This window comes from Lutra lutra, chromosome 12 (genome assembly GCF_902655055.1).
Source record: "Lutra lutra chromosome 12, mLutLut1.2, whole genome shotgun sequence".
Lineage (NCBI taxonomy): Eukaryota > Metazoa > Chordata > Mammalia > Carnivora > Mustelidae > Lutra > Lutra lutra.
The window spans coordinates 49,492,839-49,563,901 of record NC_062289.1 but is presented as its reverse complement, the minus strand read 5'-3'; the positions used below and the strand labels follow the sequence as shown (position 1 = coordinate 49,563,901).

General features: G+C 44.8%; 1 protein-coding gene and 1 long non-coding RNA gene across 8 annotated transcripts; one reads left to right on the top strand and one right to left on the bottom strand.

The window, feature by feature from the left end:
• Positions 1-17,857: 17,857 nt before the first annotated feature.
• On the bottom strand, positions 17,858-24,963 carry LOC125081952 (uncharacterized). Of its 2 annotated transcripts, XR_007121837.1 has the most exons (4): positions 24,826-24,963; positions 23,593-23,680; positions 22,512-22,563; positions 17,858-20,683 (listed from the first exon to the last, which is right to left on the bottom strand). It is a non-coding gene; the product is annotated as an uncharacterized LOC125081952 (long non-coding RNA). The 2 variants fall into 2 exon arrangements; XR_007121836.1 differs by lacking the exon at positions 24,826-24,963 and having other exon boundaries at positions 23,593-23,970.
• Positions 24,960-56,339, top strand: GATA6 (GATA binding protein 6). 6 transcript variants are annotated; one of them, XM_047696931.1, is made up of 7 exons: positions 24,960-25,099; positions 26,495-27,657; positions 32,138-32,304; positions 35,865-35,990; positions 36,867-36,954; positions 37,045-37,148; positions 54,865-56,339. In XM_047696931.1, exons 2-7 carry the CDS (start codon positions 26,532-26,534, stop codon positions 55,030-55,032), a joined length of 1,779 nt encoding a protein of 592 aa, XP_047552887.1. In that variant the 5' UTR covers positions 24,960-25,099; positions 26,495-26,531; the 3' UTR covers positions 55,033-56,339. The 6 variants fall into 6 exon arrangements, with proteins under 6 accessions (XP_047552887.1, XP_047552892.1, XP_047552891.1 ...); XM_047696935.1 differs by lacking the exon at positions 24,960-25,099 and adding an exon at positions 25,584-25,779; XM_047696934.1 differs by lacking the exon at positions 24,960-25,099 and adding an exon at positions 25,584-25,857.
• The last annotated feature ends 14,724 nt before the right edge of the window (positions 56,340-71,063 follow it).

Sequence of the window (71,063 nt, the reverse complement as noted above, 5' to 3'; positions counted from 1 at the left end):
TTCTCATGCGTGGAATGAGATACCATTCACCAGGAAAGATCTGTGTTAGGTTCACTACCTGCAAGAGGGAACTACATGAGGAAGGAAGGGCTTAGGGGTGCTTTGGGGCTTGGTTGCTGGGACAAGATCATCATTTGACATTTACGTGAAAGAGGAGTTTGAGTCCAGAAGATTTCTAAAATGTGAGCAAAGATACACTGTGAATCTCATTTTCTCAAGTGACAAATACTTCCAGTGCTACCAGGCTCTAAAGTGGGGGTTCGGAGGTATCGGGGCAGGATGGTCAGGTCAAAGCTGTGGCTGCAGTGGGGTGAAGGTCTGGACTCCCTTAGATTAGCAGGTGCAGCCTGGTAGCAGAGGAGTCTGAACCCGAGAGTGATCCTTATGGTGGAGCCGGTGGTGCCTGAGGAACCAGGGAAGGTGCTGATGTCCCTGGGGGCGCGTTCCCAGGGGCGGGGTTTACTGCAGCTGTGAGGGTGTGCAGCCTGACTGTTCCTAGGGGTGGGGTTGGCGGAGTGCTGCCTCTCAGATTTTCGGTCCACTTACAATGTCCTTATTCAAGCTTTCGTGGGCAGACTCAGGGCTCCCAGCGGGACCCCCTCCCCTGACAGAAACTGGGATATTCTACTCCAGGAGTCCTGTCCCCACCTGGTCACACCTGCCCATCCCACTCGCCCCCTCCAGGGCATACTCATCACAGGTAGAACCACCTTTAAACTTTTCAAAGCACTTTTATTTATTTATTTTTGAAGATTTTATTTATTTATTTATTTGACACAGAAAGACACAGTGAGAGCAGGAACAGAACATGCAGGGGGAGTGGGAGAGGGAGAATCAGGCTTCCCACCAAGCAGGGAGCCGGGTGGGGGGTTCGATCCCACGGCCCTGGAATCATGACCCGAGCTGAAGGCAGACTGACTAAGCCATCCTGGCGCCCCTCAAAGGGTTTTTAGATCCTGGTGGGAATGCTGTGCTTTGAGAAGGACTGAAGTAAGAGGACTTAATATCCTACCTACTGTGAGTTCAGAAATTCAGCGACCTCTTTTCAATTCACCTTCTTCCTTAACCTTTTTTTCCTGAACACTTTGGGGGCTACATAAACGGTGAAAGATCGGTGCAATGAACACCACCCTATGGTTCACCTCTTCTGCAGAATCTGAGCAGAGAGAAGCCCTGGGGCTGGGGGTGGGGGTGGGGGGTGGGCAGTGCAAGAGGCATTTAGGATGTCCAACTGGTTCTGGAAGATTCTGAAGCTGGCCACACTAAAGCTTTAAGCTAAAAGGTTTTTTGTTTTTTTTTTTTTCTCTTAAATTACTAAGGTGATTGCCTAGGCTCATTTGGGAAAGAAAAATAAAGTGGGTCCAGGGCTGGGGGCTGTCAGGGATCCTGTGGGAAGAGCGCATTGGTGACTCAAGGGCGTTGAGGTTCTAAGGGGTGGCTTGGTTGCTGTATCTGCCCTGGTATCGGGAATGCACACGTTGGGAGGCCCCTGGCCTTCCTGAGCTCTCTAGGCCTCTGTCCTCTACTAATAATCCTGGAATCTGTCAAAAGGGAGCCTTGTAGTGTAATTACCCTAAATTGTTACAACTAAGTTTTAAATGACAGGGAATGAACCCTCTTACTCGAAAAGAAGTGAAGAAAGACACTTGAAATGTCAGGAGGACTTTTAGAAGGACGCAGGACTCATTTCTCTTTCCATGGAGAACCACCATCTCCTACTTTCTCCGTATGGCTCTGAAGCGAGGGCAGGTACAGGGAAGCAGTATCTGCAATGTCTCATCTCAGGGGAAGATTTAATTGCCTTTGTCATTGAGCAATTAAGAGGACTAAGTCCTTCCATGTGCTTTAACGTTTACTTTAACTTTTTTATTCAACACTTGAGGAAACAACTCATCAGGACAATGAACTATGACCCCTATCATCTTGCTGCAGATACCCGGATTGTATCCTGTTATCGTGGAAAGGCCTGGCCTTGCTTGCTTAATTTGCTTAAAGATACTACAGCCTTTTTCTTAGTGTCTTTCAGATAGGATGGTGGGGTGGTCTCACTATAATGGGGACTGTGGCAGAAAGTGGGGCAGGGGGTGCTGGAAGAACCCCTACTCTTTCTGTTACTGGCAGAGGGAACGGGGTGTCATAAAGAAATTCAGCTGCATCAGACTCCTTAGATACTACTACCTCTTTTTCATCCCAGGACCCTGAGCCAAAGGCAGGCACTTAACTGACTGAGCCACTCAGTTGCCCCAGAATCTCTGCTGTCTGAGAACACGAATGTTCTCTTTTATATGGTGCGACTCCGGGATGCCAGAGGGAAGCGGGAAGAAGTGGAAGCCTTACTTACCTAAGGACATGCTAACAGAGAAAAAACATAGCATGGTTCCCTTGTCTGTTATCCCCTGACTGTGGCACTGCCATATCCCGAGAAAATCGAAGCTGCCCTTTATATAAAAAAACAAAAAAGGGACGTCTGGGTGGCTCAGTCTGTTAAACATCTTCTTTTGGCTCAGATCATGACCCCAGGGTCCTGGGATCGAGCCCATCATTGGGCTCCCTGCTCAGCGGGGAGCCTGCTTCCTCCTCCCTCTCTGCCTGCCTCTCTGCCTGCTTGTGATCTCTCTCTGTCAAATAAATAAATAAATAAAATCTTTAAAAAAAAAAAAAGCAGTTCTGTCTCAGAAAAAAAAAAAAAATTCCTGTGATAGTGTTCTCCATTGTGTAAATACTTCCACTATGGCTAATTTCAAGCAACTAATGTGAGACTGACCAGGTTACAAATTCTTGGACATTTAAGAACTCAAGCCCTTATTAGGTGCCAGGCTCTGTGTCAAGTGCTGGGGGAGATGGAGGAAAAACTCTGATATAATCCTTGTCTTCCAGGCAACAGAAATATAGCGAGGGAGCTCAAAGATGAACTAGCAGAAGGACAGATCAGCCTCGGCAGGGTGTGTGGAAGCAGGAGAACCAGAGAAACGTCTCTGAATAAGCTTTGATAAGTGGGTTGATAGCTAAATAATTAAAGAATGGGAAAAGGCCCCAAAGCAGGGACATACATGTGCATTCAGGGACTTGCACAAGATTACTGGCACCAAGAATAGGATGAGGCCAGAAAAGAAAGTTGGGGCCATATTGCCGAAGGCAATGAATTTTGCTGTGTAATAATGAGAGCTAAGGACATTTTTGAGAAGCATCCAGCAATAATTCTTTTTAAAAATTTTTACTAATTTGTTCATTTGAGAGAGGGGGAGGTAGGGAGGGTCAGAAAGAGAGGGAGAGAGAATCCCAAGCAGACTCCCCGCTGAACACAGAACCCCTCAGGGGGCTTGATCTCAGCACTCTGAGATTAGGACCTGAGCCAAAATCAAGAGACCGAGGCTTAGTTGACTGAGCCACTGAGCCGTCCCAACACCAAACAAGAATTCTGATGGCAGCGTGGAGACTAACCCGTAAAAGAGATCACTGCAATGTTTCAAACAGAATATAACGAGAGCTTCAATTAAGTCAGTGAGGTAGAGATGGAAATGGGGCAGATCCAAACGGCATTTAGGAAGGGAGAACTGCCAAGATACTGGACAGGCTGAAGTGAGTGGAAGAGACTGGTTGCTGGAAAAGAATACCCAGGACTTTGAAAATGACCTTTCTGCCCTCCCCCGTCCCGTCCCCGTGGAAATGAGTGACTTGAGAGTGCAGTTCCTCATTTCCTTTGTTTCTTGCTGACGTCTGTGAATTTGAAAGGGAGAAGGTCTGAGACATGAGTGACAGGCCATGAAGATGGCTTTCTTTTACGTCTGGATTTGTACATCTTGATTCTGGATAGTTATGCTATAAACATTACACACTTCTGATTTGGGATGAAGGGCCTTTCACGAAATTTGGGAAATAATAATTACCCCAGGAGTTTAATGGATAAAATAAGAATTTATCCATGGAGTTTGAAAAGAGAATAAATAAGGGAAGGGAGGAAAGCCCCCAGGTAAACCTGTGAATCCAGTTAGTCCACAGAGCAGTAGGCATGACACAGAAAGAGTAAGGGAGCAGGAGGTGTTTGGTGATTCACATGAGAAAACAGTTGGGAAGGGGACCAGAAGTTATAGCTGGTGCCTTAGATGTCTGTGTACAAACACACAGGGCATAGGCAACAAGCAAAGTCAACTCGGGATTGCAACACCAGGTGTAAACATGATGCTCTCATTAAAACCTTGGGGATGGGACTCAAGACTTACACCTAGTAATGAGATCAAATTATGTCCTCCTCAAAAGAAGCATGCCCACCAAGTGGGGGAGGGGATTTATGTGCGTTGTAGAGGAACTGGGTAGAAGCCCAATGAAGAGCATACAGATAAATATTTAAAAGGAGAGGATCAGAACATTACTATACACCCTTTGGCCAGAAGGCACATTTGTATAAAACATCCAGAGAAAATTTTTTCAAATTTAAATGGGAGATGGACCCTGATTTTACAAACATAACATTTTCATATCAGATTTTATGTTTGAAATAGCTATACATGCTTCCTCACAAAACTTTTTATCCTTTTTTTTAAAAGATTTATTTATTTATTTTAGTGAGAGGGAGAGAGAGAGAGAGAGAGCACAAGTTGAGGGCAGAGGGAGAAGGAGAATGTCAAGCAGACTGCGCTGAGCATGGAGCCTGACGTGGGACTCCATTTCATGACCCTGAGATCACAACCTGAGCTGAAACCAAGAGTTGGACGTTTACTGAACTGTGGCACCCAGGTGCCCCCCAACAAAAGCTTTTTAAAAATGACCTCTTGAAACTCTCAATAATTTCTTTCAAGGAAAAAAAAATTGTTGTATAAGCAGGTAACAAAAAAACTGAAAATTTTTATGACTAAACATGTACAAAAGTACTATTTACAACTACTTAAAAATGTACAATAGGACTATAGATAATCAAATAGTACTTCTCTTTTTTTTTTTGCCATTGACATATGTAGTGTTGAAATTCATCTGATAAGGCGAACAGATCCTTTCTGATGGGTGATACACTTGACTTGCCCATAGGATAGCCCTGGTCAGGTTAATAACCCCCTGTAGCCACTGTCTGTGGTGTTTTGTTACAGTAGCCAGAGCAAACTTATTCAGTAAAAATAGAGTTCAGCACCCAGGAGAGGGGGACACTGGTGAGAACCAGCCAGTATGTTAGGGTAACAACCAAGCAGGGGAGTGGAACTACAGCCCCAGACGAGGAATGAAAATAAAAAGGGGAATGAAGACTTGTCTAGTGAATTTTGGACCAACTCTGTGAAGTTAAAGCTGTTCTCACGAGCTTTCCCAAACTCATCTCCCATACATAAAAGATCTTAAATCAAATATAAGGCAGTAAGAACCTAAGAAGGCTGGTTCCACCATGTGATCATGTGAGAAGTCCCTTGTACCCATGGCTGAGTAGGGTAGGCAAGTCAGTTGTGTGGAAGTAGATTTAAGGTTTATTATATAGAAGGGTAAGTTTGGGCTCAGAATAAAGAGAACTTTCACTTTTTCCTCTGTAAGAACATTTGAAATTTAAAATATAATAGGGAATTTGTAAATAGAAAAAGAAAAAAAAATCTCCCCACAATTCCACTATCCTTTTTTTAAAGTAATCTCTATATTCAATGTTGGGCTCAAACTCACGACCTCAAGATTGACTGTCATGTGTTTTACTAACTGAGCCAGCCAGACACTCCCAAAATTCTATTATCTTAACCAAATTCATCATGTATTTCCTTTGTTTTTCTTCAAGTAAGTATATTATAGGTAGCTGAATAGAGTAAGTATACGTATGATTTGCATCCTGATTTTTAAAGGAATAAAATGAAAGTCTAAGCATGTTCCTATTCCGCTACATGGTTTCTTATAAAGATAACTTTGAATGGTTGTGTAAGTCTGGTCAGTGCATAATAATTTATGCCTTGTTGTCGGATGTTAAGTCTGTGGCTGGTTTCTTCCTTATCAATATTCTCTTTAAGGTTCCTTCCAGCACTGAAGGTCTATGATTCTGTGTTTGGCAAAGGGAAATGAAAATCACTTCTCATATTATCTTCTCCATCTCTCATTACTCTTAAGAAGGGGCCTTTAGAGATATCCTGACATGTTACATTAAGTGAGTCAGATTTCTGTTTATTCCTGAGTGTCACCTCATAAAAATAATTTTAAGAAATTTCTATCTAGTTGACCATGTAGGAGAGTTTTTTTCCTCCAGATTATCTCCAAAATTTTAAAAATGGAAAATGACTATCAAGAATTTCTAGACACCTTTCATCCAGATTCCCCCAAAGGTAATATTTTACCCAACCATAGTACAATGATCAAACTGGAAAAGTACTTCTGATACAATACTCTGGTCAGATCGGCAGACCTGATTTGGATCTCACCCACTGCTGCACCGAGTCCTCTTTCTAGCTCCAGATCCAATGAGGAATCACAGGCTGTATGAGCTGTCATGTCACCTTGGTCTCCATTAATCTAGAACACTTCCTCAGTCTTTCTGTCTTTCACACCTTGATACTTTTGAAATGTACTGGCCAATTATTTTATAGAATGATCCACAGCTGGGGTTGTCTTGTGTTTCCTCATGGATTTTCCATACCGCCAAGCTGCTGTGTGTCCTTCCCAGAGCATCTCTACGGGGAAGCACATGGTACAGATCTGTCCCACTGTAAGTAATGTTAACTTTTATCACCTGGTTAAGGTGGTGTCTGTTCAATTTCTTCACTGTAAAGTTACTATCTTCCCCTCCATAGGTATTGTGGGGACCTACCCTGAGACTATTAAATTCTCGGTTTTCATTATACTTTCACTGACCAATTTTAGCTTTTGTCGATGATACTTCTCTGAACCAATTATTACTGTGTTTTCCATGTGATTTTCTGCTTTCATTATTCTTTCTATTGTTATGAGTTGTAATTTCCTTGACAAGGGTTATAGATATCCTTAACCCATACAGCCCTCCATCATCCTTGTGTTAAAGCAAAAGAAGAGAATATTTACCTAGGGCTCACCCTGTGTTGTTCCTGTCATTAGAACATAAGGGGGCTGCCAAAGGCATGGAGACGACAGAGCATCTTCATGTACCTGCATGGACCCCTGATTCTCTGAGTCTTCCTCAGCTAATTACAGCTCATTCCTCCGAGGCATCACTCACACACTTCCTCATATATTATTTACCTTCTGACAGCAATTGCCACTTCCATTCTACAGCTGAGAAAAATGAAACCCAAGGAGGTAGACCCACTATCGGGATCAAATAGCAGCACAACTGGAAGTTGTTTCCAGTTCCTGGAGGTTTTTAGTTCCTCTCTGGGGCTGGTCTAAAAAGTATATCCTTCTATTTGTGTAGGGATAACATGATATGTCTTCAGAAAAGATGTTGCTTTTGAACAAACTTATTATCAATAAGACTATCACTCTTTCAGCTATTGTACTGTTTACCATTATAATCCAGGCTATTATTTGCAAATAACAATAATAGTTACCTAAACATAAGCTTCTTACAGACATAAATTTCATTGATTTATTTCATCTCAAGCTGAAATCTCTCTCTCTTTTTGTTTTAAAGACTTTACTTATTTGTCACAGAGAAATAGGGGGAGAGAGAGAGAGCACAAGCAGGGGGAGCAGCAGGCAGAGGGAGAAACAGGATCCCCGCTGAGCAAGGAGTCTGACCACTGGGCTTGATCCCAGGACCCTGAGATCATGACCCGAGCCGAAGGCAGCAGCTTAACCCACTGAGCCACCCAGGCGCCCCGATAACCTAATTTAAAAAAAAATTATCTTCTACATTAACTTATTTTCTTGTCATTTTCTTCTTTCCTAAAAGTAGCATGGACGAGAAAGAAATTTTAGATTAGATGGACCTTCTGGTGATTGGTATCTCGGATTTTAAAAATGTATTAATATTTCTGTTCAACTAGTTTCTTTTCTTTAGGGTACCAGTAATGAGAGTTTACCAATGGGACAGACAGCAAGCATCTGCATTTGTTCCCACAATCAAGACTCACTGTGAACTCAGTGTCTCAGAGCAGGCAACCAACCCCTCCTGGCTGGTGTTGTTTTATTTTTAAGTCATTTGTGTCCCCAGTGTTTGTCCCTGTGCCTAGTACAAAGTAGGCACAGGATAAATATTTGCTGACTAATCTACTGACCCACTGACAACCAGACTTCATAGCCAGGGTGAGGGCCCAGCCTGGGCCTTCCTGAATTCCTGGGATTTTTTTTTTCCTAATTCCAAAAAACAATACATGCTCATTATAGAAACTTGTAAAATAGAGAAATTCACACACACTCAAAAGAGAAAATAGAGCTCTTCCTTATCTTACCCGCCATAAAGCTGATTACGCCATAAAGATGAGCATTTTCCCATTTATTAAATATTCTTCAAAAACATGTTTTTAATGGCAGTGAAATGATCCATTGTGTGGATGTACCATATTTAATCATTTCCTTGTTGTGGGTCATATAATTTCTTTACAGTTTGCCACCATTGGAGATAACGTGGTCGTGTTAGACAATAAACTCTCCGACTAGTAAAGCTGATTATTAAGTTGCTTTCCAGAAAGGTTATATCCGCTTAAACCCACTTGCTTGTGCCCCGTAGATTTTAAATGTTGACAGTTGAGAAACAAGGGTTTTGAAATGACTTCTTTCCTTTTAAACAGCTTCCAGTGTGATGAGAATAAGCTAGCTTTTCCCTGCAGACTTAATTCTGGGCCCCTGTGAAGGATAGGGTAAATCACAGGGGAGTGGATAATTTGGAAAACATGCCTGGAAACCTGAACCTAAACTGAAGAGAGCATTAGACCTTTAAAAAAAAAAAAAAAGCTTTTAGGATAAAACAAAGGAGCAATAATACCCCAAACAGAGTAATTAATAACACAAAACAACTAATATCATTATGCCCATTGTTGACACTTAATTTATGCCCCAAATTCGAAACTATTTTCTCTTTACAAAAGGTAAAATCATGCCAGTGAAAAAGAGGAAATATCTGGGCTAGAAACTAGCCGAAAGGAGAGAGTACTTAAAAAAAAAAATTAACATTCAATAAATAAAATTTAAAAAAATTTAAAAAATGAACATTCACTTCTGAGGAATAGATATTTCATCCTGAAACAAAAACTTGATTTTCAAAAATAATATATAATAAAAGCTAAAAGATTACATAGGAAAATAATATATAATAAAAGTCAAAAATTATTTGCTATCATCATAAAAAAAGTTCCATTCTGGTGCTTATATTTTTCTTTTTTTTTTTTAAGATTTTATTTATTTATTTGACAGAGATCACAAGTAGGCAGAGAGGCAGGCAGAGAGAGAGGGGGAAGCAGGCTCGCCACCGAGCAGAGAGCCCGATACAGGGCTCAATCCCAGGACCCTGGGATCATGACCTGAGCCAAAGGCAGAGGCTTTAACCCACTGAGCCACCCAGGCGCCCCTGTGCTTGTGTTTGCTACAACTGCTTAGTCCACCTCAGAGACTCAGAGATTGGCTGACCAGACTGGAAGCTTTGCTCAGTTCCTACTACAAGTCCTTTAGCTCCTAACTGTAACATTATAGATCTCTTTATTAAGTCAGCATTTAAAATGACTATGAGCCATTACAAACACGTAAAGTTTTATTATTGCAATAAAAGAGCTTAACTATTTAAAATTTAACCCTTGGAAGGACAATTTTATTTCCAGGCTTCCAGTCAAGCAAAGGCTACAGTACTTGGAACCCCATGGAAAGCTCTAAAGATAGAGCTCTGGGCTCTGAGCCAGTTACGCAGTGGGAAACCACCGTTTTAGAAAGTGGGATTTTTGGAGTACGGTGGGAGTGGGACTGAAATCAATCTTTATGTGGGACAATTTTGCTGAGAAGCCTGAATAACTGACCCTTTCTTTATTTTGTGTTTTCACTGATTGTCATGAATCCCAGTCCAGCTTGTTTTCAAATCACAAGCCTATTTATTACATTTTACAGCTTCATGGTTCATGAATAAACACTGTAACCGCCTCTAGTCAAAAAGAGGATACTCTGTAGAGTTGGGGTAATGTGCTTTTATTACTGTGAGGTAGTTGGGAAAGCAGTATTGACCCCACTTTCTTTGTACATTTCTTAGATAGTCTCATGGTTGCCCTTGTCATCTTAGTGCATGATGGGCTAAAGACAGATATGAAAAGTGGACTAAAGCCACCACAGTTTTGTCTCAAAGCATCCCAGGAAGTCATTGGATACCAAAGCTATTTCGTCAAGAGACAAAGATAAGTCATATTTCTAGGGCGATTATGTTTCCCTTCAACAAGGAAGTGGACTGGAGAGGAAGATGAAAGACACATAACTACTACTAAGCGATGCAAGATCTTTTAAAAAAAATATTTTATTTGAGAGAGAGAGAGAGAGAGAGCGAGAGAGCATGAGGATGGTGGATGGGCAGAGGGAGAGGGAGAAGCAGGCTCCCCGCTGAGCAGGAACCCTGACTCGGGGCTTGATCCCAGAACCCCGAGATCATGACCTGAGCCAAAGGCAGGTGCTTAACCGACTGAGCCACCCTGGTGCCCCAAGATATGTTTTTCTATTGACATTTTCCTTTCTCTTGGTGGTGGTAGAATTTAAAGTTCTAAGCTGGAGTGAAGGTCTAAGTAGCTGGGATTTGGGACAGAAACTGGTGATCTTTGGTCTGGGGCTCCTAAAGGATGGAGATAAATTGTATTCTAGGATGAAATGAACAGAAGTGGAACATTTCCATTTCCATCCTCTGATCCCCACATCTGTATGCCCGCCCCTGTTCATCTAGCTTTCTTAGACGCCATGCCACGTGATACCTCCCTTGGTGGCTGGGGCTGTGGTCAATGGGGAAGGATGGTTTAGAGGATATTGTTGGTGTTCTTCCCATTTCTCCTCTTTACCCAGCTCCATGAACCATGTTTTCATTTTAGTTTACATCATCACCCATGTATTCTGAAGTGAGATAATCTCAACCTCAACTCTTAGTTGACTTAATCTGATCAGCCCATTTCACTTCCAAGGTAAGCGCACTGGTCTAGGTGTGGGTGTATGGCTTATAGGATCACATCAAGGGAATCTCAGGACTAATGCTTAAAATGCTATGACTGGGGTGCTCTCTTTCTCCTTCTTGTTCCAGGAAGTATGGAACCATTGCAGTCCTTTTGCCACCTGACAGAAATGACCTAAGAATGAAGTCAACAGGTGGGAGAGACACACACGAGGGAGTGGCCGAGAAATGGAGTGGGAGCTCCTGGGTTAAAATTACACTGAAGCTTGCCCCACTCTGAACTTCTAGTTACATAAACACATGAATGTCCTCATTGTTCAAATCAGTTAGAGAAGATTTTCTGTGTCTTGGATTCTAGCTCTTTACAGAGGGGTGCAGGTGTCTGGTATGTAGGCATCATAAGGGATATCTCTAGGGACATTGTCTCCCTTCCTTTTTTTAAAAGATTGTATTTTTAAGTAATCTTTGTGAGGCTTGAACTTACAACCCCAAGACCAAGAGTTGCACACTCTACCGACTGAGCCAGACAGGTGTCCCAGCTGTGTCTTTCTTCTGACATGATTATAAATGGTAGTCAATCACTCACATTAACCTAGAATGTAGATTAAACAGTATACATTTGCAGTGAACAATGCTAGAAAGTAATATTGTTCAGGTATATACAATATTGTATAACAAGAGGGAGAAGGACAGTATTTTTTTTTTAAGAATTTATTGATTTGACAGAGAGTGAGAGAAGGAGAGAGAGCACAAGCAGGGGGTGCAGCAGAGGGAGAGGGGGAAGCAGGCCCCCTGGCCAGCAGGGAACCCGATTCGGGACTCGATTCCAGGACCCTGAGATCATGACCTGAGCCGAAGGCAGAGGCTTAACCCACTGAGCCACCCAGGTGCCCCGGAAGTACAGTATTTAGGCTCTAATAATCACTTATCACATTATTTCTATGACAGAATTTGCTCCAAGTCCCAAATAAGTGATTACGAGTGAACTTTTAGGGATCCTCTGGAGATCAGGTTTCTCACCAGGATGTCACAGTAAATGAAGTTTAAGGTAACTTCTAGCTTTAACATTCTATGAGTCTTTGTTACCAGTTCATTTTAAGTTAGTAAAAGAGAAACCCGGTAATAGGGCAGCATTCTTGACTAATATGGCATTTGAAGATTGTCAGCAAGCTGTATGTCGTTTGTTTTCACAGCAGTTTAAGATTTGCCACCATTATTTTAGCCATTTTTGAAATTCTAGCATACTGTTCACATCTTGCCCTTAAATATTTATGCGCAGAATACTCATCTTTTGATTTGTCAGTTTTTGGAAACCTGAGAGATCCAAACAGGCTCACATTTCTAAGAGCAAATAGTAATTTCCTCCTTCTCTACTCATGGATTTGTCAAAGCAGGGACTTTTTCTAAGAGTGAGGTATTTGCCATCTTTAGATGGTTTCAATCCAAAATTGCAATGGTTCAAAATACTTTTCCTTCAACACTTAAGTAATAATAGATTAAAAAATAAGTGACTAAGTAAGCCAGAGAGTACCCTGAAATAAACAGATCCAGGCCTGGAATTGTGATTAGGTGAAAACGACCTTACCTCTAGGTATGGCAGGTAATGGACTTCCTTGTGGAAAATAAATGTTACTAAGAAACTCCTCCCCTAAATCTTCACAAGACCTCCAAGAATTTGGAAACTCATACAAGCCCACACTAAAACAACAGTATGTGACCTTTGATGAGCTGGTTATTAGTCCACTGACTTCTGGTACCACACCAGCTTAGATCAGCCCCATGGCCACCTGCCTGGGGGTGGGCTGGTGGGAGAGGGATGAAGACACAAAGACTGACTGTGGGGTAGCCTGATGACAGCCCCTATTGGTTACACAGTGCTAGTTATGAGAGACCAAAGATGATTTGACCCATTTCAAACTGTTGTCTTGGGCTTTCCCTATGTACCTTCATTTTCGGGAAATCAATAGATCTCATTATCCTTGAGTCTCAGAGGGTGTGGACTGGAATAGCTCCTTTTCCCCACATTATTCCCATTCTCTGCCCTTTGGTTCCCATTGTACAATCTCCTACAAACCCCTATTCTGTTGCCGGCAGGTGCTCTGTAGGTAAGAGAATGGCTGCTTTATACGCTGCTTCTCTCCCCTGAATGGTGTACTTAGGTTATGTCCAGAAATAATGCCTCTTCGGTGAGCCCCTGAGTTGGCACATGGAGGGAGGAAGTGAGAGGTCTTCTTTCGCTTTGTCCTTATCTCTGGCCCACAGTCCCTGTATCAGTGGAGAGATGAAGCAAGTAAGAGAAAATGTGATACTGATGTTTGTTTTTGATGTTGTGGAACAAAAGCAGCACAGTTGAACTAATGTGGGTCTGGGACTGTGCAGGGAAGTAAGATATTTTATGGTGCAATTCCTTAAAAAATTATTCTGGAGGCAAGGACTTTTATCTATAGGATTCTTGTGAGATGCTCCACCTTTTGTGGTGGCATGTGAGAATGTATTGGACCTTAATTTCTTTAGCAGGTCTTGCCCTATTTCCCATGTACTTGGGGGCTTCTGCGAAGGGAGGACCCTCAGTGATGATGATGGCTGGTTTTCTCCAAATAGGGCACCGGGGATCATGCTAGGCACATCCCCTCCAATGAAGAGAAATTCTGACTACTCCAAACAGCACAGTGGTAAACATAGATGACAGTATTCTTAAACTGAGTTCAGCAAATATGAAAGGAACTTGACATTGTATGTGAATGAGCCCTTCAAAAGTGACTCTTGTTACTCTTTCCCCCTCTTTGGTGTGAACTTACCCTATTCTATTTTTGGTGTGTGCCAGTCATAAGTCTGTTTCTTTATTTTATACTTAATGGCAAAAGGCATTGCTCTCAAGACTGAAATCTGTTCCTTTAAAACTGGCGTGACGGAAACAAAAGATCTCTGCTTCATGTTCACGAAGACACTGGAGACGTTGCTGATATTTAATAAATTCTTCCTGATTGGAACAACTAGCCATGAATTCTTTCAAAGTGCTCATTCCAATTGGCTTAATAAATTAATGGCTAATACAGAATTCTGAGCACAGACAATATTCTCCATCTTTTTAAATATTTTATTTATTTATTTGACAGAGAGAAAGAGACATCTAGAGAGGAGATCAGGCAGGGGGAGTGGGAGGGGGGAGAAGCAGGCATCTGGCAGAGCAGGGAGCCCATTTGGGGCTCGATCCCAGGATACTGGGATCGTGACCTGAGCCAAAGGCAGATGCTTAATGACTGAGCCACCAGGCCCCCTACAGACAATATTCTTAAGTGGCTGAATTGGGTGGGGGAAATGTGGAAAGTATTCTGAAGTTGGTTGGTAGTAGAATACTGTGGAATATCCAGTCCACAAAAACTGATGCAAATCCTCAGCTTCTTTAAAGAGTAGCAAATTTCCACAAGCTAGTCATGATTTGTGTGTATTAGGATTATTAGATCAGAAAATGACTCATATAGGTATCATTTGATAATCAGCTCTACTCAATATAAAATCGCCTGCAAAAGGTGATGTTCAAACATTCTGGTTGAGGATTCTATTTAGGAGGAGAAGGAAAAAATGGAATTTTAGGAAGTCATATAAAGAGATCACTGTTTTTAGTGTGGGATGATGTGGTGTTGGTATTGCTGGATTTTACGCTTTGAGTTTGGAGCCTTGCACCTGAAATTTCCAGTATGAGCATACTCGTTTATTCAGTGAGTATTTAGCGAGTGCTTTGTGCTAGACTTTGTGTGGGTTAATGGGGAGACAAAAATGAACGAGACGTGATTTGTGCCCTTCCACTCTCACAGACTAGAAGAGCACAGGGATGTAGTAAAGATGAGCCACCTGTGATTTGCTACTGTGTCCCCATGATCACGATACTGCCTGGCCATAAAGGAGGCAGCGGTAATCATGCGAGTGTGACTGGGTGGGCGGCGGAGGACAAAGAGGCTTCCCCAAGTGAGAAAGGCTACTGACTTGCCAGAAAGAAGAATCTTTTTACGTGTTAGACATTAAAATATTTGCACCCTGAAAGAGTTTCATTGTCTCTGCAACCTTCAGTTTTGCCTCTGATGTAAACATGCTATGGTGGGCAAAAGCTTAGGGCTCCAGGGGTGCCTGGGTGGCTCAGCTGGTTGAAGGTCCGACGGTTGATTTTAGCTCAGGTCACGATCTCAGGGTTGTGGGATTGAGCCCCACGTGGGGCTCCACACTCAGGGCAGAGTTGGCTCGTCTCTCTCCCTCTGCCCTGATGTTCCTCCTGTGCCCCTGCACGCTCTCTCTCTCAAATATACATACATAAATCTTAAAAAAAAAAAAAGAGAGAGAGAGAGAGAATCCTAGGACTCCATTCATAGAATTGTTGGCACATCTGTCACTGTGAAGACAGCATACTGGAAGGTACTATATACAGAAAGAGTGAGTTTATGATCTTAAATAATCCCCAGTAGGAAATGGCTTTCCCCCATATCTTTCGTTTTTTTATGCCTTTGATCACCTTCCTGACTTTTTGAGCCCTTGGTACCTCTACTCCTCCCCCTCTTCTCCCTTCCCTCTAAGAGGTGGCCTGGACTAGAATGTGCATTTTTACTTATTTATTAAACAACTCAAATCCGCATGTTGAACCAGGCACTCTTCTAAGCACTTCATAAAAATCAACTCACTGAGTCAACTCACATTTCTTTGGGGTGGCTACTGTTAGTACCACCCTTTAGAGAAAAATGAGCAGTAGAGATCTTAAAAACTCCCTTAAGAACACAACCTCAGAGAGCAAGCTGAAGAGCTGGGATTTGAACCCGGAGACCTATGCTCTCAATGTCCACCTGGGTGCTTAGTCCAGCCACAGCACTAAAGCGGGGATACGTCCTGCCTCGGGGACCCACCTGCTTAACCACTCCGTAGGCTCTTTGCTCCTTACGGAAGCCTTTTCACTTTGGCCCAGAGCATGGGGAGCTCTTTACAAAAGATGCCTTTGAAATGCAAAGATTGACAGCATCATTTGTGGATCCTCACTGTGGCTTTTGGCTGGAGTCTACTGGGCACTGGCTATGTGGTAGGCAGTCTTTAAAAATGGTGTAATATTCACACTGTTTTTGTTGGATAATTGCATGCTTTTAATTTGTGGTATTATAAACAGACCAGTAATCTGGTTTAGGAGTAGCCAGAGAAAGTTATTTGATATCCATTAAGTCAAGCTGCTATTTTTATTCACCTCTGTTAGAGGTGAGTATTATTATGGTCCAGAAAAAGCAACATTGTAATATAGTCTAATGGATGCCTCCTGACTGGATAGGTTGGGGAACAAACAAACAAACAAACAAACAAAAAAAAAAGAGCCTTCTGAAGAAGGTAGGGAACACTTCTGCTTGCTTTCCTAACAGGTAAGCCCAGTTTTCCCTTTAGATATTACAACAGTTTAGCTTTTTTTAGAAAATGAATTTTTAAAAGGGGGGGAAAATCACACCTTCTTTAGTTCATGGATTTGGAACAGTGATTTTTCTTAAAGACCTCCTTCAACCACAACTGCCTAAAATGTTACCTTACTCAGAAAATTCTGAGAGTTCAAGAAAAGTGAAGTATTAAATCACGTAAAACCAATTTAGTAAATGTGAAGTCCATATAGGAACCATATTATAAGAAAGAATATTCATCATCAGTGGTTGCTTTTCATCAATGCCTGTGATTTAAGTTTATTATGTATTTATGGACAAATATAGGTTATTTAGATAGCATCTTCCAATCTGAAGACATTTCAGTGGTTTGCAAACTTGAGCCTGAGTTAACTGTTCAGTCTTTGGAGATGAATCATTCCTTTTGTTTAGCCCATTGGTATAGTATTTAGATTAACTTGTAGGTTTGTATTTAACCTGACAAAATCCAAAGAGCCAGATCAGACATGTGCTGGCAGACTTTTTCCTGGGGCCCCGACAGAGCTACATGCAGGGAAGAGGGCCTGAGTCATTAGTTTGTGATTAATGTTTGTAGAAAGTAATATTTCTACCATTTTATGGATGGAGCAACTGAGGCACTACGAGGTTAAGTGGCTTCCCCTCAATCACAAAGCTGTTTAGGAGATCCAGGAAAATCAGGCACGAATGCAAGCCAACCATGATCAACTCTCACCAATTTTAAATCTTACAGTTTTGAAAGTTATAGTTCCTGTACCTGCCCATGGGCAAGTTACAAACCGGAAGTTGAAACTAAAATGAGAGGATGTTGCCAATCATTTTCTAGGGGAAGGGAGGGACCAAGGAAGGTTTGCTTTGGCTAACAGAGCTGCCTTGGGGGCTCTTATCCCCATGGATCCAGCCCTCTCGGACTGGCTGGCTCTCTGCTGATCCCCAAAGGCATCTGTCCATGAGGATTCAATCAGGCTCAGGGCTGCTGGCCGGGGTGGGGGGCAGGGGGACTGTAAATCTGGGAAAGCTGCAAGTATTCAGGGTCTTGAACTTTATCAGGTTTGAATGTGTGATTGTGAAAGTAAAGAGCAGAGAAATGACAGCACTCAGTAAATCAAACGTAGAGAAGATCAGGACTGTCAGAGACAAGAGAAAAACAGGCTCTGGGCACAAGCCCCGCTGAAAACCTGCAGGCAGGCAGAAGACTTTTATGTTCCCTCCAGACTGTGCCTTCTGAAAAACAAATCTCTTCCCCTGTCATTTTATCTAGAGAATGGTATTCTTTGTTTTGTCCCACAGATTTATGTTTTCATTACTGAAGCTGAGATCCTGTTTTAGAAGATGGGGTGCTACACAGAAAAAACAAAAACCAAACAAATCAAACCCCCAAAACCAACAACCCAGAAAGAAAATCAGTTGAAAAATGGCTGGAATGACGTAGATTTTCCTCTATCAATAATGTGTTCCATAACTTCTAAGTGATCTTTATTTTTCTATTTCTTAACAAAATGGGACTAAAGTTAAAGTTTCCTGCATACACAGCAATACCAAACTGAAAGGTACAAAGCATGGGAAGAGTATAGAAGTATAATCAGATGACCAGGTCCATTTAATTAGCCCCCACCCTCCCTTTTATCTAATGCCAGCCCACAGGTTGCTCTCCTTCATGGTCCCATCTGTTAACTCACTGCTGTTGCCAGAAAGTTGTTCTCAGGGAGGGGTGCTGCTGAGGACTGGGATACTTTCCTCAGGGGATGAGCCTCAAGATTACTATCTTTGTCAAGATTACTATCTATATTGTAATAGACTGGCGTGTACTACAGCAGATTTCAATTTCTTGTGTGACCCAACTGTTCCCCGGAGCTAATTAATTTCCAGGAAAGAGGATGTTAGAGTCTGCTGCTGGCATTTGCAAAGGGGAACGACAAGGAATGTTTCTTCTTCAAAGGAACCAAAAGCCAAGTAAAGGATCTACGTTTGTCTCACCCCACCCCTTTCTACTATAATGCAATAAATAAAATCCTCACTGCTGGTACACAGAGAATGCCTGAGACCTTTAATGAATGGCAGGACTTAAAGTTGAAAGGGTGCTCAAAGTAGTTCTTCCCAGGAAATTAACCAGCTCCGGGGAACAGTTGGGACACACAACAAATTGAAATCTGGTGTAGTACAGGAGTCTAATACAGTATAAATACTAGTAATCTTTTAATCCCCTAACAATATCCTGTAAGGCAGGTACTTTTATCATCCCCATGTTACAGATGGGAAAACTGAGGCACAGAGAAGTTAGGCAATTTGTCCTGGTCATACACAATGTGGTGGAGTCAGGTTTGAAACCTATCTCAATTGCCTCAGTCTGTGTCAGAGTGACTCCCTTCTTTACACAGTCACTGTGAAGCCTACAGAACATGAGGTTGGGTACTTTTTCAGAGAAAGGATCAAGCATCTTCCTCCATCTTTGAGGCTCTACAGAAGTGCCAAACTTCTAGACTGTAAACACTTCAAAACTAGTTGCTAACCCTTCTAGTTCTTCTTTGTGCAGTGTACATGCAGTGCTGTGGGGCAAGTGCGGGAAACTGGAGGGCTGCATATGGGTACACAACTCTTGGTCCTGATTCTCTGCATATTTGTAACATAACTGAGTGCAGAGGTAATAGTTCTGGGGGCAAACACAGTTATTTTTTATTTGGGGGCACTCCCCCCTTTAATTGACTTGAGCATTACCTACTTAGCAAACGTCCAAAAACTTAAACAGGTCTCTGAGCTGAGACAGCTCTGGGGCAGTGGCATCTGGACTCTGACCCTGGAATTGGCATTGTGTGCACATCTAGTGATACCAGCAAACTCCAAGGAAAGCCTGGGGCCTGTCTAGTGTGTTGGAAATTTCTGTATCTCGTTCCCCTTTTGGGGAGTAGAAATGGTCCTTTTCCTTCCGATGCTCTGATTTTTCCTATCCCAGGAGTCTGGGGTGGTGGTGGTGGTGCTGCTGCTGCTGGTGGTGGAAGGATTAGGTAAGACGGATGGTTTTGGAGTTCACCTTATTTGGAGCGGGGCAACGAGAAGAGAGAGGCAGATTTCACTTCCGGGGCCCAGAATGAGGTGACAGAAACTGAAGAAGTTGGTTTGCCTTTAGAATTCACACTCCTGTCTCCAGCTTCACCATAAAGCACAAGGGGATGGCAGAAGATATGGGGAGAATCTCCTGGGCAGGGAAGTCAGTGCAGTCTCTGATCTACCACCCTGAGGTTCTTACTCACACATACTGCAAGGTGGTAGGAAAGGCTTCCATGTGTCTTTAGAGTATAGGGGAATGCTACCAAAGAGGAAAAGAAATGACTCAGTGCAAAAACTCCCAAAACATAGCCCCTGGCTCCCCAAGACCACTTCCCAATCCTGGATCAGGAAGGTGGATATTCCCTGCTTCACTTTTAGTGAAAGGGAAGGGATCCCCGCAGGGGCAGGGCCTCAGCCAAGCTGGCAGCCCTTGGCTTTGTGTGGTGATGCCAGTAGTAATTAATAATGATAATAAATACCACACTTCATAACCAAACCCAACCTGGGGATGATTGAATGGCCGGACCTCTGCCTCCCACCTGCGCGCTCTTGCTCTGGGAATCCACACCCACCCTCCCCATTAACCTCAGTCTAATTTAGCTGCCCAGTTCCACCCACCAGGTTCTGACCGGGGTTCAAAGGGAGTTCTGCTCCCAACGCCCAGTCATGTGGAGTAACTCGGACCCTCGGCAAACCCGCAGGGAGTGAGGGTGGGAAGGCAGGGGTGGATTGCCTACAGTAGTATTCAGCATCAGAAAATAATCAAAAGGGATAGTAATTCAGGTCCTAATGAGCAAGGTTTAGTTTTTCTGCCAAGTGCAGGGGGTCTGTTTTCGGAGCCCAGCCGGGTGAGGCCTGAATTTCCACGGCTCCCGGGACCATGGGGCCTGGCACCCCCAAGCCCGGCCGCCTGGGGACCTCCGCATTCCCAGGGCGACGGACTCAGGTCTCGCCGGGCCCGTGGAGATCTGGCCAGCGAAGCGGAGATCTCAAGGCGTCAGGACGCAACCAGGCCGCGGGGAGGGAGGCCGGCGCCGTGTGGAATGTCTTTATCGGGATCAGAGAGCCACAAGTTTCTCCTTCGCTGCTTTAAGCGATCACGGATAGACACCTTTCGATCTTTTGTCAGACATCTTGGCCCTTAATAGCTAAATTTATTTGGTTTAAAGCGGCCGTGGGAGAAGCCGGGAGGGAAGATCTTTCGTCGGTCATGGGTGGCCTAGATAACAGGCTTTAAAAGAGGGAGGGAAGAAGAAAGTAAAAAGGTTAATGGATGAGGGGAGGGCTAGGAGGCGCCCAGCGTGGGGCTTTTACAGCGACCCTCCTCCCGCCGCCCCCTTATCGCGGCCCTAACTTACCCGCGGCGTATGAAATACATTAAATCACGTAAACAGCGCGCGGGGAGGAATGCCACCGCGATGACCTCTCGCGCGCCGCCGCGGCGAGCCCACCTCCGCGCCGTGCTAGCGGCCGCTGGCGGGGGGCGGCCCGGGACTGCGGGGACGGGGGCGGCCGGGCCGGGCCTGCAGCCGCTGCGCGCCGGGACGCGATGCCGACCGCCCGGGCTCGCCGCTGGCCGGGAGAGTTCCTTACCCGAAGTGACCGGCGGCGGGAAAAGGGGGTGGGGAGTGACCCAATTTTCTAGGCTGCGCAGTTTTCATGCCCCCCCCCCCCCCGCCACCATCTGATATTTCTAACGTGTATTTTTGGGCTTTCAAGAATTAAAACAAAACAAAACCACCCGCCCCCCCCACCCCAAACATCGTCAGGACTCTCCGCAAGCGCCTGCACTGGACTGACAGCGGCTGAGTCCGAGAACAGGCCGCCCGACCCGACTATTGGGCCCCGAAGGATGGCTGGGGTGGGGGGACACCAGGGTGACCCCTGTCCTTCAGCAGAAGCGTCGCAGGGACGGTAAGAAATCCGGTATAGGCAAGAAGGCCCTAGAGATGTGGCTTTGTAAAAACTCAAGTTTAAAACTAAGTTTTAAGTCACAAATTCTCAAGTGTCGCTGGAGCAGCCGGGAGCTTTGGGGAACTGACAGCGTAATGAGCTTAAGTTTGCAGGGGTCAAGGCGTGTCGTTATGTGGGCCCCCGCCCGGGTGTCACAGCTCCTCTGGAAGCAGAGCGTGACTGGGTCCCCAAACATCCCTTCGCATTTAGCAACAAAGCCTCCGCCCCCTGCCCAATTGGCTGCTCTATTCTGGCTGGATTCGAATCGTGAAGAATAGTGTGGCGGCGCGCCCCAAATAAATCAGCCCTGGGGACAGGTCGCGCCCCAGAGCCAGCAACTCTCCGAGGACGAGGAGGGGGGCTCGAGGACGGAAGGCACACTCCGGAGGGACCACTCCTTGAGTCTAAATAGTCGGGAGAGAAAGAATTTCGTTTAAGATTAGCAATCCCTCCACCCCCAAAGGAGATAGGCAAAAGAAAAAGGAGAAAGAAAAGGAAAGGAAAAGAAAGGAAAGGAAAGGAAAAAGAAAAAAGAACCACGAAGAAAATAGAACTGTTAAGAGCCTATTTACTGGTGAACTATGGGGGGACTTCTCCAGTTCTTGGGATTCCTCCCTAGTTTAGGGTAAACTTCTTTCCTCCGCGTTCCCTATGATGCTCGCCTTCCCGGACCAACTGGGGTACTCACAGGAAACTCAGAGCGCGGAACCTGGGAACCCCTAGGGGGTGGCTTTGAAAATGTGCCACTCCTCCCCACCCGGGGAGTGGAAGTTTTCCCCGGGGCCAAATCCAATTCTTTGGGAAAATGGTAAACTGGATGTGAGGCTTTACTTGCCTTTCCGCCTGAAGAAACTCTGCGGGTTTTAACAGTTTTGATTTTAAGTTAACTAGAAAGAAAAATATTTTACTATCCATTCCCTCCTTTAGTTGGAAAACCAATCTAAAAAACTGCTACCGTGCAAAGGAGCAAATTACAACCTCCCACCCTTGCTTTAGGCAGTGTTAGATTGGGAATCAGGAAAGCTTAAAAAAAAAAAAAAATGCCGGGTCCCTTCTCGAGCCCTTAGAAACGACAGGCTATAGTCAGCGTTTGCCCCGCTGCTCACCTCTGTCCCAGCGGTCCCAAGGCCAGCGCACCCTCTCACAACTGCTGCGAAGCTGTGGAAAAAGCAGGTCCCTAGGGCTTCAGCTGTTGTCCAAGGAAATTCACACAGACACCTTCATACTTGCTAATATAAAGAAATACAACAGGAACCAATTTCAGGGCTAGGTCTCCTCAGGGCTCAGGCTTGGAGGCCGTTCACAGCTTAAAATCTAAAGAGAATTTTTAAAAAACTCATCTCTATTGGAAATCACCTCATTGAGATAATTAAGAAAAAAACCAACTGCTTTCGAGAGTAAAACCGAAAAACATTTGAAAACAGTTGGACTCAAAGGAAAGTCAAACGTACACAACGTTTCTGTATCTGCTGACAAATGAGCTTCTGAAAAACTCAAAATTTGGTCGGAACTCGGGCAAAAGCCAAAAGAGAAGGCTTTGGAAGCCTTGGTTAAGTGGGAGGTGGACACCGGGTCATCTCTTCTGCTAGTTCCATTCGATCGAACTCAGGTTAAATTTTAAAGTCCTGAATCCTGCTCCGGTGCCAATCTCTGTTCCAGAGTTTTCCAGCTTCACTATTCCAGAATTGTGGCCACATTGAAACTGGGAGCCACCACAGGGATTGGGGAAAGCAAAGAGTAACGTAATAAAAGTGACTAAACTGGATGAGAACGGTTTATGGACCGCCGTAAGAGCAGTTTAAAATTCAAAGTGTTTAGCAGCAATTTACAACGAAGAATGGAAAAAAAGAATTCTCGCCAACTTCCTCGATTTCGCTCTCTTTCCCTCACTGCCAGGCCCTGTCCCCTTCTCCCCCTAGAATAGACAGGCTCACAGTTCACATTTATGTTGAGAGAAAACATACGTTTAACGACCAGGTCTCCTAATCTCTCAGAATCATTATTTTACAACGCCCCTACCTACCTACGCCGGTTCAACTCTGCGTAGGCTCCTCTCCCCTCCCCAACTGGAAAGACGCAAAATCAAAAACAACACAGAAACAACAACAACAAACCCCCCCCCCCCCAAAGAACCCAAAATCCTTCTAGGGAGACTGACCTTTAGAAAATCATTTAACATCGATTTACCTGGGAGAAAAATGTGAAATCCATCCTCACAAAGCAACTCCTGCTGCCCTAGTTAAAATTCTCTCTCCGCGGCCTTCTGGGGTCGCGTCTGTCGGAAGAAATCTTTTTGTGCGCGAAAGGGAGCGGAGACATATATCACTGCTCCTGCGGCGGACGAACCCGCAGCCGCGCGCCTCGCTGCTGACAGATCCGCGCTGATAACCCCGCGACGTTCATTTCCAGTCCCTTTGCCGGCTCAGCACCGTATCAGTTTGTACACAGTTGTGATAACCATTTGGAGGGAGCGAAGAAGGGGTGTGTATGTGAGGGTGAGGGTGGGGGCGGGGAAGCGGTATTTCCCGCTGGGTCCAGGGAAGGTGAACCCCCTCCCCCCTTTCCAACGACTTATCCGGAGACTTACCTGAAGTTTTCTCCAGGATAAGCTCAGAGCAAATGGGACACGAAAACTTGGAAAGCACCTCGGGACGCGACTGGGGTGGAAGCCCTTTTCATTACGCGCACCTTTGGGGACTAGACTTTACGTATACCACTACCCTGAATTAAAAGTTCCTGAAGGTTAGCTGATGTGTCGACGTAAACGTCCCGAAACCTCCTAGGGATTTTGTCTGTTTCTAAAAAGCAGGGCACAGACAGGGAGCTGAGCACTGGAGTTCCTTCTTTCCCGTATCTTTGGAACCTCGATCCCCGACGGTCACCACGACCCAGGGGCTCGATTAGAGGTCGGTGAAAGTTTAAGGTAGTTCACATACAAAGGCAGAGCATAAAGCTCTTTTAACGTGGATTGAGGAGCGGGGAAGGCCCGAGGAGCAAAGCACTTTCCCCCTCCTTCTGGGGGCACATTGACCCGAAAGCTGGAGCGTCCCTCCCGCCCCGATGGCTGCGCTGGGCTGTGCACAGCCAAGTCCTCTCGTGCCACCCCCCCCCCCCGCCCCCGTGAGTGCGTGTGTAACTGGGGGCGGAGGAAAGTGCTGCGCCGGGTGGGTGTGGGTCGCCAGCCAGGTCAAGCGTTCCGCCACCTCTGCCCTTCCCCGGGTGTCCCAGGACTCGGCGCCCCCTCGATGGACTGGCCCCCTCCCAGGAAGGTACTCGCAACTCGGCCCACACCCGCAGGCTGCGCGGCGCTCATTGTCTGTTGGGGTGGCGCGCTCCCCTCCCCCCGCCGCCCGCGATCCCCTCCCCACCCTCTTTTCTCTCCTCCCCTCGCTCCCTCCTCCTCCTACTCCTCCTCTTCACCTCCAGCGCCCAGCTGCTCGCACAGCGCAGTTCCGACCCACAGCCTGGCACCCTTCGGCGAGCGCTGTTTGTTTAGGGCTCGGTGAATCCAATCAGGAGCGCAGGCTGCAATTTTCCGGCAGAGCAGTAAGAGGCGCCTCCTCTCTCCTTTTTATTCACCAGCAGCGCCGCGCAGACCCCGGACTCGCGCTCGCCTGCAGGCGCCCACAACCTCTCTCCACGCCCGAGAGCAGTCTCCGTCGCGGCCGTTCTCCATGCGCAGCGCGCACTCGAGGTTCGGCTGCTTTCTCGCTTGCTCGGGCTCCCCCTCTTTCCTTCCCTCTCCCCCCGCACCCGTCGCGGGCCCCTCTGCCCCGGGCTATCCGACTCTCTGCGGGCCGCGGTTGGCTATGAGGTGTCTCCCTTCTGTCGCGGCTGGCTGTAGCGACTCCCAGGTTCCCGGGACACCGTGGACCAACTTCTGTTGTCTCTTCCTCTCCCCGAAGCGCTTATCTGCGCGCAGCCTTATCTCCGAGTTATCTGGCGCAAAGGGGCGGGAGCCGGCAGTCAGGCGGGCAGAGAGATTTCTTCCTTGCTATCTAGCCCCGGTCTGTGTGTGGGCATTAATTTTAGTATGGTTATCTCGGAGGAGTCGAAGCGATTTGGAAAACCAGTTCGGAGGAGGCCCGTCCGGCTGCATTTCGTCTCCCTACCCCACTCCCTCCGAGTCTCCCCCTCTTTTCTCCCTGCTCTCCTCTTTGGGGGTAGCTTCGGCCGCGGGGCGGTCTCACGTCCCCCCCCCCCCGCTTGCATTTCCCCCTCCTCCTTTTCTCTGCGCTGCGCTCCACCCCGCTACGTCCGATTCCGGAACGGTCTGGCCTTTTCGGCGGCTGGGGATGACCACGGGGTGGGCGGGGGTGGCCCAGCCGGCGTGAGCGCACGCGCTGGTGACTGCAGACGCCAGCCTGGTGTAAGGTGTGCGGCGCCACGGGGAGGAGGGTTGGGCGTGAGACTGCGGCCCCGCGGGCACCCAGCAGTGCCTGGGCCCGGAAGGTCAGAGACTCGTCTCCGCCCCGGCGCCCCACCTTCCCTGGGCTGGATCGTACTTCTCTCCGGAGCTCGCGTTCTGTCCCGTCAAGCTCAGTCAGGGAAGCTCTGGGAAAGCCAGTGTGAGAGAAGGCGGCGGTTTCGTTTTCGGGGACAGGTTGCCTTTTTTAGGCTAATGATTTTTGCGCGGCCAGACTTCACATTGAGGCATTTCAGGCCGGGGGCATCCATAGGGAGGCGGGAGAAGGCAGCGCCGACAAGCACAACTACTTAAAAAATTCTTTTGTGTTCAGCGGCCGAAAGGGAGCCACTTCGGGGGCGGAAGGAAAACGGCGGCTAGTCTCACCGTCACTCCTGGGATCTGGCGCGCGCAGATGGAGGATGCTGCGGAGGGGGGTGGGCGGGAAGGCGAGGGGACCCAGGCGGTGCAGACGAGGAAGGGCGGATATCCCGGTCCTGGGAGGACCCTGCGGCGGCTGTCCAGGCTCCGATCCCCTTCTCTCCCCATCTCCCGCGCCCGGGGCATCAACGGGATATTTGAGGATTCCCATTAGCTAGGAAAGGCAGTGGGAAGAGATTTTATGCGGCCTACGGTTCTGGTAACTTTCTCCCCCTGTTCTTGCCTCTCCTCACTCCGCCTCAGGAGCTAGAAGTTAGCTTGGAGAGGCGCCGTTCCGTGGATGGCCTTGACTGACGGCGGCTGGTGCCTGCCGAAGCGCTTCGGGGCCGCGGCCGCGGACGCCAGCGACTCCGGAACCTTTCCAGTGCGGGAGCCTTCCACGCCGCCTTCCCCCATCTCCTCCTCTTCCTCCTGCTGCTCTCGGGGTGGGGAGCGTGGCCCCAGCGGCGCCAGCAACTGCAGGACGCCGCAGCTCGACACGGAGGCGGCGGCGGGACCCCCGGCCCGCTCGCTTCTGCTCAGCCCGTACGCCTCTCATCCCTTCGGGGCTCCCCACGGACCTTCGGCGCCCGGGGTCGCTGGCCCCGGGAGCGCCTTGTCGAGCTGGGAGGATCTACTGCTCTTCACTGACCTCGACCAGGCCGCGACCGCCAGCAAGCTGCTGTGGTCCAGCCGCGGCGCCAAGCTGAGTCCCTTCGCACCCGAGCAGCCCGAAGAGATGTACCAGACCCTCGCCGCCCTCTCCAGCCAGGGGCCGGGCGCTTACGACGGCGCGCCCGGCGGCTTCGTACACTCAGCAGCCGCCGCCGCCGCAGCCGCCGCCGCGGCCAGCTCCCCGGTCTACGTGCCCACCACCCGCGTGGGCTCAATGCTGCCCGGCCTGCCGTACCTGCAGGGGGCGGGTAGCGGGCCGGCCAACCACGCGGGCGGCGCAGGCGCGCACCCTGGCTGGCCTCAAGCCTCGGCCGACAGCCCTCCGTACGGCAGTGGAGGCGGTCCGGCGGGCGGCGGGGCGGCGGGGCCCGGGAGCGCCGGCTCCACCGCGGCGCACGTCTCTGCGCGCTTCCCGTACTCGCCCAGCCCGCCTATGGCCAATGGCGCGGCTAGGGACCCCGGGGGCTACGCTGCAGCTGGTGGCGGGGGAGCCGGCGGCGTGAGCGGCGGCGGCGGCGGCAGCTTGGCGGCCATGGGCGGCCGCGAGCACCAGTACAGCTCGCTGTCGGCCGCGCGGCCGCTGAACGGGACGTACCACCATCACCACCACCACCACCCGAACCCCTACTCGCCCTACGTGGGTGCACCGCTGACCCCCGCATGGCCCGCAGGACCCTTCGAGACCCCAGTGCTGCACAGCTTGCAGAGCCGCGCGGGAGCCCCGCTCCCGGTGCCGCGGGGCCCCAGCGCAGGTAAGCGGGTATCTGCTGCGTGGGAGTGGGGGCCTGAGGCTCTGGAGCAGACGGGTGTGGAACACCTATTTGACGTGGGTTTTGTTCAAAGGGCTTTTCTGTTTTTGGTGCCTAGAGGTCGGCCGAGCCCCAGGGAGGATTTGCAGAACTTTGGCAGGCCCACCCCAGAGTCTGGCAGTGTCGATGAGGTGCTTCTGTTTTGTGGATTGTTTCGGTTCCTTTCCACGAAGGAGGTTTAGGGCGCGTGTACGTCTCACTACCTCGGAGAAGCTCGAGGGGCTTGAAAAGTGAATGGGGTGGGCAAATTGGAGGAAAAAGGCCTGGGAAGGAACTTGTCACCGTCTCTAGTTTGCCTTAGTGGAAGATTGAGACTCTTGGCGGGGGTGGGGTGGGTGGTGTAAGTTTGGGAGGGTGTTGGGCAGTTGCTTCACACTCCCTTCAAATAAATAGTTTTTGCTAGTTCAGTTCTGTAGAGGTGAGGAATTGTGTTTCTCTCAGGGAGGGTATTTAAGAATTCCACTGTGGAAAAGATGCTAAGGAGCTAGTTGGCTTGGTCCTCAGTGAGAGAGGGAGGGAAGAGGGTACCTGGACTGGTCAGCCTTGTGACTATCCCAAGGGAAAGCTGGTGGAGGGGCCCTTTTGCTTGACATGTCTGGAGTTGTTTCTGCTGCTGGCCCCTGCCAGCCCTGGGAATCAGGGATCCTGGAGGTCCCATATCAGCCCACCACTTTGTAAGATTTTCCATGCCACCCGTACCTTTTCTTTCAGTGTTTGGGGGCAATGCGGAGTGAACTGGGAAAACACAATTGTCAAAACACCTGGAAACACCCCACTGTGAAAAGCGTTTTTTTACTCAAGCAGAGATTATGAACTGTGGTGTCTGGCCTGACAAGGCACTCGGGGGATGCAGTATTCTGGGTTCTTCTAGGTGCTTTCATGGGTGTCTGTCTTTGTATTTAACCTGTTGATAACATGACAGACTTCCAAGACAAAATCTTGTTGGGGGCGACGGGGGCTAGTTGTTTGTTTGAGGGGAGGTGTGAGAGAGAGGTGGCAAAGAGGCAGGAGACATGTCAGCCTAAATTATCCTACCTGGTGTTTTCACACTCCAGGTCTGGGCTTTTCTTGGGAGCCTCAGTGTTCCTTTTTGGGAAGACAAATCTTTCAGGGGCCCTAACTAGTGGAGTGAAGTGATGAATTGCCAGCCTTGTATTCAGAAGGCCTACTGGAAAATGCCAGGGGCCTGAAAGCGAAGGATGTGACTTGAATCCTCCTCCTAGTAACACTGGGAGGGGGGCAACAGGCTTTTTGGTAGCAGGTTCTTCTCCTTTTCTGTCTCCCAAGATTCTGGTCTCAGAATTCCCTCCTCTTTCCCGCTGCAAAAGTGGCCCTGGAGACCGTCTTTACCGTCGTGGAGAGTGGGTGTGGAGGGCCCTGTTGGAGTAGAGACTTGAGAGCAGAGCATTGTCACCCGTTGGGCAGCATAGGGACCCACGACTGGTTCCCCCGCTGGAGCTGAGAGACTGGGAGATGAAGATGGTCAAAGAATAAGGGGGGGGGTTACGGTGAGGCTTTCGTCAGGAATCCAGCTGGGAATCCAAAAAGGGCTTGTGAATTGGGTAGGGGGCACCTCCATTTGGAGCCAGATTCTGCAGCAGCACCTGTTTCGGGCGGGGACACACCTTAGTGTGGTCTCCCTATCCCTCTCCCCGTAGTCTTCCGGCATTTCACAGGCCTGAGAAAGAGAAGTTCCCAGAAGACCTAATCAGAGTCTTCCGATGTTTTAAGGCAACTTGTTTTGTATAGAAAATCATTTCATCATTTCAGAAGCAGTATGCTGCAATTGCAGGCGAGTTAACAGATTTCATTTAAAACCAGCTTCTTATACCACCAGGTTTTCACTGAACTTCCAGATAGGACATTGCAAAATTACAAAAATACTCTGTAGATCCAGAGTATGTTAAAACAGCAAGAACCAAAAATTCTGGGGAGGGGCTTGGGAACACCTAGCTTTAGCATAGAGTGTTGAAAGGTGGCAGGACGCTACTGAGAATCAGCTGGTCTGGGGGTGGGGGAGACGAAAGACCTAATTTTTGTTGCCCTCACCGGCGTTCTACGAGCTAGAGAAACCTTGACCTCCAGCCGTTCTTCTCCCGCTTCCTAGCTAGATTCCTCCTTTTTCCACTTTGAGAACACCATTTTTGAAGGTATTCTTTAATTGAGCAGGGCAAACAGTAGGGCTAAAACCTGAGCCCTCAGCGTTTTCAACCTATATAGTGAGTGCAGAGGCTTCAGGAACCTGCTGGATTTTGGTGGTGGGTGGGTGGGTAGGGGGTTCCTGGGGTGAGTCTTCACAGTGATTCAGTCCCTGAGCTCAGCGGCCTCCTAAACCCCCGCTGAAGTGTGTTCCATTCTTTGGGTCCCGGGATGGCATTTGCTGGTGTGCTCTGCTCCCCAGAGCCTTTTATTTTCTCCCGGTGAGGGGGGCGCAAATCAGTCCTGTTGGGAGATGATGCGTAGGGGGAAACTGGTGAACAAAAACGTCAGCACTTTCGAGATTTTCTAATTGTTAGAGTTTTTCTTACGTTAGTCTGTTGTAGATGGTAGCTGCTGGGTAAGGGGTAAGCGGTAGGGAGAAAATGGGAGCTCTAGATGAGATTTAATTAGACATAAGCAAACTTCCTAAATTTTACTTACCAACGTGGAGTTTAAAGTTTTGTCTTTGGGTTTTCAGATGACTAAAGAGATTTGCCTGGATTGTTCACTCTTCTGGGAGTCTTCATTGTTTCTCAGCCTGGGGGAAAGGAGGCCAGGCGTAGGGCTGGGTTCTCCAGGGAATGCCCCCACTCCTCTATCGAGAGGGTCTCTGATAGGTAACATTTTAAAGTCAACAACTAAGACAAATACCTTGTTTAACTTCAGTGTCCTTGAAGTCCTGAGCATTTTACTGATTACCGTAGTCAATAGTGGCTTTTAGGGGGGAGAAGAATAAATCTTTGTGATGTGTTGTAAGTTGCAGTGTCCTGCGACAACTTTGAACTCCAGTTATGTAGGATGCTAGTTTCTTTTAAACTTAATTCTTCAGGAGGCGGGAGACTTGTTTTCTGGGGTAAATAGATTAATGGAGTTAAAAGAGTATTCCTGCCAAAGACCTTTAAATATCTTTGCAACTAGTAGTTGATGGTAGAAACCAGCTGTAAACTGCTCAGGGATGAGAAGAAAAGGTTTGCTAGCACACATTTTCAAATAAAGCTTTAAAATATAATGTTTATTTACTTTAAAAATTAATTCTGAAACGCTTCATGAAGAAAAGCCAAATTTAGATATTTAAATCCTCTATAAATAACCCTAAACAGAAGGGCATTTTTACTTTTACGAAGTGTCTTTTTAAAGTACTTAATAAAAAAAGTACTTAATAAGTACCTATCTCATTTTAGATAGTATTTATTCATTTATAGTCAACAAATTTAAGCGGAAGTAATAAATGTTACAACCATTTACTCCTGATTTTTTTTCTCTTACTAACAGGTTTAAGTTAGTTGTAAACACCAAAAATGAACCAAATAGTAACAAAAAGTGACAAAATTTAGGTATCTTGCAAGTTTAGTGTATGAAAATGTGAAAGCTTCATTGAGCGTTTTATGTATGAAAATTTTACTTAGTGATGTTCTGAGTCAATAAAATACCAGCTGTTTGTAGATAGAAGCAGTTAGACCTATGTGGAACTCAAAATATATTAGTAAACTTTTAGTTAAGTTTTACTTAAGTCTTTGGCATGAAAAGAAAACTTAACATTTATCCCTGTGCTTGTTAATGTTGGTGCTTTTTTCCCCTGGGGAGACACTTATAGTCAACTGAGAAAGTGCCCAAGAACAGTATTTCTGATTTTTACGTGTCCTTTTTTTTTTTAAATTAGAGAAAAGGAAGGGTGACAGACAGTAAATACTTTAAAAATTACTTGGGATAAAAGTAATAAGGTTGCCCGACTGTGTCCCAGGATATTTGTGGGCTCGGTGCAGGGGTCAGTGATCAGTGTTGATACTGTATGGTCGGCTCGGTTTGGCAAGTGGCACACTAATTATGATGGATTTCAGTTTTGAGACGCTTGGGAACAGCCGGAAAGGAGGGGTCAGGGGACCCAAACCGACTTGGCCGCAGCTTCTCTCACCTCCGAGGTCCTTGGAGACTGAAGGCAGATGACTCGGGCTCGGCCTGCAGCACCATCTCCTCCTCTTTCCTGGGGTTTCACTGGGCGCGCCCAGGGCTGCAGAAGTATTGGACAAACGCTCGATAGCGGCCAATAGCGACGACGGCCGGCTCCTGACTTGGCTGCTGGGCAGAGAGAGCCTTGGGGGAAGGGCGCGGGCGGGGAGGCGGGCAGCACGTTGCCAGCCCTGGGGCCAGGGGTGCCGGGGGGTCTTCCGGGGAGGAGGGGAGCGGCGCGGCCTCACCGGGCCTCTTGTCCCCGCTCTCGCCGTAGACCTGTTGGAGGACCTGCCCGAGAGCCGTGAATGCGTGAACTGCGGCTCCATCCAGACGCCGCTGTGGCGGCGGGACGGCACCGGCCACTATTTGTGCAACGCCTGCGGCCTCTACAGCAAGATGAACGGCCTCAGCCGGCCTCTCATCAAGCCGCAGAAGCGCGTGGTGAGTGCGAGCGTCGTCTTCGCCTTCAGCCGGGTCCTGAGCGGCGCTCCTGCTGTGGCCCAGGCGCTGCCGGCTTGTCCCGGGACGTCCCCGCGGGAACAGGTGCGGCGCGGCCCCGGGGGCGCCGCGTCTGCCCGAGCGCGGGGACTCACATGTCCCCTTCACACCCCCGAGCTCCCGAGTGCAGGTTGCCCCGAAACCAGCGTCTGGGGGACGAAAGATAGCCTTTCCCTCACATTTACACCCAGGGCATGAGGTCTATAAACGTGGGAGGAGAAAGGTGTAGGGAGCTCCCATTTAAAAAATAACACACAAGTCTGTATTGATCTATCTCTAGATGTACTTATAAATGCACTAGAAAGATTCTGAAGGACACATAGTAATGACAGTAACCTCCAGTAACCTCCGGGGAGGAAAACTGAGTATACCAATCCCGGTCAGATGAAGCGGGGAGAGCTTTTTCCACCGTGTACTGTTAGCCCTGGGTTTGGATTTTATTTTTGAAAAACCGTGCTTGTTTATTCCTGGCCCCCGAATATGACAGTCACAAACCCACACTGGCTTTCTCCCCACAGCCTCATTCAGGGTTCCTTTGATGCTGTTCTTACACCTTTGGGTCCCATCTACCTCTTCTCCTGTGAAGTGAGACAGATTTTAGCCCCCAAATTCCCTCCCCTCTTTTGGATTGCCTTTGAGTTTGTTGAAAATTTCTGCTAACGTTTGTTACTTTTGAAATCTAGCTGTTCAGAACACTACAGAGAACTTAAAGGGGGGGAAATGCAGTCGTAGGTGCTTCTCAAGTTGGGATTTTCACAGTCCAAACGCATTTTTTTACTGTTTTAAATTAAGGAATTCTGATTCCTTCAGGGATAAATCTTAGAGTTAGGTGTGGTTTTCAGAGAGGGCATTTACCGCTGTAGTGATCAGAGAAAATAAATCAAAGTGTTCACAGGCCCCACTGTAGGGCTAACATTTGCTTAACCAAGCATTCATACTCTTAATACCTTTTAAAGTAAAATATTTTACAGTGAGATGCCAGACATCTTAAGTATCCAAGTAATTTATTTAATTGTTATACTCTAATTAGCAGGAACAAACGCTACACATGTTGTTTGTGTTAAATAGATTAGGGTGATCTTGCATCACAATGGAAGTCTGACACCTTAAAGAGAAGCAATTAGTTTTATGGTTGTTTTGTTTTTAATGCATTTAAAATAAAGTGGCTGAGGCTAATTTAATGTATGTGCCTTAAACTTGTTACAACCTCCCACAGCTTAAAATAGTCTTCAGAGGGCAATCCTGCGTTTCGTTTCAGCATCTGCCTTCCTATGGTTTTCATTTCTTAACGCATCATATTAAGAAAAAGTAGTGGCCAGAAAATATCCCGAGAAGTTTGTTGTTTTCATGTCTGAACAGTGAAACTGATTTTTTTTTTTCCCCCTGGAAAGGTACACTGAACTGAGTTCTAGCTGAGTTCAGCAAGGTCACCTTTTCTTGAGATTGAGGGAAAAACTGGTAGAACTCCCAAGTAGCTGATTAGGTTCTAGTTGGATTCTAAATTTGATCTAGTAACATCCATGTTTAGAAGTGCCATTTGTTTTGTGCACTTAACCAGGAAAGAGTTTTGAACATCTCCTAAATCTGTTGGTCTTCCTTCTGTGTGGCAGGTGTCTTGGCCGTGACCAAGGTCAGCCTTGTGCTTTGTAAATGGATTATAAATGATACCAATTGAAGGGCGTGTTCATCAATTAGTTCTTGTGGGCTTCTTATTTATGGTTTTGATGGATCTAGCTTAGTTCTCAGAAAGTTGAACCCAAGTTTGTTTAGCCAGCAGTCCAGAACCAATCACTGTGAATTTGAACTTGTAATACATTGCAAAATAAGAGATTTATGGTGTAACTTGAATTCCTTGTCAGTGATGAATATAACTGAGATCACTTGTTACAAGGAACTTTTATAACCCATTCACCTTCATTTCTCATGTTTATGGAGACTGGCTTCACTTATGATTTGCAGTTGACAGTCATAAAGTTCTTTGTTACAATGGCAAATTCTGATAACAAGGTTACTTCACGTTGGCTTCAAATTCCACTGGAAACTGTCATAAATGACCTGTTTATAAAATGAACCTCCTTGTCCCTAGTTCGCTGATTCACATTCATGAAGAGAAAGGCGTGCTCTCCTAGGAAATTATTTTATTTTAACCATAAAAGGAAAAAGAAAGCAACAAATCCCGATGTGTAAGGTTTTATATGTTTTTATCATTTTAGCAAAAACAGTCCCACAAATGGTTTGCCTGTCAGGCAAGCATGTTCATTTCAACCAAAAGTCAATCTGTTTTTTCATAGCATTGAGTTTTAAGCTAAGAAGTTTACCAGTGTCTATGATTTGTGTGTAAAGGATAGTGCTACAGTAATACAATAGGATGTGAATTGCAAAATAGGACGTAAATGCAAAATTCAATATTTTTTAAATATGTAAGCGGAGGATTTGATAAATCTGTCCTTAAACCTGTGGCTATTCAGTACACCCTCAATTCCAGTTTTTATTGTACATCTCGAAAACTTCTTTTCTGAAATTGGTATAGCTAACTTCTGAATTCTGTCAAAAAAACTTTGACTTATGTTTGTCCTTGGATTTTTCCTCACAGCTTTTTTACTGAAGTCATTGCGCTGTTTTTTAGTTGCCTATCTAGGTAATTTTAAAAACAAATTTAGATTTTGGCATTTGGGGTAGGAATTTACACTACTAGCTTAAACTCTCCTTCTTTATAACTCACACATAATTCAGATGAGATAAATTCCCTCTAAGGATGTTACGGGCATAAAGGGAACATGGAAATCAGAATGACAGTGCCTTTTCTGATAATACCATGTAATTCTTCCTATGAGCAAAAGTTGGGACTCTACTAACAGGGAAAGAAAATACATCCCTATCACTGTAAGACAATGCCAGCATTAAAACAGTGCTGTAACATTTACTTATCCTTTGTAAAACGAATACAAGAATGCAGGTGGCAGGCAACTGTGATAATTAAGAGATGTATTAGAATACATTTCTTTCTAAAAATTCTGTACATTTTACAAGATCTATTTCTATCTACCTTCTGTCTGCCTGTCTTTTGTAGTTTTTGGGTTATTCCTGTGCATATATATACCTGAGAAATAGACCCTGATTATCTCTAGCTTCCATGTGGAGTAGAGACTGCCCAAAGACACTTGGGACACTGGAGTTGAGGGGAAGTTGTGATTGAGTTTCATGACACTCACATCCCAGACCTCTGACAGCAGTGAGCACAGTTAGGTGGCCGATGTTGTGACTCAGTCCCTGTATGAATATTCCTGGAGCAACCCAAACACACTCGTGGGATAGAGCACCTGACGTGATTCAGGAAGGTCATCTAATTAGTTTATATATTTTTCTCAGGGGACCTTCTATTTTTTTTTTTAAATATAATAAAAGGTCCATGCTTATGACCACAGGGGAAGGATACACTAATGTATGTAGCAGATTCGTAGTCACTTACATCTGTACACTTACTTTTTTGTGCTACTTTTTAGCCTTCTTCCCGGCGGCTTGGACTGTCCTGTGCCAACTGTCACACCACAACCACCACTTTGTGGCGCAGAAATGCCGAGGGCGAACCTGTGTGCAATGCTTGTGGACTCTACATGAAACTCCATGGGGTGCGCCACCTGTTTGCTCCTGTGTATACGTGTCTAGTCTCTCATTTGTACGTGGTGTCCATTAAAAAAAAGTCAAGGAGAGGGAATGAAAGTGAGGAATCTGATGTTCTCTATGCACGTTATTGAATTGAGGATGTTAATTATAATACAATTACCTTATATACCAGTAAGAAACCAGAAAATGCTGCCAATTAAACTGTCACGCACATCCATGGTAAGACACCCCAATTTTAGAAATAATAAAAAGTACTTCCAAATGAAATGAAAAAATCTGCATTTTAGAATCAAACGTAGTAGTGACTTTTTTTTAAAAACTGTGTACTTAAAGAAAAAGCATAGAACCAACTAGAAATGCACAGTTAACTAGTTTATATCTTGACTTTTAATATGATCAGGTCCGTTTATGCAAAGGAGCAATGATATATTCGGTAGTCCTAGTTGGCAACATCTTTTGAAGGATAGCATGAAATACTATAAACACATCAATCTTAAGGAAATTAACCTTGTATGTGTAGGAGGAAGAGAATACACAGTCTCCTTGAAATAAAAGTAATCTCCTTGAAATAAAAGTGCGGTGCCCAGCGGTTCTACTCTGCAATTGAAGTTGTTAGAAACGATAAACAGTTAAGTTGAAGGAAAACTTTTCCCTGGCAAATCATCTCCTTTTTCTCCAAAGGAATCTGCATTTGATAGGGAAAGTATAGTCTGTACATTTTGGGGGATCTGTTGAAGCATGTATAAAAATTGGACTGAAATCGATGCCAGCTTCTTTTCAATGAGGGCTTTCAGTACTGATGTTGAGTTCTTCGGTTAAAGTTGGATTTTTCTTCAATATAATATTTATTAAACTTAAAGCCTGTATGAAAATTTTTTTAGGTGCCTCGACCGCTTGCTATGAAAAAAGAGGGAATTCAAACCAGGAAAAGAAAACCTAAGAACATAAATAAGTCAAAGGCTTGCTCTGGTAAATAAAACGCTATTTTATTGAAAGGTATTGGCCAACTGTAAGACTAGAATATGTGTATATTTATGAGGTTAATTTTGACTGTTGCAGGTAGTAGCAATAATTCTGTTCCTATGACTCCAACTTCCACCTCTTCAAACTCAGATGACTGCGGCAAAAATACTTCCCCTACAACACAACCGACAGCCTCAGGGGTAAGTGTGAAAGTAGCACAGAGTCTTTCAAAGCTAGTGGGTTGCTCTGCTGTATATTATCTCAACTTTTATCTTATCTGGTAGTACAATAATCTAAACCAACAGTTCAGTTTAGTTAGCTGATACCTAAGAATAGTTTTCAGAAGAGATTACATTTGAATGTCAACAAAATGACAAACTTAAGTACTTTACAAACCTCTTAATTAAGATCTATATCATTTTTTTTTTATGGTTAAATTAACCCAAGTAAAAGCAAGAAGTTTTGGTTTGAAGTGCTTGAAGTTGTTTTATTTCCAGGTGACTATCTGAGCTGCTGTATATGTATGTATTTCTGATGGAGATCAGAACAACTCTGAACTCTGAGGTTTTATGTAGGTCTGTGCCCTGGCCTTTATATTGCTTTTGCTTATCATAGCGACTCCCATCTTTTTTTCCCTTTGTTGTTCTCTTCCTTCCCTTACTATTTATTTATTTATTTAAAACAAAGCTTAGCATTATGTATTCTCTTGTGACGTATTTATTGATCATCTTTTACCGTATTTACTGATCATCCTTTACCGGCTGGCCCCTTGTGGGGGCTCTTGCCTTGTAATGCGCCTTCATGATAACCTGGCTTGCTTTAGCCTTTGCCCAAGCTTGGTTTGTGAGGTTTGTAAGTAATTCATGCTCCTAAGGGTAAGGATGCTGGGGGCTTTGTGAGGATCCCAGTTTCTGTAAAGGTGTGATTCCCACCCTAAATTTGTTTTCCAAATTTACCTGGAATGCTCTTGAAGAACAACCAGGCCTTACTTACCCTAGGCCTCCGTGGGATCTCCGCCGGGGGATCTCTGCCGATCTGGGCCACAGGACTTTACAGCAGGCCCTGGTGATTTTTTTTTTTAGGATTATGCTAGTTTAAGGCAAAACACCAGCATTAAAACCCATATTTAGTTAGTAATTGTTTTTTTGTTTGTTTGGTTGGTTTTTTTGTTTTTTATGTGTAGCTTTGCCCTGTTTGGGGTACTTTGAAATGCTACAGATTCCTGGGCCCCACCCTGGATTTTCTGAGTCAAAGTCTCTGGGGTGGGGCTTGGAGAATTGTGTTTTTGAACCAGCGCCCCAGGTGAAATTGAAACTCGTTGCCCTCGAGGTGTCTTCCGACCTGGGTTTTTGGAACCACAGATCTGGTTTCTTTTTGTCTTTGTCGTATTTTGAATGGCTTAGACAAGCAAAAATGAAACATTAAAAAAAATTAAATTTGATATTTCTGTTGGTCCTCCATCCCAAATTCTTTTCGGCTTTTTCTTTTGCTTTAATGACCCTAGAAGTCCGTTCAGAATTTTCACAAGGCAAAAAAAAGCCTTTCGGTTGTTTTTCAGATAGATGTTAAAGAACCTTTGTAGCCTTTGTAAAGGTAAACTCTCGTGCAAGATGATGTTGGTTGGTTTTTGTTTTTGTTTTGTACAGAGGGTTAGGTGTAATTTTAAGAGTCTCAAGTGGTAAATAGAACAGTTACTTACGTGGAAATGGAAAAATAAAGATTATTTATTCCTTATGTTCTAAGTCCTCAGCAGCACTTCTGTAGCAACTAAATGAGGCAGAACGAGGTCCTGCTTTTTGAAAGCGCTGGGGGATCAGCCATCTAGGTTTTTGGCTTGGGTGTCAGTCTGTTCAGCCGAACTGTGGATGGCTGCGAACTGCGGATGGCTGCGGGCTTCTGGTCACTTGAGTTTGTCAAGGTCAGCTGAAGCTTGGAAAAAGCCAGATTTGAATGATAAATGGCACAGGAATACAGGTATTTGCCCAACAATGGACTTGGGGACGTGTAGTTCCTTTTGCTTTCCTGGTTTTGTGATGTGAAATTTCAAGAAGAGCCCTTTGTGAGGCTGATCTGTCCTCCTCCGAGGGAGGAACAGTGGGAAGTCAGTGATGGGGTCTGGCTCTGGCCTTGCTTGCAGGAGGGACCTTGGGAGCTGTGCCGGCCGTACCCCAGCGGCTTGGCTGGGCATCTCCTCTCCCTTGAGAGCCTGCATGCTGGCCCTCGCCCTTCGGAGGAATGCTCCATTCTTTGCTAGAGGCCAGGCGGCGGAGCAATGAGGATTTTGGAGGTTGGTGGAGTTGGAGAGCAGTTCCATGCACCGTCTTGTGCTGTAAGTCCCCCCAGCACTTCTTAGCCCTGGCAGCCTCTACGAGAGCCAGCCCTGTGAGCCGCTGACTGCGGGGCAGGGTGTATGTGTGTGTGTGTGTGTGTGTGTGTGTGAGAGAGAGAGAGAGAGAGAGCGCGCGCGCTTGTGTGAGCCCAAGCCACCTCAAAGGTTTCCTGACACCTTTTCCCAGGGCAGGGGTGCAGATTACCTGCCCTCCTCTCCCTACAGAGACCCCACTCCCCCAGGGTTCTCTCACCCATTAGTCCATCACGGATGGCTCCAGCAACCCCTTTTTGACAGGGCTGTCCTGGAGAACAGGCCCACATGATAGAAAGAAACCAGTGTGCTGCCTGCCTTTGGGAACTGTCCCCCTCCATGAATAATGGTCGTAGACCCAGGCGGTCTCCCCAGATGACTACCGAGGAGTGCCAATGTGTGTGCCCCATGGTCCCTGAGGACCTTCAGTGCCTTCTCTGGGTGGGTTGGGTCTTGGTGTGTGTCTGCTGAGGACCTGTGAAGAGGATCTTGCTGGGGGAGTTGTCTGTGAGCTGTTGGTGGAAGCATTTTGGAAAAGGTGGCTGTGCTGACAAGATGGGTCATTTTCCTCCCATTTTGGTCACAGTTTCTATAACATTGGAGGCGGCTGGTGTGGTAACTGGATGATTATAGGATTTGGGGAAGTGCTATAGGTGAGAAAAACAGTTCCATGCACATAGCAAGGATGTGCCTGGTACTCAGCACACAGCGCCCTGGTTGGCTCAGCCTTTAAGCCTCCTTTGATGATGGGCCCATCCCATTGATCTCCAGTGGCCCCTGTGGCTGACGTGGTGGAAATTTGTAGTTCAGGGTTATTTCATTTGCATAGGGTCATCAGAGCTACAAAACAAAGGCTAATCTGAGGCATACTCCCAGTGGAAGACAGGAAGGGGAGGGCACATGATGTAAGTGACAACTTAATGATCGGAACAGCAAGGAAGTCAAAGATGGTTGCAGTGGTCCACGGCAGACCTGCTGTTCTTTTAACTACCCCCGCCCCTCCAGAAAGCAGCATAGGAGATGGTCAGTAGTAGCCTTCCCAGCAGGCTCCTTTAAATCCTGATATTCCTGCCCTGCCCTGCATGTGGGGGCACCAGGTTCCCATGGCCGGTTCCTGAGCTACCCTGGCAGGAACTGAGTGTTCTGGAGGGAGGGTAGTTGTCTGCTGCTGTGAGCAAAGGCTTGACAAGTGTCTCAGGGTCACATAAACATTTTTGCGGTGCTCTGAGGCCTCACGTCTTCCCTTACTTACATACGATAAAGCTACAATGCTTTAGCATTCTTTCTGTATACTTACTGCTAATTTGTGTTTCAATTTAGACCTCTTGGAAAAAGAAGACATCCTCCTGATGGTCATCAGGTTGCTGACTTGGCTAACTTATGACACAGTTTTGCGCACTCTTTTTTTTTAATGACTCAGTTTCTCTCTCTCTGTTTTCTGTGTGGTGTGTGTGTTGGAGACAGGGAAGGCAGTGTGTTTTTTTTCTCTTGACATTGGGAAGGCTGACTGCCATGCAACCTCGTATTAAAACAACCTCTGTCTTGTTCTTTTAAATTCTTGTGTTTGTTAAGAAACGTGTTAAACTTAAATTTTGGTAGACAGTTGATGAGTTTTGTGCCTTTTGAACTTTATAGATACATTTTCCAAGAAAGGTCTTAATGCGGTAACATTTTCTTACACATAGAGGTTTACTGAAAAATAGGTATTCAGTTGACTTAAATAGAGAACATTTTCTCGGCATTTATATTCTCTGGTGTATTAATTGTAAGAATATTTAAATCGTTCCTTGAATTCCATTTATTGACTAAATTACATTTTATAGGTTTTTTTTTGTTGTTGTTGTTACTTTGGAGGCAAATAGGGAACATGTTCTGTTTTCGCAATTCCCACATTACATTTATTTGTTTTCCAAATAAGATTCAATAATCTATAAATACTCTTAACCCCTCCTGTGATTTGTAACTAAAAATTAATAAAACTGGAGAATTACGCTACATATGTGTAAAATATATATATTGTGTATGTGTAATAGATATGTACACTGTGTAGATATCATATAAGTTTATATATATGTTTTGTAGCTCAGTCCCCAAAAAAATTTTATAGATAAAAGGTATTTCACAATTTCCTTTGTGACAGGAAGAATGAATTTGGGGACGAAATTAGCAGTAAGACATAATGTCTGCGAATAAGAAATCAGTGAACATATTTGCCTGCCTAAAAGTAGTTCCATAAATAATTACTCTAAAAAAATTAAAAGCTCCTTAAGTTTATTATTAAAACTGCAACTATAATATTGAAGTCACCATGAAACATCCAACATCCAACATTGGAATAAATGGAGATGAACTCTGTCAGACTAATCCTTGCTTTATGGTCCTTGCTGGATTTAAAAAGTAACTGAGCCCTGGAAGGTGGTGCTTACAACGGAGTAAAACAAAGGTACCTGATCTCAAGACTGTTGCTAATGTGGTGGGTAGGGGTCGGGGAGCATGTCGTAGAGACTGACTGCCAGTCAGATGTGGAAGGTGCCTTAAATGAGGGTCACTTAGGGTAGGAATCGAAAGGTGGGAGCGGTTAATGCCGACCACATAGTGGGAAATGGCTGCTCAGAGTGCATTTGAATGAGTGGAATAGGACTTTCAGGGCAAAGGAAACGCTGGGCTGGAGTGCTCCAAAAAGGAGCTTGGGCATCTGCACTACTTTGAGGACATAGTTGTTAGTGTCCGGTGTTGCTGGAGCATCGGGTGTGGAGCCAAAGGCAGGAGGTGAGATGATGGGGTGAAGAAGTGGAAGGTACACCTTTGAAACAGGCAGAAATCAATAAAGGCAGCCTTACATGGGGCTCAGAGTGCCTTCATTTCTAAATGTGGACTTTGTCTAATCCCCGATGTCTGTCTGTCTCTGTGCTAGAGTCCCACAGTTAAAGCATTCTTCAGAGGATTTTGGCAATTGATGTAAACAAATGCTAGCATGTTCCTGCTTGGACCTTTTACAAGCAGGGTTTCCCCTCATAATTAGTAAGGAAAGGACTCCCTCTAGGAGCTGGTGGAACGCATTGGCCTGAGGGCAGACGCTGTAGGCCCCAGGCACTTAGTTCTCTGTATCCATGTATCCATGGCTTCTGAGGGCGAGATGGTGTGGGCTGGCTGCCTGCTGAATGTTCTCCAGAGCGGACGCATACCAGGCATGGTGTGTTGGCGATAGGAAATGTTTCTGTACCTTTGTGGTGCATTGCTGGTAATAGCTTCCACGAACAGAGGCAGATGTCCTCAGCCTGAGACAAAGACCCCATCTCAGATTGGATGCTGGCTGATCTGCCCCTTCGGGGTGGGGGGAGCCTTAACTGCTGATGGGTCATTTTCTCGATACTAAATAGATAGCTTCCTTCCTGCCTCATTTATTCTCTGGGATACTGTGTGCCTAGATAGACCTGTGTCCCGACTGCTGTCCCTCCTTGGTGATAACTGTATTCAATGACCTGGTCAGAAGAAACACTGCTTCTGGGCTGTGTAGTGCTAAATAAAGCTCGGGCTATAAGGGGTTTGAAAGAGTTAATGTGCACCCCAAGTGCTTCCAGGGTATCTGGGTGTCCTCAGAAGGCCGTGTGAAGAAAGGCTAGATACTTTGTAGGTTAATATTTAAAGTTCTTTTTTTATAGATTTTATGTGTTAATATTTGCATCCTATGCTGAAAATTGGAAAATGGCGCTTCCCAGTCACGTAGCTTGCTTCCGTATTAGCAGATTTAGACAACACTGTCTTCTTCTTCAGGTGATTGGATCACGCTGGGATTTAACTGTGGCATTCTGGTTGGTCACAAAATAATAATTCTGGTTATTTTTGGTTATTCCTACAATAGTTAAGTATCTGAAAGGTACATTCATGAAGGACTCACATGGACCGTATGAGCTGTTTCCACTCAGAGAAACTTGACTCTGCAGAGCAGTTCTGAATGAGGCTTTTGGAGGGGGACAGAAAAAATGACTGCCCATCTCTTCAGTATTTTTTTTTTTTTTACAGGAGCCTTTAGGTTGTAGGAGAGCAGGGCATTTTATTAGTGTTAGCCCTGCATTTTGTCATTTTACTCTTGCTCTTGAGAAGCTCTCTCCCTTGTCCATACTTCATCATTTACAAGATACTGGACATAGGAAAGCGGGTTTTAGGAAAGCAGAAACCTTCTCCAAGTACTTCTGTGTGTCAGGTGTTCTGTGTACATTCTCTCTTTTATTCATAATTATCATTTGACCTGTGGTGGTCCATTTCCCTTTTGATTTGGGTAGAGGGGAGTTGGACTCCGGAAAAAGTAACAGGCTCAAGGTTATATACATACTAAGAGGCAGGATTTGGACCCAGGTCTGGCAGTTGGTGTTAATCACTGGCATACTAGATTTTTTTTTTTTACTACTTAATTTAATTAATTTAAGTTCAGTTCATTAACATGTAGTATGTTACTAGTTTTAGTGTGGCATACTCGAGTAAGACATGATAGGTGATAGTGAAATCTTCAGAGAGAAGACATTCTTAAACAAATCTAATTTTCATTAGTAATTTGAGCATCAAAAAATCATCCTGCAGGTGGGAAACAGGTGGGAAAATTTCACCAGAGAAGTGATTTGCTTGTAACCAAACATAAGGCACATGGTACAGATTTTCATGTATTTCTAAATAAGTTGTCTTACAGTACTAAGACCGTGTTAATGGATAACAGGTAGTGAAACTTACTGTGGTTGATGAGCCTAATGTGATTATTGGAAAGACTCTTACAATATCAAATACAAGGTCGTAGTACTAAGATCCTTCTAATGGTGTGATTTCTGTCTAATAATCGTGAGTGTCACGTTAGTTGGAATTGTTCACGATCTTCAATTTGCCTTCGGTTTGTTTTTATGAAATCATTGAAAAAGCATTTAGTAGGCAAGTGTCCATTTCCCCGCAGAATTTATGGTCCGCAATACTCTATTCTAAATGAATAAAAAGAGTTAAAAAGTCATTAATCTCCCACCAGAGTCTGAGAGAGTGCTGCAGTTAGGTTTTATTATTGCCTCATTTATAAGCCAGGATCCAGAGTGACTCCATAAGGTCACAGAACCAGCTGGTGTTGAAGCCGGGGCTGGAACCGATGTCTCCTGCCTCCCCATCCCGGGCCGTTACCACTCCCAGGGAGTTGACCAATCATCACAGTTATTAATATCCCACTTGCCACTCGCTACAAGCCATGAACGTAAATATTTTGTTGGCATTTTATCTTCACCCTCCCTACGTGCCAGGCTCCCTTTCTTCTTCAGTTCCTTCTAATAACTCACGTTCCTGTCTGACCACATTGGCCTTTGCTGAGAAAGTCACACGCCAACCTGGCAGGGAACATGGAAGCATGTGGAGTTCACATACTTTCATTTTGATCTCAAGGCCTTTTCTGGACTTCCTCCTTTTTGTCTTGTCTGCTTGGCGCCTGTGTGTATGTGCATGCCTGTGTGTTACGGGGAGGAGAGTGAGGAGGAAGAGTTCGAGATGCATTTAATATCCAGTCCTTTTATATATGTATTAGGAGTCTGCCCAACTGTATCGTCCTTTAAATAGTTTCTAATACATTTATTATCCACGCAATTTATCACAGGACTGTGGTTTATTTAATAAGTGACTCATTATCACAGTCTGAAAGCCCGAATGCTAGGTGAGGAAGAAGTGTGGGCAGGCTGTCCTGCGCCTTCTCATGGCCTCAGGTTAGTTAGAAGGCGTCATCTTAGAACACACACTTCTCTGCAGATTACAGATTTCCTTGTAGTTTTTTTTCCCCCCCGCCCTGCCTCTATAAGAATATACAAATTGTCACAAAACATGAAATAATGTTACGGGAAAACATGGCCAAATTGAAAAAATCCTGGCTTAGAATGCTCTGAAATGTTACTGCTAAATGAATCTTTGAAGAAAATGAATTCTTTTACTGGAACAAAAGTAATTTATTATGCCTTTCATGGGTGTCTGCCAAAAGAGTTACTAGCAATATGAAGATCTAATGGATATGAATTAAATACAATCTGCTAGCTTTGTTCCTGTTGAGATCTACCTGTTAATTTTTTCTGAAATTTTAATAATTTAAAAAAAGCATCTCCAAAGACAGGTGTTGGTATATGCGATAATTATAATTCAGCTCGGGTTGCACCAGAGCCAGCACTTGGAAATTGTGGGACTGAGCACACACAGATGATTCTGTTGACCTCAGATTTTAAGAAACACTTGAAAAATAAATGACAGGTATTGATCTCAGTGTCCTGTTGGAGTCTTGTGAGTCAATAGTCCCAAGTCAGTATCTGAGGATATTTAAATTTGCTTGCTGTGCTGCTCTTTTTATTATGAACATGGCCTGGTTTCACTGGAGCTGGGGCACACACCTGGGAATCCTATTTTATCTTCCTAAGGACACACACTTTTAATTTAAAGCCCTGATTAAGCTTATTTGCTGGATTCTTGGTGAAGCCTCCGTAGGGTCTGAAGTTTATTCTGGGGGTTCACAGATTAGCAGCTGGAAGGAAACAAATTCCGGCATCCAGGCGCTAGCTCCAGCTGTACGGGTGACTATAGTAAGCTGCCAAGGTTTTGTAAAACCTCTGTTTTCCTCCTCCTCAAGGGAAAAGTAATTCCTACCATCTGGTCCTCAAGAGCATTGTGTAGCGTAAGTGGGAGATGCCCACAGACCTCTTTGAAGCCCAGGAAGCCCAGCACTCACTCACTTACTTACTTACTTATTTATTTATTTGCTTATAAAAGATTTTATTTATTTATTTGACAGACCGAAATCACAAGCAGGCAGAGGCAGGCAGAGAGAGGAGGAAGCAGGCTCCCTGCTGAGCAGAGAGCCCCATACGGGGCTCGATCCCAAGACCCTGGGATCGTGACCTGAGCCGAAGGCAGAGGCCTTAACCCACTGAGCCACACAGGTGCCCCAAGCAACACTATTTAAACATAATTTGGAGTTCATGCATTGTTTTTTTTTCCACCCCAAGACATGAGAAATAACTCCTTACGTTTCTAACGGAGGAAATTAAGAGATGTAGACTCACATGGGTTTTTTTGTTTGTTTGTTTGTTTGTTTTAAGATTTTATTTGAGGGGCGCCTGGGTGGCTCAGTGGGTTAAAAAACCTCTGCCTTTGGCTCAGGTCATGATACCAGGGTCCTGGGATCGAGCCCTGCATGGGGCTCTCTGCTCAGCAGGAAGCCTGCTTCTCCTTCCCTCTCTCTCTGCCTGCTTCTCTGCCTACTTGTGGTCTCTGTTAAATAAATAAAAATCTCAAAAAAAGATTTTATTTATTTGAGAGAGCCTGCAGGAGTGTGTGTTGAGGGGATGGGGAGGGGCAGAGGGAGAAGCAGATTCCCCATTGAGTTGGGAGATTGACATGGGGCTCAATCCCAGGACCCCGATATCATGAGGTTGCAACCTTAGCTGAAAAGACTTAACAACTGAGCCACCCAGGCATCCCTAAAGTAACCATGTGTTAAATACTTTTGTTTTTCTGATAGCCACAATTTTTCATTCCTTGTGACACTTAATACTTTCCCTTCATAATGCTGTATTGCAAATGCTGCCTGCTTCTCCGACCATGGTCTGCTTCCTCTGATTAAAGTGGTGAGATTAAGATACTCATCCAATTTGAGAAGCCAGTTCTGTTAAAAAAGATCATAATTCACCAGGTTTAAATCTTTCCTCAGGATTCTTTACGACTTTGACTAGAATAGAGTCATCCGTTTTGATTCATTTTAGAAGATAAACTTTTCCTTTAGAATGCCAGTGACTTCCAAGTCATGGGACAACCCCCCCCCCCATTTACGTTTGTAATCAGCTTTTTTAAAAAAGATTTTATTATTTATTAGAGAACAGAGAGAGAGCAGGAGCAAGGCGGAAGGAGCAGAGGGAAAGGGAGAAGCAAGTTCCTTCGTCACTGAGCCGGGAGCCCAGCGCAGGGCTCCATTCCCAAGACCGTGAGAACCATGACCTGAACCAAAGACAGACATTGAACCGACTGAGCTACCCAGGCGCCCCTGTAATCAGCATTTTACTATTAGTCCAAGGTCATTTCAATTCAATTCAATTCAATTCGGGCTATGCCTGCCTTCACCGTTACAAACTTGCTATCTGAATGTGTACTGGTGTATAAAAGAGTCTCCTTTTCCCAGGGTAGGTAGTGTGCATAGAATAGCTCTTCCCTCCTTAAAAAGGGCATCATCCTGGGGTATGGATGGAAACTGGCCTACTGAGGCCCAGAAGGGACAAAAGGACCCAAGAGGACAGCCAGTGAGCTCTCCATTGAAGAATTTGCTTGTTAAATCACACAAAAAAATAACTAAAATATTCTGCTAAAAACTGAATTAGGTCAGTGGCTGCAGGCACAATAACTCTCTTTGGGAGAGAAGGTGCTTTATGTTCTTTGAGTTGTTAATAGGAGACATAAAGGGTTTTGTTGTGACTGACAATTTTTAGGATCTTTAAGGGTCCTGATGGAGAGGGAACCCTACTGTGTTTATCTTCTTGTACCATTTCACCTAAACTCTAATTGATGAGCCACTTCTGTGTCTCCCTCCAAACTGAAATAAGTACAGTTTTTAGAGTTAAAGTTCACTTACCTGAAAGTGTTTCTCCTTCGTTGGAATTTGCACATGGTTATTTTTTTATTTTATTTTTATTTTTTATTTTTATTTATTTATTTATTTATTTTTGAGGCAGGCCACTGTAAAGCACTGTGAGAGTCTAACCTAGAGGTTAACAAAAGCAGAGAAGAGAGCGTTGGCAGTGAGGGATGGCTGGTTTTCCCTCACACAAGAAAAAGCTGTAACCACAAACTTGCTTAGATGTGTAGGAAGGACAGATCAGAGGCCATGGAAGCCGACAGTCTGAGTTCTAAGGAGGCAGTGTGATGATCATCAAAAGTCTCAGCTCTGGGAATGATCAGACACTCACCTCAGCCTGCCTGGGGCTCTGTGTTTTTGTTTCTTCTAAGAGAGATGGTAACACAGAAGACCGAACACATTCCAGGAGACTCTTTTTGGTTTCCTTCCTTTCAGAGATGAAATTGATGTTTGTAATTCACAAGCTAGAGAAGCCGTGTTCTGGAATGGCTGTGTCCTGTAAGGTTTCCGTTGTTCTGATGAGTCGCCTCTCCAGAGCTGCTTTAGGAGCTGTCTCTGGGCCTGCCTGTAAGGGAAATGTGCAGTAGTGGAAAAGATAAGAGAATGGACAGGGTTGGTGAGAGCCCCCTGTGAGCCAGACACTGCTGGGCACTGACTTCAGGAGTTCATCATACTAGAAATCCTTGACTCTTCAGGGGATGCCCAGGGGGCTCAGTCGGTTAAGCATCTGCCTTCGGCTGTCATGATCCCAGGGTCCTGGGATTGAGCCCCATGCTGGGCTTCCTGCTCAGTGGAGAGGCTGCTTCACCCTCTGCCTCTGCCTGCCTCTCTGCCTCCTTGTGCACTCATTCTCAAGTAAATAAACTATAAAAATAAATAAATAAAATCTTGACTTTCCCAGATCATACCCAAAAGTTGTTCACACAGGGAAAAAAAAAAAACCCCGTGTGATCTAAAGATGAGCTGTGCCTACTTCACAGGCTAGTGGACATTTTCCATGTGGCTGCCTGGCAGAAGCCTGGGTTGTTAGTCCCTGAAATCATTTATTCCTTGAAGAGGGAGATGGCCAGCCCAGCCGCTCAGCCGGGTCTCCTACCTAACCTGGCCTGAGTTCAGTGCTAAGCTCTGGCCGAGTCTGGAGCTGATAAAGCATTCTTTCAACAGGAAGTGCCTCCATTTTCAGTTGTCTGTGGGAGGGTGGAGGGCAGATAAGCCGTGAATGGAAACACAGAACAGATTTCTGCCTCACCCTCATAATGCACTTTGATCAGAAAGCGAGGACCTCCGCCTGCATGAGCTGCCCACCCAGAGGAGGAAGGATGGTTTAGCTGTGGGCATTGTGGAAACGCTCGTCCTCAGAGCTCCTGCAGGAACGCTGCGGATTAAGTGGGTTTCAGTTAGTGAAGTGTCGGCTTTTTTCTATGTTCAGATAACTGCCATCTGAACTAGGGTTCTTTCAAGGGTCTAACTAGATGTGGGAAAACACACTCACCAATCAGAATTTACACTTAAAATTTTCTGGTGTGTTCCGGGTCCAGGGTTCTAAGTTTTCTCTTCATTTTTCCTCCCAAGTTGTATTGATTCTGGATCAGGTAGCTCTGGAACCTCATCAAAGAGGGAAAGACACTTCAGACAAACAATTAGGACAAGCCAGGTTTCATAAGGAGAGTTGTGCTGATTCTGGATTTTTCACACAGAATACTGGTCTCAAGAGCTCAGATTCCCCCATTGTAGTGTGTTTAGCGTTTCAGCGTACCTGGAACCACGTTGCACCCATCAGCCAGGGTCCAGCCGGTGGCAAGTGGCATGGATGGAGATGCCTTCAGGGGGTGCATGGGGGCCCCTTCTGGTCCCACTTAGTGCCCCCACTCAGATTCCTCCCTATTTTTTCATGCTACTTTATGACTCTTTCCAGTCTGGCCCATCCCCCAAGTGCTTGCATTTCTGGTGCTAATGTTTTCAAAATCCTTCCCCAAAGTTAGACTGCCTTGTGCCATTCAGTTAAAATATTCAAAGGAAGGTACTGATGGCTAATAGATGGTCTTCTGTCTGCACATGCTACTGGGTTCCCTTGAAATACTTTTCGTATGTGCATAAATCGTAATGATGACAGAATTTATATCCTGCTGTTTTTCAGTTAACACTGCATTACAGGATTTTTTCCGCTTCACTATGTGATCTTACTATTTTTGATAATTGCATAATAATTCATTGAGCGGATGTACCTTGCTTTTCCAAACCATCCCTTATTATTAGGCATTAGATTATTTCCATGGTTTCCACTATTACAAGTTAACCTGCAATGGATGTCTTCCCTTGTGGAGCCTTTCCCTTCCTTTGAATTCTTTCCTTACACATTTCCAGAAGTGAAATTACAGAGCTAAGTGGGGTATAAGGTTCTTGGTAGCTTTGCTAACTGCCTTCCAAGGCATATACCAGAATATAGCCCTACTGGTCATGGATGAGGGGACTGGGGTTATCACAGTCTCATTTTATCACTATGATCTCATTATGTATCATTATATAAACATTTTTAATTAAGGTATGATTGATACACAAAAGCTGTATGTTGCAGTATTTCATGTTTAAATAGTTACAAATAAGGTTCTCCAGTGTTGGCACAAGCACTTGTTCCATTTTGTCCTGAGAAAGTCAGGTGTTGCTTTTGATTTCAGATTAACTGATAGGGGTCACTCATGTAATTTGGGGTTTGTCTGCCCTTTGATGCAGGAGTCCTGGTCTGCCATATAGCTTAACATTTTTTGACTGAACAACGAAGACAATAGGTACTTGAGTTGGTAGCTTTTGGAATTAATGCTCAAGTGTTAAGAATAATGTTCAAGATACTAGGATTCTTTAATGTAGTTTATTTGAAGAAGGCCCATGAGCCTTTTGAAAGGCTAAGGGGGCACCTTTTTTTTTTCCCCCTGAAGAGTTGTCAGTAACAATTAGAAGAAAGTCATTGCTGAAGTGGATGGTTTTCACTTACCTCTGAATGAATTCCCCTTCTGCTCCTGCAAAGTGATGGTGGTAACTCACCTGGTGAAGGGCAGACTTGGGGAGATTAAATTAGGTCTATGCTCCTTAGCAAGAATAATAAAATACTAACACTATTGTATACTTGTATTATCCTTCTGTTGTCAGATAAACTGTTGGCAATGCTTTATGTATGTTAATGAATTTAATTCTTGCAATAACCTTAGGACATAGGTGCCTCTTCTTCATTTTCTAGGGGTGCCGGGATGGCTCAGTTGATTAAGTGTCCGTCTGGCTCTCGATTTCGGCTCAGGTCATGATGTCCGGGTACTGGGATCAAGCCCCACATTGGTCTCTGTGCTCAGCGCAGAGTCAGCTTGTCCTTCTCCCTCTGCTGCTCCCCCTGCTTATTCTCTCTTTTTCCGTAAAATAAAATATTTTAAAAAAATTTCCGTTTCCTAGGTAAGAAGCTGAGGCATAGAGAGTTCTAAGTCTGGCCTTCTGGTTTACCTCCCATATTGTCTCCTTGCCTCCTTTGCCTATCCTCCTGATTCAGAAGGCCTCTGGTGTGTCCTACGTGCACTGTAAGGCATCACCACGCTGATCTTTTAGAAGCACTGAATCCTCACAGCCCTACCTGATGGGTGATGGGAAGGCAAGTTCACCCAGGGAGGAGGCTTGGAGAAGCGGTGACCTTACTCAGTAGATGGCTGAACCAAGGCTGCATGCGGTCCGTCCCCAGGAATCCTGCCCCTCTGATTCCTTTTTCGACCTATTGCCTCACCTCCATATCTCAGCCACTCATTTGTCATTCATGATAGGTAGTTGATGATTGTTACTTTCCAGTATGTGGCCGGGGAGATTGTCCAGGGATTGACTGTCTCTTTGGGGCTCATGGTGTCCTGGTGCCTGGCTCTCAGAAGCACCTTGCTAATGTTTCCTGTTGCTGCCTGACCTCTCTGCCATCTCCCTCCGCATGTCTGGCGAGGCGAGGTAGCCTGCTTCCTGGGCCAGTCCAGGTTCCATTTTTGTTTCAGAAAATAAACTTGGCTGTCAGATTTAGTGCTTTTTCTGGGATTAGGTAGATCAGTGTGAGGTTGGATGGATGTGACGAATCATTTATAATTGCACTCTTTTTATTATCTAGTAGCTCCCTTCTCAAATAAGTCCTTTCATAATAGAATGTCACCCTTTTGTTTATTATTTCTTGAGGGGGTGAATCTGGGTCCACGTTGGGTTTGCTCACAGTGGAGTTTCTGGACTTAATGGCTAACGTGAATTACCATACTCAACGGGTAACCAAACCCATTGCTTTGGTGTGTTTGAAAGGATTATTTCAGTCATTTCAAAACCTATTTAAGTTTCAGTCATCTTAATGACTTCACAAAATTTGCTTTCCTAGGCACCCAAAGCCCTCAGTTTAAGTCTCATGTTAAAAAGAAGTTCGAGTGTGGTGGTACTGTTGTGGCTGGATTTTTACAAACCCTTATTTTCGCCAGGAAAGGGAAGGATTGGTTGGTTACCTGTGAGGGGTGGGATGGGGAAGTTGGGATGGGCAGTTAGGAATTCCCATGGCTAGATCTCCTGGAGCCCTCCTGCCCAGGCTCATGCAGTTATCGTGAGGATGAGAGAAAACGAGGTGTTTAGTTCTTTGAAGAGCAGAACCACATTGACTTCCAGGCCCTGAGTGGAGCCAAAGGGGCTCAGAGTACCTTCTGTTCAGTGCAGCCCGTGTCTGGTGCCTCAAACGTTTGTCTGAAGTAGATGTCACATCAGCTCAGCCAGACAAAGGGATGTTTTTGATTCTGCCTATGTCAAAAAGCAAATACTCAGTAATTTATGGGATAAAGCCCTGGAAGCTAGGAAGAAATAACAGACTTCTGAGTTTTTTTAGGAGGAAAAGCCCTCATTGAAGTATGGAATCATGGCCAGATTTTTTTTTAATCTTCAGCTTTTACTTATTTTAAAAGAAATGAGAGGGAACACAAGCAGGGGGAGAGGCAGGCAGAGGGAGAAGCAGGCTCCCACTGAGCAGGGTACCCGATGCAGGACACTGCCCAGGACCCTGGGATCACTACCTGAGGCAAAGGCCGAAGCTTTAACTGACTGAGCCACCCACCCAGGCATCTCTGTTTTTTTTTTTTTTTTTTTTTTAAGATTTTATTTATTTGACAGGGATCACAAGTGGGCAGAGAGACCAGCAGAGAGAGGGGTTGGGAAGCAGGCACCCTGCTGAGCAGAAAGCCTGATGCGGGGCTCCATCCCAGGACCCTGAGATCATGACCTGAGCAGAAGGTAGAGGCTTAACCCACTGAGCCACCCAGGTGCTCCTATTTTTATATTTTTTAATAAACTTTATTTTGGAGTGATCTTAGGATTATAGAGAAGTTGTAAAGGTGATGCAGAGGGCTCCTGTACACCTCACTCAGTTTCCCTAGGTGCTAGCTTCTCAGGTTTCAGGATGCTTTTGTCTAAATCATGGAAGGGACATTGGTCTGTTGACAGACTGAAGATGCTATACCCCCCAACCCTCCGCCCCCACCCCCCAGGGGCGTCCGTCTCAGACTTGGCCTAGCAAGGCTCCTCCTCTTCATGCCTTGCAGGTCTTCTGAGCCTGCTCTGGACTGCAATTCTCTGTGAGCTCATTCAGTCTGTCTGACTTACGGCAAGGTTCTGGGCTTTCAGGACAAAAGGAGAGGGCCAAGCAGACACCTTGCTGAGCAGGGAGCCTGATGCGGGACTGGATCCCAGGACCCCACCCGGTGCCCCTAGATCCTTAACTTCTTAACCAGGCACAGCATGCATATAAATGCTGAGGGAAACATCATGTGTTTCCTGCACCTGGCTGTCAGCACTGCGTGTCGCTGGAGGGAACTGTGGAATGTTCTGCAGGTGGGTGTTGTGGCTGATGCATGTGTACGGGCTGAGTTCTTACACTGGAGGTGGTGTGTGTGCCTGAGCTCAGATTGGTAAGGATGCTCCAGGAAGACGTGTTGTTGTTGTTGACATACTGGAGCTTTTTCAACCTCCAGGGGCGCTGTGTGTGGACGGGGCACTGTCTTTCTGGGTGTTGTTCACGACACTGACCCTGTCCTCAGAGCCACATGGACCTGCCTGGGTGTCATGCTAGTCATGGCTAGATATATATTTTTTTCTTTTTAAGTCAAAGGCAACTTTTCTCAACTTGTAGTCTAAACATGATTTTAGTTCTTTTGGTTTGATTCTACTAAGTTACATCATGTTTTCTATTTGACTTTTCTCATTTGGATGGAGGGAAGGAATGAAACAAGAGAACAGTGACCTTTAGCTTCAACAAATCATGGCCACAATCATGACAGGTACTGGGTGTTAGTATTTTCTTTATATTGTGCTCTGCTTTCAAAACGGCCCGTTCTCCTTACAAGAATTAAAGATAAATGCGGTAGATACTAAAACCTGTGTACACACGAGTTAATTTTCCATGAAGTCGGTGCTCAAAAATTTCATTTATTAGGCCTTGCTGAGGTGCATAGCTTTTCCATCTTAGACTTTCCAGCATAAGAGCAAAGCGGTGGCTCTGCTGTGTGTGTGTGTGGCGGTGGGGGGTGCGGTGTACTCTGTTTTCTCTGTAAATGAGTAGATTGTGTGGGCATCATGGAGACTGTTCCCCCAGGTGATGTGGTTTGTCTCACTCTCAGAGTTCAGAGTTTGGTGCTTTCTTATAAATGGGCCTCCCGCCTGTGTCCAGCCATGCATTTTGCTGGGTGATTGCTGCCATTAACTCCCAAGTTCACAGGAAAGTGTTTTAGGAGTTTACACGGCCAGGCTGAGGCCAACGGCACCATGTTCTGGCTGGCCCCACTGCCCATCTCCTTTGTCCCCAGGTTTTTCCTTGCAGGAGAGTGCCGCCTGACAGACTTAACGGATAACTGACTCTCCCCTTGTCTTTTCACTCTCTGTTCCTCTCTTCCGCCAGGCGGGCGCCTCAGTGATGTCTGGCACAGGAGAGAGCACTAATCCCGAGAACAGCGAGCTCAAGTATTCAGGTCAAGATGGGTTGTACATAGGCGTCAGCCTGGCCTCGCCGGCCGAAGTCACATCTTCGGTGAGACAGGATTCCTGGTGTGCCCTCGCCCTGGCCTGAGCCCACTGCCCGGGAGCAGGAGGCCGCATGGCCTGTGGGCATTGGGTCAAGCCGGCCACACCAGGGGGAGCATGCTGATGGAACATTCCTCTGATGCGTGATTTCCGTGCCTTTACTTTGAAAGAGATGTATTTTCCTTTCCCTCGAGGCCTGCTCTGCCTTACCACTCTACCCCCGTCTCTGAAGAGCCCGAGAAAAGACGGAGAGCTTCCAGGGAAGGGCTGGTGCAGCCCACAGCCTGTTGCCTCCTCCCTGCCCACGGCCCCTTCCAGCCAGCCTGCCTCTGGGCCTGCCAGGGGCACCTCATGTCTGCCGCGCCACTTCCTGAAACTGGGACTAGGACTGGGGCCTTGCCTGCGAAGGAATATTGAGAGAAAATTTTTTTTTTTAAAATGGTTTTATGTGTATTGCCCCAAATCACGTGCTTCTTCTGATTGGTTTTGGTTGTTCAGAATTTCTTCGTACCTTTTCCACACCTGAATGTCACCTGCTTTCATGGAGAAGACCATTTGAGGCCATTTGGTACACACACCTCTGGAGGCTGAGTCAGAACCATGACTCAGTTCGCAAGACTGCGTTATGACTAATGTACACTGTGACTGACGTTCTCTCAAAGTGCATATTGTGTGACTGATCTGCAGTCAGTCGGGATTTGTAAACAGGGTAGCAAACAAGATATTTTTCTTCCATGTAAACAATAATTTTTTAAAAAGTGCAATTTGCGTTGCAGCAATCAGTGTTAAATCATTTGCATAAGATTTAACAACATTTTTTTATAATGAATGTAAACATTTTAACTTAATGGTACTTAAATAATTTAAAAGAAAAAAATGTTAACATAGACATTCTTAGCCTTCTTCTACAACTGCATCCCATTTCTATATTTCCATTTGTGAAAGAAAAAATATTTCAAGAACAAATCTTCTCTCAGGAAAATTGCCTTTAACCATCTGTTAAGAATTTTTATACAAGAACACCAGGATCCCCTCTTCATTCTTACTGTGGAATACGTGCTGGAAAAATTGCAACAAAACTTGACTACCTAACAGATAACATTTGTAAATATTCTAGGTATCTGTACACACTACGATGAAGTCTATAGCGTGACTGACCCACAGGCAGGTTGGTTTACATTAATTTTTTTTAAAAAATGGGATGGCGTATGGAAACATTTCTCCAAAGTTTCAAAAATAAAAAGGGTATTGTTTTGTCTTCTGTACAGTGAGTTCCTTCCCTTTTAGTTTCATTTGGATATTGTATGTGGCTAGAGATACTCACATAAAACAAGTGCACGTGGTGTTTGCAAATTGCCTTTTCAACTTCCAGTGAATTGTCCTTTTGGAGCTGCTTTCTTCCTTGGTTTATTTGAAGTTGGCACATGGAGTTAGCACCTTCAGTTAGCATTGGGGATGACTTTTACAAGTGAAAAGGACCCATGTTCATGACAGTATCTGAGATTATAAGCGTTGTTTGTAGGGACTCATCCTTGAAAACATTTACAGAGTCCAGAGTCTTTCTCTCTGAAGGAAAGACACTCTTAGACCCAGAAACAATTGTTTTCCCTTCTAGTTCTCCTTTTGCCACCAAAGTCTCCCAGCTCATCTGAGGTTGAAGTCCTTAACACTCTCCAGAAGGTAGGAGGTGATCTGGACAGTCTCTGGATTTCAGAAAACCAGGAGACTGTTTCACAACAGAAAACCAGGATTCTGGCATTTTCATTTTGGCTCCTGAAATGTGGGACATGTTTTACTTCTTTCTTGTGCACTGATAGTCATTCTATGTTGAGTCTTCCAAGGGGGTGGAATCTTGCTTTGTGGTGGGTAGTAATGCAAGTGAGACTCCGAACTGAGGGGTATATGTGTCCAGGGAAGCCACAGAGTCCCACGTGCACCCTGATACCTCTACAGTGGGCTAGAAGAATGATCTGGTAGAGTCAGACTGCCAGGCTTCAGGTAGGTCCTTCCTCTGCCTGCATTGGCTCTCTGACCTTGGGTGAGTTACCCCATTCTCCTTTTCCTCCTTGTTAAAATCAGTCCAGTTAGCATATTAATTCTCAGGATTAAATGAGATAACCCGTGTGAATTGCCCAAAGCAGTGTGGGCACAGAGTAAGCATTAAGTGCTGACTTGGAGGGAGGGTGGCAAGTGCCTTAACCACATGGGGGTTTGGAATACCTTACTCCCCGTGGGGTATTCAGAAGTTTATGGTCTGTGAGGGTATGGTGTCCCTTGACTCAACTTGCGCTTTCTGAACAAGTGTGGGGTGAGTGAAATGAGGGATTTCCTCAGCCCAGGGGCGTGGCAGAGTTGGAGGGATGGAGGGAGGAGGCATAGGAGAGACAGTCTGCTGAGTTTGGCTGACTATTTAAAAGAATAGGGTTAGTCTGAGCAGAAGAAAATTGTTACCCGACTATTTTTTTCCTCTTCTTTCTCTTCTGATTCTCATTACTTTGAGTGCTTCTGGTGGGTTGGGAGTTCGTTAAAGAGTTAATAAGTTGAGAGTAAGAGTTGAGTTAAATAAATCAGTTAATAAGAGTTAAGAGTTGGTTGGAAAATGAATTATTCGTTTTGGGGCTTTCAAATAATCTTTTTTCCTGTGGATGTCTTAGAGGTTGCTGCTTCCAAACCCAGCACACCATTGGGTTGCTAAAGCTCGCTTTTTTTTTTTTTTTAAAGAAAGGGAAGGAATTCAAAAGGGAAGGAATTCAAGCTTTCATAAAGTACAGGCAGCAAGAACGAGGGGAGTGGGGCTGCCTGTATGTGTATATATGTAGCCTGTCCTAACACCATGAACTCTCCTAAAGTAGGCCTTTAAACAATAACTTTCTCACCTGTGATTGTATAAAGAACTTAGATAATTTGTTTCAAATACGTTATGTCAGCACTACTCCGGTAGAGTGTGACCTACAAAAACCAAGTCCTGTCTCTAAAGGGAGTGCATTTAAATAGATGGTATATCTCAGCCTCAGGACCCATTACCATGGGTTGCAGAATTACTGTCGCCTGTCAGTTTCAGGCCACCTTACATAACTGAAGGATCTGTCTGGGGTCTCTCTCTGGGGTCACTGTGGTGTTTCCCGGTGCCGGTGGGAGGGTCAGGAAAGCAAAGGGAGCCATTCATTTCCCCCTGCAAATAAATTAACTTCTTGCTCATGGGAAATGTTTTCCCCAGTACTTGGAAACTTGATGCAATTTCAGCTCATAGCTAGATTAGCTGCTGGGAGGGCAATGCAGTACGTCTCTGGTGGTTGGGCCAGGTTCCAGGCTGCTGGGAGTTCGGGGCAGTGTGGCAGCTGTGGTGTGTTCAGTTCGACGTCCTGGCATTTTCCATGGGGTCTTCGAATCTGTGGCTCTGAGGAGGAAATAACTGTGTAGGCCAGGCCAGGTCGGCAGCGGGATCAAACGTTCATTCAGGGTAAGGCAGCTCTTGCTGATGAAAATGCATTTTGTTTCTGGGTTGAAATAACCAAGTCTGCTTGGAAACAATCGTTATCTATCCCCTGTTCAGAAGCTCTGATGGGCAGTCAGATACGAATTTAATTATTTTAAACCAGAAATATCAATACATTTGTTAGACCAGAATTTTCAAAAACAGGGTTTGTTGTAAAAATTTGGTACCTACAGCTCTGGCTACTGGAGGCTTCGAGATGAATTTTGTGTGGCCGAACCTGCTGCTGCAACGGGGGTGCTGGGGTATCCAGGACCAGGTGGGATCCGTCTGTAGGACCTGCAGAGGAATCTGGTTCGGATGTCAACTGAGGGCTGAAAGCCTCAGTAAGTTTGTAGGGGCTCTGGATAAAATTTATGGTTGATACTTAACGCAGAGGTTCTCAAGGAAAGTTAGGAAGGGGCAGGTGCACGCTGAACCTCCGAGGTAGACATTAGAGCAAGTGACCACGCTCCCATCAGGTACTCGCATCTCCCAACACTGCACCCGAGAACCAGTAGGACGGCTGGTCTGCGCTGTGCTTTCCTGCTTGGGAGCTAGCCCAGAGAGGCTGCTGTTAATTAACACTGTCCTAGTTAAAAGAGAAACTCGCTTGGAACCTTTTTTTTGTTGTTTTTAAAGAGTGGACATTTAAAAAATAGCCTAAATACAATTAAAGATGAAATAATAGTACTTTAATTAGTGGAAGGGCTTTTATTTCAGTTGTCAGTGGTTCCCTGTGGTAAGATAATGATCTTGGTATCTCTTCACTTTGGGGCAAGTCATTTCCTCGCTCTGGACCTCTGAGCAACCATAAAATGTGGAAATCAGGCAGCATGGCTGCTTGGAGGTCCCTCCCATCAGCATTTGCTGCCCACAGGCCCAGGTGCAGGTTCTGTGCCGAGGCGATGGTGTGCCTGTGGGAAGCTGATGGAGTTGGACTCCCTTGTAGTGGTCTTCCAGTCCTCTCACCACCACGGGTTCTGGTCTGCGGAGTGCACGTGCTGTCTGCCTGCTCCCTTAAGCCACAGAGGGTGAGAAGCCTGGTCATACTCGTGAACATAGGGGCTTTGTAAGAGGTACTGCCCTAACCCCTCATGCCGAACCTGCTTGGTCTGGGGCCCCGATACAAAACTTAATACAGCGATACGGGCCCAGACCGGAAAATGGAAACGTCTGGCAGCTGAGCCGTCCGCAGAACAAGGAAAAAACAGCTTTGCTTTGCTTGGCCCATTGCTTCAATATCTTGCAGTTGGTTTTTTATTTCTTGGAAACAACCAGATTTTCATTGTTTGCCTTCTGTGTCTTCTCTTTAGCCATTGAGCGTTTTCCTCCGGGTCTTTCCACCCCTTCCTTGGGGTTTTACCTCTCTTTTTGTGAATTCTGTTCCTTTAACACTCCAAGACTGGTCTGAAATAGCAAATATTTATCTAGCTCAGACATAGAGTTTCTGTACAGTGTTGCACATATGTCCATACATGTAATCCTCATCCCAAGGGAATGAAGTGGTGCTATCCCCATTTTACAGATGTGTCTGCAGAGGCACAGAGAAGAAACTTGCCCAAGGTTACACAGTTGCACAGCTAGGATTTGAGCCCCAGCAGTCCAGCTCCAAAGCACGTGCTCTTACTCTCTCCATCATACTATTTCTCATCTCGATTTAAAGGGGAAGAAACTGAAGAACGTGGAAGGGAAGCCAGAATTGCCTGAGACATGAGGCTAGGTGGTGGTCCTTTCCCCCAGCATCTCAGAAATCTGTTACTGTGATTTGCAATATAGGTCTACCTGGATTGAAGACACCTAGTTAATTAATGTATTTCTTCCCATAACACGTTTCTTTAGAACACGGAAGGTAGGGTGTAGTTAGCCGGGAAAGTAAGGGAAAGAGTTTGAAGGAATTTTGAGCAATTTACTTATGGAACTCCAAGTAAGGCTTGTTAATGACGTTACCTGGCACAAAAGATGAGGGTAAAGCATTTTGCAAAGTGTAAAAAGTCGGCAAAGTTATTAATAGTGGTTAAAACCGAACACGAGAGAACAAGGAATGCTTCATTGTGGTGCCAAGTCTTTCTATGCCTGGTTGTGCCAAGGAATTTTTTTTTTCAGAAAAACTTGTGCAAGATGTTGGCAGTGGTGTCTTGGGCTTTATCTTTTTAAATAAGTGTTCATTAGTACTTACATCATTGTTGCTATTATTACTTTGCTAAGTGAACATTACTAATGATGCTCTCTGTCAGGGGTACTCAGATTTCTGTTTGCATGAGAATCATGCATTGTGTGTGTTAAAATTGCACAGCCCCTGACTCCTTCCCCAGAGAATCTGATTCTGCAGGTCCTGTGTTAGGCTGAAGATTGTGCATTTTTTGACCTTGCATTAATTATAAAATTGCTTGAATAGTATAAAATTCAAAAGTTAAAATTGGTATACAGTGAAAAACAACTGCCCTTCTTATCCTTTATTCCCTGAGCCACTCTGTTCTTCTCCCAGATGTAACTTATTTCTTATATCGATTATATGCACTATCAGTGCATACATAAGCATATACAAGTATATATACTCATTTTTTTAACATACCTGGTAGTGTACTATAAACACTAATTGCTTTTTTCACTACTGTGTCTGCGTAGTTCATTATTTAATCAGTGCCTTACTGAAGAATATTTGTTTCCAGTCTTTTGCTATTTGAGCAGTGCTGCAATTATCCCTTATCTGTGTGATTTCACTCAGATGCAGATACACCTAAAAGGTGAGTTTCTAGAAGTAGCATTACTGAGTCAAGGGGTATCTCTACTTTTAATTGGTCCTACAGAGGTTGGTTCAGTTTGCACTCGCACAGGCAACGTATAAGACCGCATGTTTTCCCTTAGCCAAACACGTTTGTTAGCAAGCATTCTGATTTTTGTCATTTTTGCCTTTCTTGAGTTTTGTTTTGCATTTATCTTATTGTGAATACGGTTGAACATTTTTTCCTATGATTCAGAGCCATGTGTGTAGTCTTTTATGTGAATTCTTTGCCCAGTTTTGTTCATATTCTTTACCCATTTTTTTCTACTGGGTTACTGGTTTCATTGATTTGAGAAGCTCTTTGCATATGAAGGACATTAGCTTTTTGTCTGAAATACACTTTAAAGATATTTATTCCTGGTTTTTTGTTTGACTTTGTGTATACTTTTAAAAGAAACCATGATGATCTTTTCTTTTTTTAAAGGTATTTCAGTTTATCAATCTTGTTTTTTATGGCTTTGGAGTTTTGTGTAATATTTAGGAAAGCCTTCTCTGCTGTTAAGATTTTTTTTTAATCTTGTGTTTTCTTCTAGTACTTTTATGGTTTTACTTTTGAGGTTTACATTTTGTTCTATCTGGAATTTTTGTTTTTGGTGGTTGTAATATGTAGAGTATATATTTAACCTTATGTTTTTCCAAATGGCAACCGAATTGTCCCAGCATCATTTCTTGAATAATCCATTTACCTCCCACTGATTCAAAATGGGAATTTAAAAAATATGTAGATTCTCATATGTATATGTATTCTTGTATAAATTCTTATGTGGATATATATATAATATAAATTTTTATATATATTTGGCTCTATTTCTGGATTTTTCTATTCTGTATCAATGATCTGTTTATTCATGCTTTGATCCCATGCTTTACTATTCGATATATCTAGAGGGCTAACTCCTTTTCATTAATTTTTTTTAAAAAATGAGAACTTGATCACTATTTTCACTTTATTTACCACACAAACTTTAAATTCGACTTGTTCAGTTAAAAAAAAAACCTACTGGTATTTTTATTGGGATAATACTAAAGTTTTGAATTAGGGAGAATTAATATCTTCTTCCTGTCCAAGCTGAAGTATATAATTTCATTTGTTTAGATATTTTTTTTTGCATCCCCCATTAGCATTTTAAACTTCCATTTAGTCCTGTACATGTTTCTAGTGAAGTTTATCCCTAGTTGTTTCATACTTTCTGATATTAAGAGTCTCACTTTTCTAATTAGTTGTTACATATGCTAAGTGTATACTGAGCTTGTTTCCCAGAATCATTCTGAATTTTCCTATCTTCTTTCAGTTTATTCTCTGGTGTTTACTGAGGGGACATGCAGTTTTGTTTGCGCTGCTGGAGGCCTGGGTATTGGTGGGAAGCCCTGATCTTGGTGGCGTTCCGATGAGGAAATACATACCTTCTAATGTACTTGTTTACTTAGAGATCATGGATTCATTTAACTTTAGAAATGGAAGGGACCTTCCTGAGGTTCAGCAGAGGAAACTGAGTCTTGAGAGGTTAAGTCGTGCTGGCATGTGGACCCTGGGTTTCCAGGCTTCTGACTCCGTGGCCTTGGCTCTGGGCTAGGCTGAGAGGTCACTAAATGAAACTAGAGAACCAAACACTGTGAACAAAAATTTGGCCTTTGGCAGAGGCTAGTAACTTCTACTACTCTGAGCATTGCTTCGTTAATCAGTTTAGAAATTAACAAGCTGCTGAGACTTGGGCCAATAGAGTTGTTCAGAGATTGTGTATGTCCCCAAACACCAGCTCAGAGTTACCTCCAGGGAGTAGCACAAATGACCATCGGTCTCCAGTGAATCATCAGGCTGCATTTGCTGGAATAAATGAAAACATTGTGAGAGCAGGAAATTGGGACAAACACCTAAACTTGCTAACCCAAACAGCTTCCCTTTCTGAGCCCCTGGAGATCATTTATCACCAAATGGACAGATACACTCTGCAAAGTTTTTGTAGGCCTCACAGCTTGTAAATAAGAGACTGCATTCTTTATGTATGCTCCCTTGTTGAATCTGGCAGAGGGAAGATCTCTGGCTCCAATCCGCTGGGCAATGACCAGTAGCTAAGCTGGCTGAGAGTGATGACACCAGTCGAATGAACTTTGTAAACCCTGCGTATTTAATTCAGAGAACCATACACTTTGAGAACACAGTCCATCTTTCTTGTGGTAAATCGTATTGGGAGCACCTGTTGTGTATTACCTGTCATTTATAAAGACCTACTGAATACCAGTTGGTCTGTGGGGAACGCACTGGCATAGATTATGTAATATTTAATGTTTCTGTAACTCTTAATCATCCCTATGCCCTTTCTTACACACTTCTTATTCCTTACCTACTTTTGACCAGGATTTTGTTTTTGTTTATTTTTTTTTCCCATTTACATTTTGTTGAATACTTGTTATTTCTCATACTTTGATACCACTAGATTCATTGCTGAGATTTCTAGTTGAATCCTTCCAGGAGACATTCCTAGAAGGTGCCTCCTTTCCTTTCCAAATGGGTGAGAGGTTCTTTTACTTTGGAACTGACCAGAGAAACCCTTTGGTTGGTGGCTGTATCTTCGACGGGGGCCATGCAGGAGGCTGCTTGGTTCAGCTGTCCTTCCTTGACCAACTCTTTAAAGCAGTTGACATTGTGGCCTGTTCCATTTTCCCTGAGATCTCCACATTTGACTTTTCATGATGTTACAAGTAAATCAGAAGTGCGATGAGGTGGGAAAGACTGTGGCCTTCAGAGTCATGCAGTCAACGTGTTTGAATCCTGGCTCCACACATCTGGTCTGTGGCTTGACCAAGTTGCTTAAACTCTCCAGGCTGCAGTGTTCAGTGTTCAAAAAAAAGAAGAGAGATATTACCATGTCAACCTGGCTTTGCGAAGCTTTGTGAAGGGAGGAACAGCATTTATAACTCTGAGCATGGTTCTACTATAGTGCATTTATGAAATAAACACTCACTGATTTAGTTGCTTTTTATTTCCCATATACAACCTAGAAGAACCACATTCATTCATTCATCCTCTGTTAGGGTTCTCCAGAGAAACACAACCATGTATGTATATGTACATGTACATGTGTGTGTACTTTTATATGTGTATTTGCATGTGCATGTATATATTATCTCTGTGTGTATATTCTCTTCTCTCTTCCCCTCCCTCTAAGGAATTGGCTCATGCAGTGATGGGGGGGATAACAAGTCTGAAATCCATAGGGCAGGCCAGCAAGCTGATAACTCTGAAGAGTTGATGTTGGATCAACACCCATTTATGATAAAAACTCTCAACTAAGTGGGTATAGAAGGAATGTACCTCGACAAGATAAAGGCCATGTATGACAAGCCCTCAGCTAACAGCACAGTCAGCAGTGGAAAGCTGGAAGCTTCTCCTCTAAGGTCAGGAACAAGACAAGGATGTCCACTCTCACCACTTTTATTCACCATAGTGTTAGAAGTCCTATCCAGAGCAATTATAAGAAAAAGAAAGAAAAGCCATCCAGGTTGGAAAGGAAGAAGTAAAACTGTCACTGTTTGCAGATGACATGATATATATAGAACACCCTAATGAAAGCCCTAATGACTCCGTCGAAAAGCCAATAAACGAATTCAGTAAAGTTGCAGGATACAGAAGCAATACACAAAAATCTGTTGTGTTTCTGTACACTAATAAACTACCAGGAAGAGAAATTAGGGAAGCAATCCCATTTATAATTGCATCAAAAAGAATAAAATGCCTAGGAGTAAATAGAATCAAGAGATGGAAGACCTGTGAACTGAAAACTACAAGACATGAATGAAATTGAAGAAGACATAAATGAAAGACATTTCGTACTTGCGGAGTGGAAGAGTCAGTGTTGTTAAAATAAAGGCGGTCAACATACTTGGTGCAGTCTCCATCAAAATTCCAAGGGCATTTTTGTTTTAAAGATTTTATTTATTTATTTGACAGATAGAGATCACAAGTAGGCACAGAGGCAGGCAGAGAGAGAGGAGGAAGCAGGCTCCCTGCTGAGCAGAGAGCGGGGCTCGATCCCAGAACCCTGAGATCATGACCTGAGCTGAAGGCAGAGGCTTAATCCACTGAGCCACACCCAGGTGCCCCCCAAGGGCATTTTTCACAGAAAAAAAGAGCAAACAATCCTGAAATTTGAATAGAACCATGAAATACCCAACCAGCCAAAGCAATCTTGAGAAAGAAGAAATCTGGAGGCATTATGCTCCCTGATTTTAAACTATATATTACAAAAATATAGTAATTAAAACAGTGTGGTATTGGCAGAAAAGCACGTAGATCAGTCGAACAGAATAGATAGCCTAGTAATAAACCCGCACACATATGGTCAGTTAATTTACAACAGAGGGGCCAAAATCATATAATGGGAAAAGGTCAATCTCTTCAGTAAACGATGTTGGGAAAACTGGGCAGCCACATGCAAAAGAACAAAACTGGTCCACTGTGACACAATACGCAAAAACTAACTCAAAGACTTGAATAGAAGAACTGAAACCATAAAACTAGAAAAAAATAAACATAGGTGGTAAGCTCCTTGATGTAGGTCCTTGTGATGGTTTTTTGAATCAAACCCCAAAATCAAAGACAAAAGTGAAGAAACTAAGAAGCCGCTGCATGGCAATGGAAGCCATCAGACAAAATGAAAGAGCAATCTAATGAATGGGAGACGATATTTGCTAATTACATATCTGATAAGGGCTCATATCCAAAATACGCGAATAACCCATACAGTTCAGTGGCAATAAAACAAAAAATCCAATTAAAATCGCACAGATCTGAATAGACATTTTTCCAAAGAAGACACATACATGGCCAACAGATGCATGTGCAGGTGCTCCATAGCCCCCCTAGTCAGGAGGGAAGTGCAAATCCAAACTGCAAGAGAGATCCCCTCCCACCTCGGAAGGGCTAGCATCAGAAAGAGGATAAGTGTTGATGAGGCTGTGGAGGAAAGCGGACCCTTGTGCACTCTCGGCGGGAATGCAACCTGGTGCAGCCAGTAGGAACAATAGGATGGAGCTTCCTCAGAAAACTAAAAATAGGACTGCGATATGATCCAGCAATTCCATTCTGGGTATTTATCTGGAGAAAGATACATGCACTCCCTGTTCACTGCCGCGTTATTTACAATAGCCAAGATACAGAAGTCACGTAGGTGTCCATCAGTGGATGGACGGATGGAGACAATAAGAGAGAGACATCTATGAGTATTACTCAGCCATAAAAAAGGAAATCTTCCCATTTGTGAGAACATGGTTGTACCTTGAGGGCATTATTCTAAGTGAAATACCATCTGATCTTTCTTACATATGGAATCTAAAACAAAAACAAAGCCCGCCCCCAAAACCCAACCTCATAGATACAGACAAGAGATGGGTGGTTGCCGGAGGCAGGGAGTGGGAGGTAGGAGAAATGAGTTGAAGATGAAAAAAGTAAGAGTTAATGTTGGAGTCTTGAGTCTCCTTTGTAGGGCAGTAGTCTGGAAACTCTGGCCCGATTTCTATGCTGCATTCCTGAGGAGGCGTTTCTTCTTTGGAAAGTCTTAAGGCCTTCCATTGACTGGATGAGGCCCACCCTTCTTATGCAGGGTAATTGTTTAACTCAGCTGACTGTTCATATGTTAATTACATCTAAAAATTATTTTCAGAGCATCGTGTGGACTAATACTGGGGACTTCTGTAGGCTTGTCACTGGGTGGGGACTGTTCTGTACGGGGGTGTTCTCCTGAAGGGTGGGAGCTGTTGACTTCCGTCTGCCCAGTCCTGAGCCTGGCTTGCCATGGTCTAGCTGTGTGACTCTGGGCAAATCACTGGGTTCTTCTGGGCTTCCGCTTGGATGTTTAGACTTCACGCACCTTAACGTTTTCTTCTCCCTTTTAAGACCGCATTTCTCTGCTCCTCTAGTGTGGGTATGAGATTCGCAGAGACTTGTTAGGAATTCACAGCTTGTGATTGCTTCACTTTTTTGGATATGACTGTGTTTTCAGATGGTATTAAAAATTGACATCACATGTTTATGAACCAGAAAAGGGGTGTCTTCTTATTATGGTGATGTGATGATGTCGTTCATCTAGTCAGTGTTTGAGAGGTGTTTTTAAGGTTAAAAAATACTTTTTAAAAAAGTATGCCTCATTAAAAAGACATGTTCCCAGCACAAGCTCCAGGTAATGACAGGTAGACTCAACTTCTGTATTAGCTTTCTTGAAACTTAGGGAACTATAGAGGATCCTGGGAAGAACCAAGACATTGGAAGAAGACAGATCTCGACTTAAACCCTGCATTTCCACTTACCAGCTGTGCAAACGTGGTCGTAATATTTGACTTTCCTGACTCTCTCCGTGTATACTCATCTGCAGAGTGAGAGTAATGGGATGTCTTCTGGGGTTGTTGTGAAATTAAATGAAATGCTGTATGTGAACTGACAAGCATTATACTTGACACCAAGTAAACTTGAAATAAAGATGAGCTCCTTTCTCTTCCCCTCAGTTGTTTCTGAAGTTCTGGAGACCAACAGTGCCACTTAACTGTGAGACAAGAGGCTTACTTTAAGGGGTGTGGAAGAATTCTATCTGCTTAAAAAAACACAAAAGGCCCCCAGATCCGACCTAGGGTGTGGTTACCATCTGAGTCTATCAACTGAGAAAGGGGAGGGTTAGGCAGTGGAGTGCTTTTTTTTTTTTTTTAAACAGATAAGCTGTACTCTAAGAATCAGCCATTCTTCCATTCTAGGAAGAAGTGATTAATCATTACAGGAAATAGTTTTGTATTTTATTTTTTTTCCTCGAGTACCTTACCAATGAAAGTAATTAAGACTAGAAACTTCGGTTGAGAACAGTTTTGGGAGAGGTAAGAATGGAGGTGGGCATCCCTGGTTTGGAGTTGACCTCTTGGAGTTATTTAATCCTGTTACAGTTTTAATCCCTGTCATGAGGTCTCCAAGGCCACAATGGGCTTGTATATTGAAAAATCTGTTTAATGCTACTTCCTAACAAAAGATTTAGAATACTATTGACAGTAGGAATAATGACAGATAATGATGAGTAAGTAAAAATAGGCCTCCATGGGTTGCTGGGAAAAAGCTCTTTTCCAGTTGTGGAAGATGGGGAAGGTCTGGTGCTTCTGGAACCCAAGGCCGGCTCATGCTGCCCTCCAGCAGGGGTGAGCACAAGGGCCTGACCATTTTCTTTATAGCAGATTTGTCCCCAACCAAGACGTCCTCACCCTCTAGTTCACTGGTTTCATTCAATCTCCAATTTGATGTTAATTGCCATTGACCGGTTTCTTTCAGCTGTTCTGTTCTTAAGTTAATCACATGATTTTTTTTTTCCCCCTGAATGTGATTTTCATTGACCCTAAGCGGCTGCAGTTGGCAGTTGGTGTTCCTGTACCATTAGACTCATGGCTTCTTGGGATTGGTTACTACAAACCAGTCAGGTCAACAGACGGACAGGTCAACTTGCTTCAATTCCACTTCCATGTGGAGCACACAAAGCTGTTTCTGGCAGGGCTTATTTTAACCAGGATCCAAGGATCTGGGGTTCCTTGCTCTTCTTTTACAAAGTAGAAAGGCACGCTCGCTTCCCGAGGCCTGGAGCCCAAGCAGCTCTATCCAAGCTGATGGCCGCCATTTATATGGTGAGAGAAAGAATGAGAAAAGAGCAAGAATAGCACTAAAGATACCTGTTTCTCTAGAGCCTGTGCCCTTTGGCATCCCTTCTGGTGTTGGGGTAGGTCCCAAGAGGCTGCAGTTTGTGGCCCGTCCAACAGCTTGCCTCTCACCTGAGACAGGTGGGCCCTCAAGAGGGAGTCCTCTGTTCCACTGGCCTGATCTCTCTCTCCCTTCAGGCAGTGAAGGACAGGGAACCTGTGGCTCAGCCTTACCCCTGAACACACAAAGACAGAGACTGCCCTGAGTCCTGTTCACAAATTCCCTTCTTAAAGATTTGCTGCTCACATTCCAGCAGGGTCAGGAAACAGGAAGCCACATAGAGGAAAGAAGTACAGAGGAAGAGACCTTGCAGAGAAAAGATAAACTCTGAAATCTGATCCACTAATCGACTCATTCTGTTGACTTCAGGTAGGGTAGGCAATGGGAAGAGAGACGACTTTAATTAAATATCTTCATTTCAATGAAATATATAACCCCAAGAGCATATGTATCTGCATATATTCCAGTTCAAAGAATAATCATGAGATACTCAGGTACCCACCACACAGCTTAAGAAGTAAAACATTACCAGTATTCGTTAATCCCTTGGGGGCCTCCAGGAACAGATTTCGGTGGTCAGGTAGGTATGTGAATCCACCATACATTTACACTTAAATATGCCAAATTATCACCTCTTTTGGCATTCTCCAGATAAGAATGGGTTTTATTTTATTTTTTATTTTATTTTATTTTCGAGTAAGCTTTATGCCCAAAGTGGGGTTTGAGCTTACAACCCCGAGATCACAAGTAACATGTTCTACCATTGAGCCAGCCAGGCAGCCCAGATACAACCTGGTTTTAATGATTCAAGGGATTCCTGACTTTCCCCACAACTTTTTCATTAGCCTCTGCCCCACCCTAGCCACCATTAGAGATTTTCCCTAACCTTTGTTGGCAAAAACCAGGTTGATAATCCATCTAGAGAGACCTGTTTCTATGAATAACATCCACTAGCTACCTGACTCTTCAACTAAAGTCTGCAGAAGTTTGAGCCAGGAGTTTACAGACTTAAGGAAGAAGCCGTTACCCTTCTTTCAGGGGAAGGGGATGGGAGGGGAGGTTGCAAGTAGATTTTCCTCTCTTTAATAAACAGTCACCAAGGCTTGCAACAAAGATCACTTTTCTTTGGCCTTTCCCAGAGGGATACTGTAGAATGATATCGTATGTTCTGTATGGGCAACCTCAGGAACTGAAGGCTGGGCGGGTGGATGGTGCAGGAAGGTTTGATCATATTAAGACAGACATAGCTGAGAAGCCCTTCTGAGTGATCTGCCCGCCTCTGAAGGTCCAGAAGCTTCTCCCATTGCTTATCACTCAAAAACAGGCTGTGATGGTTTTGTCACCTACATCATTTTCTGGGTGTCACCGGATACTGTTTCTAGGATTTTTAGTGCCCTCCACCCCATTCCTATAGCCCGGACTGCTGGACTGAACCTGGACCAGTTTTGGTTGTCTTAGCTTCGGCTGCCTCCTCCATAGGGTTTTGAGAATGATCTGGATGTGAGACCCAGATAGATCAAAATCTGTATTCCTTGGTCTTGTTTCAGAGTGACTTTTCCTTTATTTTGAGTCTCCTTCCCAGAATTCCATGACCTTACACCACTAGGTGGAGCTTTTTGGTTCTGGACCCAGAGGAACTTTTGGTCTTGGGGCTTTTTGGGGGTGGGGGGGAGTGGAGGATCTTTTGGATTCGGCATTATCACTGATGGGCAGGATTCAGGCAAAAGAAGAAACTCCTCCTTATTCCTCTTAGGAAAATTCAGGCCATGGTGCAGAAGGTTACTCCTGAGCCTTGGAGGCTGAGGGTGGGACCTTATTCTGAGTATCCTATAGTTTGTAGAGGACCTCAGATCCACTAATGATGGCCAGAGGCTGAGGTCACTAGTGAGTCAGGTGGAGACTGAATTACCAGCTAAGAGCAGGTGATCATGACCTAGGGCCTGCAAATATTTGGACTTACTTGAAAAATATATGTAGGTAGGTATGTACATTTTTGGGGGGAAAGGTCCATTATTTTCACCGTATTCTCAGAGGCACTTGTGATTCAAAGTAGATGAAGCATCAGTGATCGCTTCTGATTGCTCATTCGCAATCAAATGA

Coding starts and splice junctions, on each gene's coding strand:
- GATA6 (XM_047696931.1), top strand. CDS start 26,532: ATGGCCTTGACTGACGGCGGCTGGTGCCTGCCGAAGCGCTTCGGGGCC. Junction 27,658..32,137: donor GCCGCGGGGCCCCAGCGCAG/GTAAGCGGGTAT, acceptor CTCTCGCCGTAG/ACCTGTTGGAGGACCTGCCC. Junction 36,955..37,044: donor TAAGTCAAAGGCTTGCTCTG/GTAAATAAAACG, acceptor TGACTGTTGCAG/GTAGTAGCAATAATTCTGTT.